The 68,731-nt window shown below is 43.9% G+C and overlaps 1 protein-coding gene across 2 annotated transcripts; it reads right to left on the reverse strand.

Moving 5' to 3' along the window:
* Positions 1–23,670: 23,670 nt before the first annotated feature.
* LOC115776951 (protein NLRC3-like) lies at positions 23,671–60,419 on the reverse strand. 2 transcript variants are annotated; one of them, XM_030724751.1, is made up of 9 exons: positions 60,137–60,419; positions 53,591–53,716; positions 51,052–51,153; positions 49,265–49,500; positions 47,328–49,146; positions 37,858–38,031; positions 27,766–27,939; positions 25,481–25,654; positions 23,671–24,712 (listed from the first exon to the last, which is right to left on the reverse strand). In XM_030724751.1, exons 2-9 carry the CDS (start codon positions 53,692–53,694, stop codon positions 24,703–24,705), a joined length of 2,793 nt encoding a protein of 930 aa, XP_030580611.1. In that variant the 5' UTR covers positions 53,695–53,716; positions 60,137–60,419; the 3' UTR covers positions 23,671–24,702. The 2 variants fall into 2 exon arrangements, with proteins under 2 accessions (XP_030580611.1, XP_030580610.1); XM_030724750.1 differs by lacking the exons at positions 23,671–24,712; positions 25,481–25,654; positions 27,766–27,939 and adding an exon at positions 42,181–42,306 and having other exon boundaries at positions 38,013–38,031.
* Between the last annotated feature and the right edge of the window lie 8,312 nt (positions 60,420–68,731).

A 68,731-nucleotide genomic window follows, 5' to 3' on the forward strand; every position in this document is an offset into this window, starting at 1 on the left:
ATGTTAGAACAGAGGATGTCCACGTGTTGGGCTCTTTGTCTTTCAGCAGTGCTTCACAGGATCTTCCAGTTACACATTGTTTTCACACTGGAACAACATTTGAATCTTCATTTGAACATCAATTCAAAATGACTCATTGAAGGGAATTTGCAGCTTTTGTCTTCCAGCTGAGAACTTAGAAGATCTGCAAACTGCACAAGGTTGTTAAAAGACTTGAAGCTGGAAATGAGCTCAAAATGGAAAACTGGCTCTGAAATCTGAGACTACATGACGCAGAATAATCACACCAAGAAGAACAACTTCCTCTGTGGAGCTCAGGGGCGGAGCTCAGGGGCGGAGTCTGCAGCAGATCTGTATCTCTATCACATCTGTATCAGCCTGTGGCTCGTATTCTTCTTCTTCACCAAATCCATGGACCTACTCTGAGGTCTTCCTCTTGTTTCTCCTGCCTAGCAGCTCCAATGGATCCCCTCTCCCTGCTCAGCACGTCCAAACCATCTCATCTCAGCCTCTTTGGTCTCCAAACCTGACCTTTCCCTCTGATGGACTCAGTTCTCTTCCTGTCCATTCTGGTCACTCCCAGTGAAGATCTTAACCTCTTGACCTCTGCCTGCAGTCTTTCTGTCAATGTCTGTCTCCAAACCATCCATCGTGCTGCTCTCCTCCTGTCACAGATCCACTCTCTCCTTCACCTCTCTTGGGCGCTGCCATCCACCATGGAAGGCTGACCCCGTCTCCCTAAACTGATGTGTGTTAGCGCGTGTCCACTCTGATGAACTTCACATGAATTTTGGATGAACAAAATGTGTCAGTAAACACGTCAAAGCGGCGACTTTACAGAAAGTGAAGGAACGAAGCTTTAATGCATGAAAGAAGATTTGCTGAGAAAAATAAAAACAGAGGTCAAAGTTCAGAGCAGAGCCGTCCCTGCTACTTCTGTGCTCTTTAAGCACTGCTACAACACAACACTGACAAACTGTGTTAGACATCCTCATTCCAAAAGCATCAGAGTTTGTGTTCAGAGGCTGCATCACTGCAGGAACAGTGAATCTACAAGAACATCATCCTAAAGATGAACTTCGGCCTTGATGCAGTGAAATCAATGAAACAGATGATTTTGGATCTGAAAATGTAAAAAGTATTTATCAAAAAAAGCTGAGCTCATTTTCCCCGGACACGGTGCAGAGACTTTGAGGTGCATTTGAAATGCAATAAGTCTCCTCATCATCATCAACAACTTTCCTTTGAGAGCAGCTACAAGCCTTTAAATAATGTCAGTGTCAAGTTTATTTCTATAGCACATTTAAAAGCAACAGTTGACCAAAGTGCTTCACAAGTTGACTGCAAAATAAGCAAGATAGATCTATAAGGCAATAAAATAGATGGAGCAATAATGACAGCAACAAACAAATACAATAAATATGACTAATGACAAGCTAAAAACAAGAAACAGCACAACATGAAACCTGATGGGACTCAAACTGAACTTGAATTAAAAGCCAAGGTAAAAAGGTGAGTTTTTAGTGAGGATTTCAATGACTGTACAGACTCTGCAGTACGAATATGAAATGGCAGATTATTCCAGAGCCTGGGTGCTGCGACTGCAAAAGCCCGATCCCCTCTATGTTTAAAACGAGACCTCGGCTGCACTAAGAGCTTCTGGCCAGCTGATCTCCATCATAGGTACACTTCAACTATGAGAGGCAAAATGAGGAAAAGAGCCAGGAAATCACATTGTAGGATTTTTAAAGAATTATTTGTAAATCATGGTGGAAAATAAAGAACAAATAAAGCTCCTGTAACGAAGGTCTTCATCACATGTTTAGGGTGGAATATGCACAAATGGGTTTAGCAGACAAAGGAATGCAGCCACATTAAAGGTGTAATGTTTTATTTGTGTTGTAGATCCCTGTTTGCAGTCTCCCAGCTGGTACTGGTGAAGGTCTGCCTAGGAACAAATGTTTTACTATGGCAGGTTTGGTAAATCAGCAGGAACTACATCTTAACCTTTATGGAATTAATGTTTAATGGTTGGCCTGTTAAGGCTCAACACAGGCACATCATGTACATTGTATATAGTATTATTATTAGTATTCTTGTTTGTTTTTCTTTTTTTTTTAAATATATATATATATATATATATATATATGTATATATATGAATATTTTAGTATTAGAGGTGGGGCAGCACAGTGGTGCAGTGGTTAGCACTGCTGCCTCACAGTTAGAATAACATCTGGTTCGATTCCACCTTGGCCCAGGCCTCTCCCTCTCTCTGTGTGGAGTTTGCATGTTCTCCCCGTGCTTGCGCGGGTTTCCTCCCACAGTCCAAAGACATGCACTTACTGGGGTTAGAGGTTAACTGGCTGCTCTAAATTGCCCATAGGTGTGAATGTGAGTGTGAAAGGTTGTTTGTCTCTCTGTGTAGGCCCTGTGACAGGCTGGCGACCTGTTCAGGTGTACTCTGCCTCTCGCCCTATGACAGCTGGGATAGGCTCCAGCCCCCCTGTGACCCTGAACAGGATAAGCGGAAGCGAATGGATGGATGGAATTCTTAGTAGGTTTAAGGCCAAAGGGTTGTATTCTGCTAAGTGGAGGCACCAATCACCAAATTTTCTTATCAATACGGGTTAGTACGGAAGCCAATAAATGAAAGAACCCAGGGCCCTGCCCATAGTACTACAATACCCCTGTGTTTAAATCTTGTCTACCTATTAGCTACATGGGTTGGGTGCTACATCTGGATATAGAATAAATTTGAATAAAAGTGAATTCATACCTATACAGGTGAACGACCTGACATGGATACAAAACCTCCCTTTAATATAGCTTATAAGAAGTTTACATATCTGGGAATTCAAGTTACAAAGTCCTTTACATCTTCATTAGAGTCCAACCTTTCTCCTTAATGTCTGAACTCCCGTCTACTATACGATTCTGGGAAATGCTCCCTATATCGCTCGTGGCAGAGTTAACGCTATAAAAATGATTATATTGCCCAAGTTTTTATATTTGTTTCAAAATCTCCCAGAGTTTATTCTGAAAGCATACTTCAAAAAGTACACTCGTCTGTCCTCCCTTTCCTGTGGGGAAATAAGACGCCTAGGAAGGAAGGGGGGGGGGGGGGGGGGGGCTGCACTTCCCAACTTCCTGTTGTGTTACTGGGCGTCACATATGAAATTCATGACCTAGTGGCTGACTGATTTTACTAAACCATGTCAGCCCTACTGCTTAGGAGCTATATTGTTGTCTCCCTGGAGCATTAATAAATCTATATATAACTGCAATCTGTTGATCCACAATACTGTACGCATCTTTAGATCAAATCCCAGTTTAATTTGAAATCTATAGCCTCTGTCATGCCCATAACAGACAACCCATCCTTTAAACCATCTACTCTGGATAATTCATTGAAACGCTGGAGACAAATGGGACTTTCTAAGATAAGTGACTTTGACAAGGCTTTGAAACTATCAGCAGCTCCAGTCTTGACAAATGCCTTCAACTTTGGCCTCGCAGTGAAACATTTATCTCTCTTACTTATGAGATTTTGATGTCAATGACTCCTGTGAAATCATCCTCTATCCAATCTAAATGGGAAGAGGAATTGGGTATCATAATAACTGATGTTAAATGGGAAGAAGGCCTAGAGAATATTCATAAATGTTCTAATAATGCAGACACTGTTTGATTCAGTTTAAAGTTCTACATCGTTTCCATTTCTCTAGAGAACGTTACAGAGAATCTACCCTGAGGTCTCTCCCATTTGTGAGAAATGTTCTATAGCTGAAGATACATTAAGCCACAGTTTTGTCTTCTGTATTAAAGTTCAAACATACTGGGCAGACATCTTCTTTTTTTTTTTTTTTTTTTTTTTTTTTAGCCTGTCATGTCTGGCATCTTTCACAATTGGAATGATGATCCGAATGCACTGATGTGCCAAACATATTTGCTTTGACAAGAACAGCTCTATATGTTTCCTATAGGCTCTTCTTGTTAATGTTTGCAATTTTATTTTTATTTATTTATCTTTTTATTTAGTTATTCATGCCAAGTCTGACAGGCAACAAGGAAGGGGCAAGAACAAGAGGTGGGGGGGAGAAAAGGGGGGGGGGGGGAGAGAAAAGGAAGAAAGGAGATAGATAAAAAAAAAAAAAATACAATAAATAAATAAAAGGGGTTGATATACTCACACACACACACACACACACACACACACATCCATACACACACCCATATGCACCTACATATACACACACACACACACACAAGTTTATTGTTTGTAGTAATGTGTGTGTATGCGCCTTTGTCATGCAATGTATTCGATAATGAGGGCGAGAAACTGCAACCATGCCCCCCGCGATCCAGAGGCAGATAGGGAAGGACCCAGGGGATCCAGGCCATCCACAGCACAGGAGCCCAGAAGACTTGGGGCCACACATCCCGATGGCAACCGCGTACACTCCCCAGAAGAGGAAGGAGGGAGGCTACAGACGGAACCCCCACAATCCAGGGGCTAGAGTCCAGAGAGCCAGAGGCGACGGGCAGCCCACCCCTTCCCGGCAGGCCGGCACCCCCAGCACGAGCCAGGCATGCGGCCCCCGAGGCCCCAAGCGCCCGAGAGCAGCCCGACACCCGGCAGAGCCCCCCCACGCGCCAAAGAGGCCCAAGCCACCCCCAGGTCACGGCCGCCAAGGGAGCAGGCCAAAAACCATGCCGAGACATCCGGCCACACACCCCGGGACCCACGGGCACCCACACCCCAGGGGCGGCAGTGACGACCAGTGGGGAGCAGCGTGGAGCGGTAGGGAGGGGTAACTCCCACCCTCCGTGTCCCACAGGTGCCAAGGCTTGGCAAGCCACCAACCCAGGCCCAGCTGTCCACACACACACACTCTCACAAGCACGCACGTACACACACACACACACGTACCAGTCATTCCCTCATGTACACACACGCACATACACACGCACGCACATTCGCATGCACCAGTCACACACTCATGCATACACACTCACACTCACACGCACACACACACACACACACACGTACCAGTCGTTCCCTCATGTACACACACGCACATACACACGCACGCACATTCGCATGCACCAGTCACACACTCATGCATACGCAGCGGGTACCAGCACCAAGCCAGCGGCAACCCAGGGAAGCAGCCAACCCAGCCCCGAACAATGAGCCAGTCCCCAGCCCAGGCGGGGTGCATGGAACTGGGGTGTGAGAAGGCCCGCCCGCCCCCTCCTCCCACTCAGCGTGTTGGGGGGGTGATGTGAGTGTATGTACTGAGAAGAATGTGTATGGCTGTGTGAAAACTACAGTGCTTTTAAAATTGGAGGGACAGATGTAATATGAGCACTGAATAACAGCGCCCATCCACACCGTCCCCCCAAGGCCCTCAATGTCTAAAATGTAAATAAAATTGAGGTGCAGGCAGCAGTGAACAGACAAGTGGGGCCACCTCAGCAGTGCCACCCACTAACCACTGTGTGACACACCTGCCCCCCAAGGCCCTATATGTGCTATGATGTGTTGTGAGCTGTATAATGCAATTAAAAAAGGAGGAGTGGGACATCACGCAGCACAGCGAGCAGAGCCGAGGTGATGGCCCTACTCACTGCAGCACGAGCCCCCCTCCCCCGAGAACCTATGTGTGCATAATGTGATGTTAAACTGAGTGGGAGGAGGGGAGGGGCCAGGATAAATATGACCGGGAGGCAGACGACTACCCCCCGGAGGAAGAGAGCCAGCTAGCTACTGGCTCACTAGGCACCCCAGTTCCCTACACCCCCCCGCAGCCCAGGGAAGGCAGGTCCAGGGCCTGAAGTGACCGCACCCCCAGGACGCCACCGTACTCCAGGCCGGCACCCACTGCCCCCACTGCGAACAGGACACAACACACACCCCACATGCATACAAAGGACAACAAATATCGCACACACACACACACGCACGTACGCACACATACACACGCACGCACACATACGCACACACACACAGACACACACCCCCACACACATACTCACACATACACACACACGCACACAGTGGTCCTGAGTCAGAACCAACCGGCCCCGTGTGGGGCAACTGCTGCTCCCTCACCTGAGCGCCCCACCACCCCATGGGGGAGGGCACCCAGAATCCCGGAATGCCAGCCAGACACCCCGACACAGCCAACCCACCCCACATGGCGGCGCGCCCAAGGGGGCACAGACCCCTCCAGCGCAGGGAGGGGCCCAGCCAGGAAACGGGCAACCCCGGGCACCAGGGCCCCGACCCCCGCACCCCGGCCCCCACAGAGGAAGCCGGCCACCCGGACGGGGCCAGCACCGCCACCATGGAACCCCGAGCCCCACACCCCACGACCATAAGAGCACCATCCAAGTCCCCACCACCAACAACCAGGGCCCGGACACAGAAACCACAAAGCGGTAGCCACCGCCTCCAGGCCAGAGCCATCAGACACCCAGGCCCCCCCGTCCCACCCCCAGCCACCTACCGGGTGCGCCGTGAAACTAGACCACAGCTCGTCACCCCCATCATGCGATGGAGCTGATCAGTGGGGACCAGAGAGATTCAAATTTTGCCAGTTGATTTTTAGAGGTGGCAGACATTCTTTCCAAACTAATGTGGTCTAAAAGTAGATTCTTATAGTGAGTAATGCATAAATCATTTTTTGATTTCCAATTCATGAGGATAGTTTTCTTAGCGATGCATAAGGTAGTAAGAACTATGTGTGATATATTTGTTTCCATGTTTAATTCACTTAAATCACCTAGAATGCACAGTTTTGGTGATGTTGGGATATCGCAATTAAAACATGTAGATAATTCCTCACATATCCTCTGCCAGAACCTCTGAACAGGTGTACAAGACCAAACTGCATGCATATAGATTTCAGTATGGTTGCCTGAACAGTGGGTGCATATATTTGTGTCTCTGAGGCCCATTTGGAACATCCTGTGTCCTGTATAATGTATTCTATGGAGAGTTTTGTATTGTATAAGTTGTAAATTCGGACTTTTAGTCATTTTGAAAGTGTTTAAACATATCTGTGTCCAGAAGTTTTCCTCTGGGTTAATGGAAAGATCTCGCTCCCATTTTGTAGTTGGGAGGGATATTGAATCATTAATTTTTAATAATAACTTATATATTTTTGATAATAATTTAGGGGTATAAAGATTTAGAAATTCTGTTACCAGTACAGGGGTTTCTAATTTTAAATTATTTAAATTAAACCTTGCCTGTATGATAGACCTCAACTGCTGGTATTCGAGAAATTTGCTATTGCTAATTTCATATTTGGAAATAAGTTCTTCAAATGAAATAAAGGTCCCATCGTGAATAACATGTTCTAAATTCTTTATTCCTTTCTCTTGCCATGTTGAGAAGTTCAGTACTGTCTTTTTCTGACATATATCTGGATTGTTCCAAATGGGTGTCAGTTCACATGGGATAAGTGAAGACTTTGTTATCTTTAAGAATTCCCACCAGGCTGTCAGAGAGGTATTTATGTTAAGACTTTTAAAACCGCTATGATGTTTAATACTGACGCTAATGAAAGGTAAGTCAGAGATTTTCACTTTTCCACAGAGTGTTTGTTCTAAATCCAGCCATGGGCTGTCTAAAGGGCTTGATTTGATCCATCTTGAAATATACTGTAATCTATTGGCTAAGAAATAGTGATAAAAGTTTGGGAGTTCTAGACCACCACTGCATTTTAGCTTTTGTAAAGTTTTTAAACTTATTCTTGAGGTTTTATTTTTCCACAAAAATTTTGAAATGTTTGAGTCCAGAGATTTAAACCAGGCAACAGAAGGTTTATTAGGGATCAGTGAAAACAAATAATTGATTTTAGGCAAAATCATCATTTTTACTGTGGCAACTCTCCCCATGATAGATATAGGTAGAGAGTTCCAACGTGTGAGATCATCCTCTACTGTTTTTAATAGAGGAATATGATTCAGCTGTATCAGGTCTGACAGCCTGGGGGAAAAATTAACACCTAAATATTTAATATTGCCAGATTGTAGTGAGGTGGTCGTGGTGTTCTGAAAATTACAATTTAGAGGTAAAACGTTTGATTTACTCCAATTGATGGAGTAGTCTGATATAGATGAGAACTTATCTATAAGTGTGATTGTTTTTAGAAGAGAAGTTTGTGAGTTCTCAAGGAAAAGTAATACATCATCAGCATAAAGGCTTATCTTATGGTCTGTGTTTTCTGTTTGAATTCCTTTAATATCTACATTTTGTCGGATTGTTGCTGCTAGTGGTTCAATGAAAATGACAAAGAGTGAAGGAGAAAGTGGGCAGCCCTGTCTGGTGCCTCTCTGCAGACTGAAGCTTTGGGAAATAAGATCATTTGTTCTAACACGTGCATTTGGAGAGCTGTATAATGTTCTGATCCAGTTTTTGAAGGATGAACCAAATCCAAATTTGTGTAGAACTGCTAACAGAAATTTCCAATTTACCCTATCAAATGCCTTCTCTGCATCTAAAGAGACAACTGTGGTTTCTAATTTATTAATAGAACAGTAATCTATTATATTTATCAGTCTGCGTGTATTATTGGCAGAGTGCCGACCCTTGATAAAACCTGTTTGGTCTGGATGTATAATAGATGGAGTGATTTTTTCTAACCTTCTGGCAAGGACTTTGCAAATTATTTTAAGGTCTACATTAATCAGAGAGATTGGCCTGTAGCTGGATGGGAGTGTGGGGTCTTTGCCTGGTTTAAGAAGTAGACTAATGTTAGCAGAGTTCATGTTTGGAGAGACCGCATGATTGCTCTGAATCTGAGCCACCATTCTGAGAAAAGAGGGTCTTAGCACAGACCAAAATTCTTTATAAAACTCTGCTGGAAAACCATCTGGGCCTGGGGCTTTATTATTTGGGAGATGCTGTATTGCTTCGTAAAATTCAGATGATGAAAGAGGCGAATCAAGAGTCGCGGCCTGTTCATCATTTAGTTTAGGTAGATTAATGTTATTAAGATATTCTTCAATTTCAGCATCAGATGGATTAATCTGCGATGAGTATAAGGCTTCATAGAAGTCTCTAAAAGAGTTATTTATTTGTTGTGGGTCGTGGGTAATATTACCAGTTGAGTCTTTAATAGAATAAATGGCTGTTTTTTCTTTATTTAGTTTTAACTGGTTAGCCAAAAATTTTCCAGATTTATTTTCATGTTCGAAGTTTTCTAAACGCAACCTCTGCAACATGAATTGTGTCCTTTTATCAATTATTTCATTTAACTCCAGTTTTAGTTTCCTCATGTTGTTAATTATATGTTCTTGTGGTGAAGCAGCATAGAGGCAGTTTCTAAAGATTTAATTTTCTGTTCTAATTCTAACACAAGTGTTTTTTCTTTATTTTTCTTATGTGAGCAGTAAGATATTATTTTGCCCCTCATTACTGCTTTTCCTGCTTCCCAAAGAACACATGGTGATATTCCAGGAAGATCATTATTTTCTAAATATGCTGACCACTCCTTTTTGAAATAATTAATGAAATCTTGTTCTTTAAGTAATGATGTATTAAATCTCCAGTTCCTGATTGGTGGTGTGACTCTTTTCTGTGTCAGAGACATAGACACCGGTGCATGATCACTGATAGTGATAGGGTGAATCTGAGTGTCTGTGATATCCGTCATCATGGAGCTGCTAACTAAAAAGTAATCTAAGCGGGAGTGAGACTTGTGTACTGGTGAGAAAAAACTATAATCTTTCAGAGTGGAGTGATGTGAACGCCAAGCATCACAAAGACCAAAATCCTTCATGTACTGTTTAAGAATGTCTGCAGACTGCCAGTTCCTCTGACTCACTGCTGTACTGAGCCTGTCAATATCTGCATTAAGTACCAGGTTGAAGTCTCCTCCTATTACAAGTGTGGTGTCAGAGTGATCGGACAGTAAAGTGAAGAAGGTATGAAAGAAGGAGGGGTCATCAACATTTGGCCCATATATACTAGCAATGCATAAATCTATATTTTGAATAGTTAAATTGAGTATTATAAATCTACCTTCTGGGTCTGATGTAGTATTTCTAATGATGCAGTTTATCTTTTTGTTAATCAATATGGCTACACCTCTTTGTTTGGAGTTGTAGCAGGCTGAGTACATGTGAGGGAACTGTGGAGAGGAGAGTGTGTGCGCAGATGTTCTGGACACATGTGTCTCCTGTAGAAACACAACGTCAGCCTGTAAATCATTTAACCGATTAATAATTTTCACTCTCTTTTCCCTTGAACCAACTCCGCGTACATTCCATGAGACAAACTTGAGTGTGCTCATGTTTAGATTAACAGGTGAAGTGTTGTGTGTTTACTAAAGATGTGTGCGCGCGTCCTCACATGTGTCCTCCATGACCTTGTGTGCGCATGTGTACGTGTCCTGCATGACTGTGTATCCTGTATGGCAGTGTGTGTGCTGTATGTCCGTGTGGCAAACATGTTGGGTGCAAAAAAAGAAGAAGAAAAAGGAGTGTAAAGTGAGAGAGAAATGAAACAGTGCAAACACCAAAGAGCCAAGCATAAAAAAAAGAAAAAAAAACAACATGATAACAAAACAAAGCGCTGTGCATTAATTGTTATATAGAGACCTGTAGACCGGCCGCGGTTTAAGTTTATCTCTTATCTAATCAATTACATGCTTTAAATTAACATGAAGTTGCTCTTAATAAAGCCATGGGGTAACCTCCCGGTCCCTGTACAGCTGACCGTTAACATAAAGCTTATCACAGCTACCGTAGCTCTGACGCCCTCAGTGATGTATTTCTTCCTTATTGGAAATAATACTCGCCTCCGATCGAGAATCTCTTTTGGAAATTGTTCATTAACACTGTAGTGTGTTCCACGCAGCTCTCTGCCCCGACTCCTGACCTGCTCTTTTTGCTTGTAATGTTCAAATTTAGCTACAATTGGCCGAGGCCGTTTGTTATCGGGCTTCTTACCTCCGAGCCGGTGAACACGATGGAAAGTTATATTTTTTACCGCTTCACTCGGGAGTTTCAGCTGATGCTGGAGGAATTCGCGAACCGAGGCTTCGGCATCCTCCTCTGCTTGCTCTGGGATCCCGGAGAAGACGAGGTTGTCCCGCATGCTCCGAGCCTGGATGTCCAGAATGGTCTCCCTCATTTTCTTGTTTTCCCCGGTCAGCTGTGTCATCCCATCGGTGAGTTGTTTCACGGTATCCCTCAGCGAGCGACACCACCTGCTCTTGGCTAAACTCCAACGACACCCTCAGTTGTTGGAATTCCTTGTGGAGAACCTCCACCAAGGCAAGTCAGGCATCTAGGCTAGTTAGCTTCTTGTCGATGGCGTCCAGGACATCAGTGAAGCTTTTCTCTGGGGATAATGTGGATGTGCTTGTTGAGCACTCGGAACGAGTGCGTTTAGAAGTTGGTGTGGCCGTGGTAGCAGGATTTTTTTGTGGTTTGCCCATCACGAAGTTAACAAAGCACTCGTCGACGTAGCTCTCCAGGCTGTCCAATGTTTCCTCGTCCAGTTTGTTATATTGAAAGAATTAATAGGCAGAGGTTAGTATTAGGAATAATTCTATTTTGGTATAAATATATTGGTTTGATTTACCTGAGTCGCACCGGTTTGTTTAATATACCGCCATATTACTTACGCACAGCTCTCGCGTGATCTCAGCAGTGACGCATCTCGACTTCCATCTTCGTAATGCTTCGTAATGGGCAGACATCTTCGATTTAATATCTCAAACTCTCCACATACAGCTGAAACCTGACCCATTAACAGTCATTTTGGGTATCTCAGCTGATACTGTGGGACTAAATGACACAAAGAAACATTTTGTATCTTATTGCATTATTATTGTGAAGAAACTTCTCTTAAATTATTGGCTTAATGAGCTTGTAAATACGTTACATCTGGAAAGACTACGATACACTCTTTCTGGCAAACTTTCCTCTTTCATTAAAATCTGGACACCTCTGTACACGTTTCTACACCTGTGACTGGGAGTTATAGCTCTGACTCCTTATTCTGATAAACTATAGCGAGGTAGCTGGGCCTGGGGGTGTAGGGAGGGGTTTTTGTTGTTTGATTGTTTTTTGTTTTGTTTTTTTAATTGTGTTTTGTTATTTTTGTTATGCACCATGTTGTGTTGAGTGTTATTAAAAAATTAATAAAAATATATTAAAAAAAGCTGCACTCCACCTGCCTGAAGGTGCTAAGGTGGAGTGGATGGACAGTTCATCCAGGATGGTCCACCTGTACTAGAACGTTACAGAGACGAATGAAGAGCTGCTGAGAACCTGAGAGCTCAGTCTGACCCTGAGACAGCCCACAGACAGAGACATGAAGACCTGCAGCACCTACAGCAGGGAGGGAGGCATCCTGCTGAGGAGACAAGAGGAGCTGAGGGTCAGAGGTCAGTCTGACCCTGAGACAGCCCACAGACAGAGACATGAAGACCTGCAGCACCTACAGCAGGGAGGGAGGCATCCTGCTGAGGAGACAAGAGGAGCCGAGGGTCAGAGGTCAGTCTGACCCTGAGACAGCCCACAGACAGAGACATGAAGACCTGCAGCACCTACAGCAGGGAGGGAGGCATCCTGCTGAGGAGACAAGAGGAGCTGAGGGTCAGAGGTCAGTCTGACCCTGAGACAGCCCACAGACAGAGACATGAAGACCTGCAGCACCTACAGCAGGGAGAGAGGCATCCTGCTGAGGAGACAAGAGGAGCTGAGGGTCAGAGGTCAGGCTTCTCTGTGTGTGTGTGTGTCACACACACACACACACACACACACACACACACACACACACACACACACACACACACACACACACACACACACACACAGAAAATATGTCCAGGTTACCTAAATAATGCCAAATCAGAGGAACTGTATATATGACATCATTTAATATCTAATGGATAATTGTGATCCCTTAGTTGATGTTTTAGGACTAATGTAAGTCTTTTCATTGATGATCCAAAATGAGCCTGACATCATAAATACAAATATCACCTGTTTGATGTCTCAGACATCTCAAAGCTCTGTGTTTGAATGTATTGATGTGTTTGTTCAATAATCTTCAGCTTCTTAACCATCAGCAGCAGCTTTCCTCTCACTCAGGTTATTATGGCTCAGTCCATATCAGTGCACCAACTTTAAGAGGAATTCCCAGCCTGACATTCTCAGAATTCCCTGATAACCTTCCAGGCTGCTGGCACACTTGTTAATAGGAAAGCTGTCAGGCTGGATCTCTGTGCTCTTATTGGTTGGATCATAACAATATGTGAGGGATGAAGTCAAAGAGCTTCATCTGCAGACCTGCTGACCTACCTGTGAAGGTGGAGTCTGTAAAGAGGAGCTGAAGCTCAGACTCTGTGACCTGGGATCAGTTTGACAGAGGAGGCTGAGCTGAACTCTGCACTTCAAACTGCTCCCACCCCTCAGTGTTCCCGGCTCCAGAGCCATCCAGGAAGTCTCTGAGCCCCTGAAGGCCAAACACTGATTCATGGGATCTGCCACAAAATGATTGGCTCAAGTTTTTGGGCTCTAATCTGTCAGACTGGTCCCTCATTGATGACATCAGTCAGTGTGAGCCAGAAACAGGAAGACTGCTGTCACAGGTAGAAGCTGCAGTCACTCTTTGGACCTTTGACCTCAGGGTCAAAGCTCCCACTGACATTAGGCTGTGTTTCAGAGAGAGATGTGGCTGAGAGGGCAGCAGGAGCAAATACAACATCACAGCTTTATACAGCAAAAACTCTGGAGTGGTTATAATGTAGCTGCAGTAACACAGAGTCATAAAGATGTTTGTAAATCAGCTCATTTCTTCATTTCATAGATCAGCCCTTCATAGATCACACTGGCTACAGTCTGTTACTGATATTAAAAACACATGTTATTAATGTGTAACACCCCCAGCTGAGTCCTGCTGCTACACCTGAACTGTCAGAGCCGCTCATGGATCCAGTTTGGTACTGAGACACTTAAACAGCTGTGAGTCACTGAGCTCAGTTTAATGAGTCGCTCACAGCTGATGCTGAAAGTGTGTTTGCAGCTAAACTCTGAAACAATATTAATGAGCTGGTTTACAGCTCACTTTGTTTCTACACTCTTCACAACACAAAGAGAGGTTTGATGGAGAGCTGTCAGCACTGTGTTTCCTTTTCCTCCAACCTTGGAATTTGGACCTGTCCCCCCCCCCTTCCTAAAAGGAAAAGCTGAAGTTTTTAAAAATGCTCACGCTGAACTGAAGGAACATGGATCCATGTGCTGAATGTGTTCCTTTGTATCAAATAGTTCACACGTGTGTGTTTGCATTTAGAGCTGCTGCTCTCATCATTCCCACCATCAGGCTCCATGAAGAGCAGTTTCCTCTGCATACAGTCAAACATCATCCTCCACTGTGTGGCCACGGTGCAGTCCACAGACGTGTGTGTGTTCCAGCTGCACTGCAGGAACATCTTCCATGTTCCAGCTGCACTAAACTGAGCCGTGAATGCTGAAACCAAAGAGCTTCCATGTCAGCATGTTTGATGGCAGCAGGAGCTCGTAGTGTCTCTGCTCTCAGAGGAGCCACAGCGACCTGCGCGTGCCCGAGGAGGCGTCCCCATCGGTCAGCACCCCGCTCGTGCTGCACGAGCTGCTCTGAGTCGCACAAAAGCACGAAGGCTTCCTGTGACTGTGGCTGTGCTGCTGCAGCCTAAATATGTGCCACAGCTAAGCTGTGTCCTGTCATGTGACTGCAGCCCTTCAGTGTGTTATAGCAGCAGTGTGACAGCGCTGTGATCACACACACACCTTTCTGAAATGTTGATGATGGTTTTCTTTCTTCCAGCTGATCCCAAAGCCGCGCCTTGTTGGCTCCGAGCTGCTTTGGAAAATGGAAAAATGGGATCCTGCTGGATAAGACTGGACTGATGCTTCTATGTGGAGTCTTTGTGAAGCCTACGCCGTAACCGGAGACCCTCTGAGTCCTACGCAGTGACCTACGGCATAACCTCCGGAGAACTGTAACAACACATCAGGTCAGTGCAGCCGGCAGTGACTCTGATCGGCCCGCTCAGCACTGCAGATTCCTCCTGTGCATTTCTGCCTACTTTTCCCTGGAGTTTTTATCAGTGAGAGGAAAACAATCATCATCTCAGTATAAGGAAAAATAATCCCAGCATCAATATAAGGACTCACAGATGGCAGCAGATTCCTGGAGGGAGCCTGCTGGAACTATGGGACCGGATGTGAGGGAATGAAGGAAGAAGTGGAGAAACTAGAGGGACAAATATGTTCCCACCAAAACAAGCTGAGCACAAAGAGGGAGGAGCCAGGAGGGAAAAAGTGCCAGCATCTGATGTTTGTCAGCGAGCTCTGTGGACACGACCGCGGGCTGATGAACACACAGCAGCTGCACGCCGGCGGCCCCCTCCATGACTTCATGGGCTCCACAAAGAGCAGAAGCTGATTCCAGCCCTTCATCCCGGTCAAATGTTCACTCGGGTCATTTTACAGCAGCTCACCGTCATGATGAGGTCCTGATGTCCACACTGTAAAACCCCAAAGGTGCTGATGTGGCTCAGCGGGTGGGCGGGCCACGATGGACGCCTCGTGGCTGTAGAGCAGGCGGCCCGAGTTCACGTGGGACCCGTGGCCCTTTGCTGTGAGTGGCTCCGCCCACCTTCCTGTCTCTGATCTGTTCTAATGAAGGCAAGAAGAGGCAGTCAGAGGATGAATGCTGCAGCTTCACTGTGATCCTGTGTGTGGCAGTAACACCTCCACCATGTGTGACGCTGCTCTGACTCTCTAATAAATGCAGGTTGTTGCTCACAGGGAGCATCAGTGAAGCCCAGAATGTCTGTGCTGGGATGATCCAGCTTCCAGCAGCCTGCAGCCCATCCCAGGAACTGGAACAGTGGGAGGATCCCTGCTGCTTTCTTCTTCTCTCCTTAATGTCTGTGTTTGCTACCAGCTAATCACATCACACTGATCCACAGAGCCAGCTGTGACAGGATCCAACCAGCTTCTCAGGCTGTGATGTCACAGTGACATCACAGCCTCCGTCAGTGTTAGAGAGCTGCTGTTGTGACAGGTCCAGGCTCTGCAGTTCCACACTGATGGAGAATTACCATTAAAATACTGCACAGATGTTCTTCATGCTCATAATTTACCTTAAATACATTGATAACATCAGAGGACCACAGCACACCCTGAACCTGTCATTAAACTGGACTTCTGTCAGTGTTCATGCTGGAGCTGAAGACTGTACTGGGGTCAAAGTTCATCTGTGATTTATCCTGCTGCATGAGACCCTCACCGTGGAGTTTAAGCCCTCAGTCAGTGTCAGAACACACACTGTGAGGCTGTGGATGCTGCCTGTGAGCAGAAATTGATCAAAAATCCATGTTCAGGGATTCATGGAGGAGCCAAAGTTCTCCTGCAGCTGTCGAGGAGGGTGGAGCACCTGAGCTCCATCCATTCAGTGCCAGCCTGAGCACACATCCATCAGACCTCAGAGGAGGGTCCTCACATCCAGGTTCTAGTCTCAGCTTTAAGCAGGAGGACTTCAGAAAGCCCCGTCAGCTCACCTGTGTCAGCTCCAGCTTCAGGTGAGGCCCTGTTTCTCCACTGAGTCTCACATGAGTATAATGAGGCTGAAAACCCTCCTCAGGCAGCTCTTGGAGCACTGAGCAGGGCCCAGGAGCTCCAGTTTTCCCAGGAGCTCCACGACTCAAACAGCTTTAGGTCCTGGAGCAGCAGCCTGTCAGAGGTCTGAGCAGCGTGTCAGGACCACATGTCCCTGCTCAGGTTACAGGACAGTTTCTCTGTTTCTGCCTGAATGCAGATCTTTCCAGCTGTTGCTGTTGCTGCTGCAACAGCAACAGCTGGAAAGGTCCTGGGACCAGTACTCAAAGGACCAGAAATGTTGGATAAATTCAGGAACTTATCAAGAACCAGAGGCCACAGATCTCCAGTAAAGGTCTTTTAATGAAAATGAAAGCAGCATGTCCATCAGTCCAAGTTCAGTTTGTCCTCTGCTCTGAGCCATTCTTAGACACACACCTGAGCACATGAACAGGACAGCACATAAACAAAGGCAGTAACACAAACACTGACGGCTTTCAATGCTCCGCTTTGTGCCGTCTCTAAAGGTCTCTGAGTCACATGGAAAGTTGATTTTGGACTTTACTGTAGCTGTAATTAAACACATGACATTAGTATGACCTCTGACCTCTATCAACCTTCAGGTACCACCGTACACACATGAAACTCAGACAGGTCAAAGGTCACAGACATATAAATCTTCAGACTTCTGTCCTACGTTTCATTGTTACAAAGAAACACATTCTGTACAAAGGTCATAAGGTCATAGAAACAGTCCCTCACACACACAGTCAGCTTAAATGAGCAGCACACACACACGTAACATCATCATCATCATTATCCAAAGATGTTATCATACTGTGACAGAACTCATTTCTCCAACATCCACTCTGACTGATTTCCTGGAACAGATCGCTCTCACAGCTTTCTGCCAACAAAAACTGATGTTTAACAAGTTTCCATTGATTGATGTCATCTTCACCTCAATCATCATTTCCAACACTCTCAATCATTCTCTGATCATAATGCAATATTCATCATTGTCCAATACAGGAAGACAGCAGGATGGATGGAAACACCTCCACCTGCTGCAGTTCTCCCACTCAACCACTAGATGTCCTTATTATCTAAATGACTGCACACATATAGCACCCCCCCCACACACACACACACAGCAGTGCTCAGATCACATGTGTCCTGTTATTATGTGAAACCAGTGTGCAGATTTTCACACTTTGACCTGATCGACTGCATTATATAAATGAAGCAGGTGAGACAGATGGTTGGTATCAATATTAATGTTCTGCTAATAGATGAAAAACTACTTTAAGGAAAACACTGAAACTTATAGATGGACACAGATTTGATCTCCAAGCACCAAAACCTGATGTGTAATTTTTATTTTTATTTAAACCATTATTTAACCAGGCAAACAGATGAAGAACAAATTCTTATTTATAACTGTGACCTGGCAAAAGGGGAAGCCTTTTGAAGGGAAAGGAATAAAAGAATTAAAAAGAAAAAGAAAATAGTAACAGTAAAATTACAAAACAGTGTACAACAATAACAATCATAAAATAAATCTAGCTACATTACGTAAAACAACTACAAACATCCTTAAGAACATTTTTTATCTGTCTCTTAAAGGTGAATACTGAGATGAGGGTAGTCAGTTTCAGTGTTCTCTGTAACAAGTTCCGGTCATTTGGAGCAGCGTATGCAAATGCTATGTGGCCAAAACGAGACTTGGTTCTTTTGGTCTTCAGTAATAAATATTGTGATGAACGTGTGCTATATTTCGTGACTGCACTCGGAAGCAATAACTGACACAGATATGGGGGTGAACGTCCTAGAAGGGTTTTGTAAATAAGAGTAAACCAGTGAATACTGCGACGAGTGTCCAAAGAGGGCCACTTAACTTGAGAGTAAAGGTGGCAATGATGTGTTACAAAAGGAGCTTTTGTTACAAAGCGAATTGCAGAATGATAAATTGAATCTAACTTGCTGAGAGTTTTTTTGGTTGCATGTCTGTATATTATATTACCGTAATCAAATAGAGAGAGGATGGTTTTCTCAACAATGGTGCGCTTTGCAGATAAGGTAAATGAGGTTCGATTACGGTATAAAAAACCAAGTCTCACTTTTAACTTGGATTGTAAGGCCTTGATATGGTCGGAAAAAGTTAAGGCAGAGTCTAGCCAGATTCCTACGTATTTGTAAGCAGGTACTAGTTCTATACTGTCACCATTTAAGGTGATAAAGTCATTTTTAGAAGAAGAAGAAGCCCCAGATTCATGACCAAACCACATGACCTTTATTTTCTTAATATTTAACGATAAGTTCAATTTGCTAAAAGCCAACTGTAATTCATGGAATGCGCGAGCAAGAGATTTCACGACCTCATCAGACGAGGGACTGGAGGCATATAGAATAGTGTCGTCCCATTATATACCGTATTTTTCGGACTATAAGCCGCTCCGGAGAATAAGTCGCAACAGCCAAAAAATGCATAATAAAGAAGAAAAAAACATATACAAGTCGCACTGGAGTATAAGTTGCATTTTTTTTGGGGGGGGGTATTTAATAGAATCCGAGACCCAGAGCAGAAATTCCATCTTGAAAGGCAATTTAAAATAATAATGGATTAAAGAACAGGGCGAACACGGTTACACCTACGTTATACTAACGTAACACATTCAGCTACATGATGCACAACGAACTGAGTACGTGTCTGGTATGTTAACGTAACAGTAACATTTATTCAGATAACCATAGCATAAAGAACATGCTAACAAGTTAACCAAACCATCAGTTCATTGAATTCTTCATCCTCGGTGTCACTTCTAAATAACTCGGCACACTCCATGCGTAGACGAAGTGCTGCTTCCTCTTCTGTGTCACTTTCGTCAGACTCGTCGTCAGTTGCAGTTCCAATTATTTTGGCCTTTCTGAATCCTGACAGGATGGTTTGGTTGTCACTGAAGCCCATGTTTTGTTGATCCACTTCCAGGAAAGTTGGGTGGCGCATTCTCCCAGTTGCCGTGAAGCTGTGCTCTCCATCCATCATCCACTGCGCCCACAGGTTACGCAAGACTGCCTTAAAACTCCGGTTCACGGAGATGTCAAGTGGCTGGAGTATTTTGGTTAATGTGTTAATAATTTCACATATAAGTCACTCCAGAGTATAAGTCGCACCCCCAGCCAAAATATGAAAAAAAGTGTGACTTATAGTCCGGAAAATACGGTAGGTGGACTGATGCCCCATCGACTACTTCAGGAATTTCATTAATAATGATTGAAAAAAGTGTTGGGCCAAGAACTGAGCCCTGGGGTACTCCCGTAAGAACTGGAAGTGGATTTGAGGCATAACAATCAATCTTTACTTGTTGGGACCTATTAGATAGGTAATATTAAAGATTTTATACTCGTCCAAGTAGCCAATTAATTGCTTGTTTACAAGCTTTTCAAAAACCTTAGATGCACACGGAAGGACGGATATGGGTCTGTAGCAGTTTGCATCTGTTTGGTTACCACCCTTAAACAACGGGTAGACAATAGAAGCTTTCCACTCAGCAGGAATGTCTGCAGTTAAAAGAGAGAGGTTAAAAACACTTGTCAGTGGACTTGCAATAATCGGGGCTCCTAATTTGAAGAATAATGGGGCAAGTCCGTCCGGGCCAGCCGATTTCCTGGAATTTAGAGATAGTAATTCCTTTCTAACCTCTTCTTCTTTAAATAACTGAGAAGAGAACTTGTTTGAGACTGGAGAAAGGTTAGATTGAGACTGATTGAGAATAGAGCCTATATAAGACAGTTTAGATGGGTTTAATGATTATTACTATTCAAACTAGAAAAAGCATTTCCTGAAGAAAATGCACTGTGAATGCTGAAAGCTGAAAGATTGCAGCTGAAATGCAAAGAAATGCTTCAAACAGCTGAAACTTTATTTGCTGAATGAGCTTCAACAGCTGAACAGCTGAATTTCTGAATAGCTGAACAGCTGGATAGCTGAACAGCTGAATAGCTGAAAGGCTTGGCTTTATTTTAAAGCCTAAATGGTGTCTCTAGTTGAAATGCCAGGAAATGCTCCAAAGAGCTTAAATCTGGCTGAAAGAGTTTAAGCTGGTGAATGAATGCTCAATGGAAAAATTTTTTAAGTTTGGAGTAAAGTGGGACTTGAACCTGCTCTGTCTGCTTCTTGTGCATTGATGGTCCCCTTTTCTACCACTGAGCCAATTCAATTCAATTTTATTTATATAGCGCCAAATCACAACAAACAGTCGCCTCAAGGCGCTTTGTATTGTGGGTAAAGACCCTACAATAATACAGAGAAAACCCAACAGTCAAAATGACCCCCTATGAGCAAGCACTTGGCGACGGTGGAAAGGAAAAACTCCCTTTTAACAGGAAGAAACCTCCAGCAGAACCAGGCTCAGGGAGGGGCAGTCATCTGCCGCGACCGGTTGGGCTGAGGAGAGAGAAAAGACATGCTGTGGAAGAGAGCCAGAGATTAATATCAATTAATGATTAAATGCAGAGTGGAGTTTAAACAAAATAAATAAGGTGAATGAGAAGAAACAGTGCATTATGTGAACCCCCCAGCAGACTAGGCCTATAGCAGCATAACTAAGGGGTGGTTCAGGGTCACCTGATCCAGCCCTAACTATAAGCTTGATCATAAAGGAAAGTTGTAAGCCTAATCTTAAAAATAGAGAGGGTGTCTGTCTCCCGAATCCAAGCTGGAAGCTGGTTCCACAGAAGAGGGGCCTGAAAGCTGAAGGCTCTGCCTCCCATTCTACTCTTAAGTATCCGAGGAACCACAAGTAAGCCAGCAGTCTGAGAGCAAAGTGCTCTGTTGGGGTGATATGGGACTATGAGGTCTTTGAGATAAGATGGGGCCTGATTATTCAGGACCTTGTATGTGAGGAGAAGAATTTTAAATTCTATTCTAGATTTAACTGGGAGCCAATGAAGAGAAGCCAATATGGGAGAAATATGCTCTCTCTTTCTAGTCCCTGTCAGTACTCTAGCTGCAGCATTTTGGATCAGCTGAAGGCTTTTCAGGGAGCTTTTAGGACAGCCTGATAATAATGAATTACAATAATCCAGCCTAGAAGTAATAAATGCATGAATGAGCTTTTCAGCATCACTCTGAGAAAGGATGTTTCTAATTTTAGAAATATTGCGCAAATGCAAAAAAGCGGTCCTACATATTTGTTTAATATGTGCATTGAAGGACATATCCTGGTTATTTTCCTAGGCTCAAAAGTGTGGCTGTGGGAGCAGTTTAAATAAGGTGCTCATTTCTGCTTTGGAGAAAATCACCTCTCTGAAATTACTATGGATGTTAATGGAGTTGGAAGGTACTCCCTCTGTTTGAAAGCTTACAGTTTAAAAGGTGTACATTTGACAGGGTTTAGAGACACATTGTTCCAAAGTAGAGAAGGAGCTCTACATTTTGAGCATAACATGATTGCTGTAGCGCAAAGAGTGTGGACACAGTGGCAGTTTAAAAATAAATTTTCCACCTGAAAGTTTTGAAGTCTCCCGCTCTACTAATCAGGTTCCCACTCTAGCAAACGCAATACACAACCATTATAAACTCTGAAACAGCTGAAAAAACACCTTAAACGCTCACTGTGCTTAAACTGTAAAAGATTTTGAAACACCAAGTAATAGCTGAATAGCTGAAAGGCTTGGCTTCATTTTAAAGCTTAAATGGTTTTTCTAGCTGAAAGTATGTTGAAGTTATTAATAAATCTCCAGAACAGGCTGAACGTTTTGATACCAGAACGGTGTCTGTAGCCCAAACGCTGCTTGAGTTTTTAGCAACCGAAGGTTTTTGGAGTACAAGAACAATACTGTGAATGCTTTGCAGCATTCACAGTAACAAGTGGGTGCGGGGGCGCCTGGGTGGCTTAGTGGTGAAGCCGGCGACCACATACATATGCCGCATTGTGGGCGGTGTTCGCACCCCGGCCTGTCGCCAATTTGCCCGCGTCTTCCCCTGTATCTTTCCCCCATTTCCTGTCTCTCTCCACTGCTAACAAAAAGCTGTTGTGGCCAAAAACGCAAAAAAAAAAAAAAAAAAAAAAAAAAAAAAAGTGGGTGTGGAGACACAACATTTTTTTTGTGAAGTGCCTGTTAAAAAAACTAGCCACTCACTCTTTATCTGTTACTATGGTGCTATCTATTACAAGAGATATAGGTGAAAATGAAGGTTTGTTTTCCAGCTGTTTAGCTGTTTTCCAGAACAGTTGGGGATGAGTAGCACTTTGACTAAACTGTTCTTTAAAATAATTTGACTTTAATTGACGCACTAATTGCGTTGCTTTGTTACAAAGTTGGCGATAGTCAAGCCGATCACATTCTTGGCCAGATTGTCGGGCTTTACACCAAGCAGCGTTTTTCCGCTGCAGTAGAACTGTCAGCTCGCGAGAGAGCCAAGGACTACTACGGTCTTTTATTCGTAGTCGTTTCATAGGAGCATGGCGATCAATCACTATTTCAAAGTAGTGTTTGAACAAAGACCATGCCTCCTCCACTGTAGGGACAAGTTCAGTTCTGTCCCATCTAGTTTTTGCCAGGTCATGTAAGAAGGCTTGAACATTAAAATGTTTAAAAAGACGTTTATGGATAATTCGCCCATCAGATTTAACACTCTGTTTGTGAATGCAAGCAATGATGTAGTGATCACTAATATCCCTACAAAAGAGTTTGTGTAAACTACGTCAATTAAAGAAGCTTTATCAGCATTTGCAAGATCATTTGCAAGATCATATCGTGTTGGTTGAGATATGAGTTGTTGTAAATTTAAGGAGTCAAATTGCTCAATTACTAATTCGGGTGGGTTCAGCATATTCCAGTCTAAATCACCCAATAAAAGAAATTCCGACCGTATGAAGGGTGCTATGGAGTTACTTAAAGATTGAAGAGAGCAGGCTGGAGCAGAGAAATTTTTGGATAATTGAACTGTCAAAATCAGTAGATCAAACTGTCTTGCAATAGATTTTTGCAAAACAACAGAGCATTGCAAGTGCTCCTTTGCAAAGATGCCAACACCACCTCCCCTAGTCAACCTGTCTTGCCAGTAAAAAGTGTACCCAGACAAGTGCAGATCAGGATAGACACTAGAATTGCACAGCCATGTTTCTGAGACAACCACAAATTCAGGTTTGGTACATTCAACCCACACCCTGAGTTGATCCATTTTAGACATTAAACTCCTTGCATTGATATGCATAAAACCCAAACTATTGCGAGAGCAAACTCGGCATAAGAAAGATCCCCTGATGGTAAGGTATTATTTGCAGTATCTGAATTACCACATGGACCAGGGTTTACATGGACATTTCCAGAAAGTAATAAAAGCAATAAAATAAGTGCACAACTAAAAATGCATGCTCTCATGACAGACCGATTCTTCGGAAACATAACATTGTAAAGGTACGGTGATAAAAGTATTTTAAAAACACCATTCATGATATGTTTGTATAGTTCAGGACCATTAAGAGCGTAAAAGAACAAGTGAGCTGATAATGCACGAGTAATCCAAAAACAAACCTGATCCCTACCAGAAGGATCATCGCAGAATGTTTCAGATTTTGGTACAGTTAAAACTAAGTGGTGGCGACCAAAGAACGAGGGTAAGTCCTAAAAACATTGTGTCCTTGATGGAGATGTTGTTGGAGGCCTTTCCAGGTGATGTTCTCGAGTGTGATCCAGAATGAAGCCTGAAAAGCTGAAGCCAGTGTCAGACAGAGACTCTGCAGAGACTGTGTAGAAGGACAGAGCAGCAGCAGAGCATCCAGATCCACTGATGATCCTCTGGCAGATCCACAGGGACACACAGGGATGATGGTGGACTCTACATTGTGTGTGACAGTGGAGCTGTTCTCAGAGCAGTTCATTCTGCAGCACTGACAGTCATCTGCACTTCTTCTCATTCCTCTGTCAGTCACTGCTGGATGAAGCTCTCCTCTCCACTCCACCTCCCAGTAACATGGCCCAGTCAGAGCGTCTCTGCACACAAGCTGCTGCTGCTTCAACCTCTCTGGATCATCAGGACACAGCTCCTCCTCTCTCAGCACACACACCGTCCTGTTTACCATCAGCTCCACCTGCAGAGAGAAGAAGAAAGAGCAGAGGAGAAAAATGAGTGTTTCCAGAGACTCTTCATCAGCTGTCAGTCAGTGATGCAGCACATCCAGTATAAAGAGCAGCAGGGCCTTCAGTCCTGGGACTGTACTAGTACTCATTGTTGTTTCACTTTGGATTTGGATTGAAGTTCATCCAAATGTTTGTCCCTCCTAGTTTTAGTTTGGAGTCTCATGAACTCTAATAACCTTGGTCTGTCCACTCTGAGCTCTTTAGGAAGCCCAACAACAACCCCAACAATTCATAGGAGATGTTTCAGTCCCTCATGTAATGGTTCCAGCTGCTAACTGGAGGAACTCCATCCAAACATCTGCTCTCACAAAGTTCTTCATCACCTACAGACTGTTTCCTTCACTCCTTTAAGCTGGAAAATGAATGCAGTCATTGGTCCATGTTGGGAAAATGTCTGCATGCTGCTTTGTTCAGAGAGCTGATTGGCTGCTGACAATGAACTGATGCTGCATCAGAGCATGTGAGCTTTCCAGGAGCCGTTACTATGGTGAGCTAAAAGCTCCCAGAGTCAGCCAGTGTTTGTTAGAGCAAAAAGGCCCAAACAGGAAGTGTTTGTGTCCAATCCTGAAGCCTGTCACCATCCTCCTCTCACAGCTTCACTGAGGAAAGCTGAGAAGGCTGCAGCTTTACAGGAAACACTGGATCTTTGCTTTCATACTAACTGTGTTTAGTACACTACTGCTGAGAGCAGCATGGACTCACTCCAACCCTCTACTTACCACAGTGTCTCCAGTCTGCAGTGTGGACTCTCCTTAAGATCAGACAGCTGCTTCACTCTTGAATCCTGCAGCTTGTTTCTCCACAGGTGCAGCTGTCTCAGATGGGAGGGGTTGGACTTCAGAGCTGCTGCCAGATAATCACAGCTGATCTTTGACAAACCACAGCGCTCCAATCTGTATAAAGAATCAAAGATGTGAGTTTATTAGACAAAGTTTGAAATCATTCAGTGTTTCATAATCAGAGCTGAAGAAGTTTCAGAATGGAGAACTTTAGAAAAACTCCAAACAGCTGAAGCCAACAGGATGCAGCTTCAAACAGGAATCCAAACTGTGCAGAGTTTTCAGACTATCTGCCCGATGCAGCCACTTTGATTTTGGACATTTGAATCTCTGTTCTAGGACTAAGTCCTTGAATCATTTCTTCCAGTTGGTCCAACAAGACAGACTCAGTATTGGACATGTGTTCTGGCTCCATGAGGGGAGCTTCTAAATCTGATGTGATGGCCCCTCTGGCTCTGTCAGGTCACAGTACTGAAGAGAGGTCAAACTGAGCACACAGTTGTTCCAGTCTGGACCAAAGACTCTATACTGGAACTGAGGGACTGTTCTGACTGCACCCACTGGGTCTGTTTAAAGGCTCATGTTCTGACTCAGATTATCTATTTCTACTTCCTTTTCTTTGGCTCAAAAATGGGGATTCCTTTGAAAACAGGAACTATTTTCCCCAATAAGGAGCCCTGGATCAGTAAATCGCTGAAACATGTTCTCAGTCAGAAGAAGCTGTCTTGTTCTGAGGGAGAGAATCCAAAGATTGAGGCACAGAAACTTGTTCACAGAGAGATAAAGCAGCTAAAATCAGGTCTAAAAGGAAAGCAGAGGATGAGCTGAATAAAGGACACTCAAGGCTGGCTTGGAAAGGAATGAAGTCCATGGTGGGGATACAGAACAAGGACAAAACGGCATTTTTTCCTGATAAATCTGATCCTGAATCAGCAGCAGAGTCAGACTCATTTGATTCCAGCTCTGATCTCATTGATTTCAATGAAGAGCTTCTGATTTTAGGAAAGGGGTGGTAGGCTCTAAGCTTCACACTGATGAGGTGTTTGTGTGTAAATCTCTTAGTGGGCTCACAGAGAGAAAAAGCCCTGGTCCTGATGCTTTGGGAGTGAAATGATGGAAGTGTTGGTGAGGAACTGAGTGGGGGGAGATTTTCAGACATTTTCCAGTCCTCCTTGGAACAACAGGAAGTTCCAGCATATGGAAAGAATCTATTGTGGTGCCAGTGGCAAAGGTTCAGTCTCCTATGGCCCTCAGTGATGATGGTCCTGTGGCCCCCACCACCTCCACGTCAGAGGAACTAATTGTAATGTTCAGACTGCAGTGAAACTTCCTCCACTAGGTGGCAGTGTTTGATGAAAAAATGTTAGTCTAGCTGCCCTGTAGGCAGGAACAGGAAAATGCAGGATTTGTCCTGAAATTGGGAAAAGTGGTTAGCACTATGGCCTTAAAGCAAGAAGGTTCTAGGTTGGAGCTTCTTGGTCAGCTGGGCCTTTCTGTGGACTTTGGATGTTCTCCCACAGTCCAATGAAATGCTGCTTAGGTTCATTGGTGCTTCTAAATTGGCTGTAGGTGTGGATGTGAGAGTGTGTGCTTCTCTGTGATGGACTGCTCACCTGTTCAGGTGTACCACGCTGTTCCCTTCATCAAAGTTACCAATAAAGTTCCAAAGAAGAAAGAATGCAGAGAAATGTGCTGATTTAAAGCCTTTGAAGTGCTTCAGATGATATCTGTCCACTTGTGTCCACTAATTGATGAATGTCAGCTCTCCAATGCAGCTTTGATCTTCACAGTCTGCTTTATGAAGCTCATTCTAACCCTGAATGTCAGAGTGTTCCTCCTTCTCTTTGCCATCATTCATGGTGGCAGTGGAGGACATTTGGATGTTGGACTGTGTTTTGGATGTTGTGTGTCTGTTTTGTGTTGGACTGCTGTCTGTAAAGCAAACGGCCATTTTGGTTTGGACTTCAGTGTCAGACAGACTTTAAGGTGGAATGAAGTGTTTGAGAGTTTCACAGTGAATTATCCAGTAGAGGATTTTTCTTCTTCTTTGAAGCTTTGAAATGTCAACATTGTTCTGCTACAGTCAATGGACTAAAGCAGAGAAGAAGAAAGCAGACTTTACCATGAAGATCCTCAGTGTGGATCAGTATAATATCAGCCTTATGTCTGCAGTTTAGTGTTTCACATCAGATTAATCTCAGCACAACTAAAACATGGAGACTGACCTCAGAGTTTCAAGAACACATCGTGGACTCTCCAGAAAACCACACAGATGCTTCACTCCTGAATCCTGCAGATTGTTCCAGCTCAGGTCCAGCTGTCTCAGATGGGAGGGGTTGGACTTCAGAGCTGCTGCCAGATAATCACAGCTGATCTTTGACAAACGACAGCAATACAATCTGTATAAAGAATCAAAGATGTGAGTTTATTAGACAAAGTTTGAAATCATTAATATTGAACCATTGTTAACAACATCACATTGTGTTGGAATAAACTTTAGTTTTGTGAATAAATGTGTGAAATGCTCCTAAATATAAAGTGAAAATAAAGCTGATGACATTTGATTTGCTGCAGAGTTTCTTTGTGAGGGAGCAGTACATACAAACAGTTGCAGAGGGCGTGTCTGATGGATTGAACATGAAACAGGAAGTGTTGAGCTGAAATCTGCTCAGAATGAATGCAGGTGCAGGTGTGTCACAGGGGAATGTGGGTGGACTGTCACACTCTGTCACAGCGTAGCACCAACATCCACTCTGAGTGCAGATCATAGAAAGTGTCTGCGGCAGCTGGAGCTGACGGTCCTCACATCACAGAAAGTGTGTGAGAAGAAGAAGAAGAAGAAGAACATTTACCCAACAGTTTAACATTGGCCACATTATGATCACCATGGCAATGAGTATAACAGAGCCGCCCACCTACTCCAGGACATCGTGAGGATGTCACACTTTGCCTGTGCTGGAAACTATCAACAATCTCAAGGTTATAAGTCCATCTGCAGAGATCTTGATGTTCCTTTGTCCACGGTGCACAACATAATCAAGAAGGTTACAGCCCACAGCTCTGTAGCTGATCTCACTGGATGTGGATGGAAGAGAAAAATTGATGAAAGATTTCAGCGCAGGATAGTTCTGATGGTGGATAAGCAGCTCCAATCAAGCTCTAAAGAAGTTCAAGCTGTCCTGCAGGCTCAGGGTGCATCAGGACCCACTGCTGACGCAGTGACATTAAGAAGCTAGACTGCAGTTTACCAAAATGTACGTGAGTAAGCCAAAATCCTTCTGGGACGATGTCCTGTGGACAGATGAGACCAAGACAGAGCTTTTTGGTAAAGCACGTCATTCTACTGTTTACAGAAAACAGAACGAGGCTACAAAGAAAAGAACTCAGTACCTACAGTCAGATATGGAGGAGGTTCAAGGATGTTTGGCTGCCTCTGGATTCCTTTACTGTGTGCAAGACATCATGAAATCTGAAGATTACCAAAGGATTTTGGGTCATAATGTAGGGCCCAGTGTCAGAAAGCTGGGTTTGAGCCCAAGGTCATGGGTCTTCCAGCAGGACCTGCTGAGTTCTAGATGGTTCCCCTCACACCACACAACAAAGTCCTTCACCATCATCCTGTACTCATCCTCATCCCCCCTGCTGATACATCCAACTATTGCAGAGTCTTCAGAAACCTTCTGAAGATGGCAGATCTCTGAGCAGTAGCTGAAGTCTGTGGTGTAGAGGGTGAAGAGGAAGAGAGAGAGGACAGTTCCCTGTGGGGCTCCAGTGCTGCTGACTACTCTGTCAGACACACAGTGCTGCAGATGTACATACTGTGGTCTGCCAGTCAGGTAGTCAACAATCCAGGACACAAGGGGGACATCTACCTGCATCCCTGTCAACTTATCACCCAGAAGAGCAGGCTGAATGGTGTTGAATGCATTTGAGAAGTCAAAGAACATGACCCTCACAGTGCTGGCTGGCTTATTCAGGTGAGCGTAGACTCAGTTTAGCAGATAGATGATGGTGTCCTCGGCTCCCAGGCGGGGCTGGTAGGCAAACTGGAGGGGGTCCAGAAATGGCCGGACCATGGGCCGGAGCTGATCCAGGACGAGCCTCTCCATGGTCTTCATTATGAGAGACGTCAGTGTCAAAGTTTCAAAGACTTCAGTCTGGCTCTCTCCCACCCGAGGAAAGACCAGAGCCAGACTTGCTGTGCATTCAAGGCGGGAACATCCTTTGACCTTTGGACTTTGCCTGGCAACAGCACTGTGACCCCTCCCCTCTCTGAGCTGATCCAATCACTGCAAAGATCTCAGATGAAGGTTAATAAAGGTCAGTGATGTGACCTTTGTTAGAAAAACAGTGGGTGTAATGTGTGTGTGCTGCAGTGTATCCCTGATGTTCCTTTCTAACCAAAGATCTGGGATCGAGCTTCACTGAGCTGCTTCTACTTTCATCCAGATGAGGCCCACATCAATGACCTTACTCTGCATGTTTCCATCTACGCACCATCACCCACCTTCATCCATCCCTCACACCCGTCAGCACCACCATCCTTGTTCATGCCCTGCTCCCTTCTTGCATTGATTGCTGTGACTCACTTCTTTCTGCTTTATGGCTCAAACTTCTCTGCAAACTTCAGATGATCCAGAATTCATAACCTGAACCTCCTCCACTCAACACGTCACCCCACCCTTCAGGAACTCCACTGGCTGTTGGAAATATTTTTATTATTCCAATGCTGATATTTAAAGTTATTATTCCTACTTCTGTTTATTTGCAACTAAACTGCTTTCTACACTGTAATAAATGCATATTGTGTATCTAAAAGTAGTAGTAGGATTTGAGGCCTGTTTGAGTTGCTCTTATTTGTGTTCAGGCACCAGAAGCTCTGCTACTCCTCCCTAACAGTTTGCTGTGGCCAAGCAGGCCCTCTCAGATCATACTCAAAGCATACTCATCTTCTGCTCTAGCCCCGTGATGAACCTGTTGCTCATTCAAATTCATGCTTAGGGGTCTCAGCTCATAAAACTGCCCTTTTTGGGTTCATGTATAGGACACCAGTCAAACTGTTTGCCCAGTATTTGATTTATACCATTTATAGGGATAAATCTATCCAGTGGACCTAGCCGTAGGCTAACTTGCTTGTGTAGCACAGCCAAAAACTTTGGAAATGCAAATCAAGAAAGTGTAAATCTGTCTAAGAAACAAGTCTAGGGGCAAATTGGGCCCCACTTTCTCCCTCATATCTGGTCTGTGTAAGTGTGGGCAGCTGTAAATCCTTCTCCAGGAGTACCATAGGATGGCCACAAGGAGGTTGTTTCTGACAATTATTGTGATGAATTTTTCTTACTGTTTTGTTGATGTATTGAAGTATGGGATGTATGGATGTTTGTTCTTCTTTAGATAATGTCAGTAGAATTAATGACAGTTTCTAATGTATGCTTACAAAATGCAGACTCAGCACAAATCTTAGACAAAGAAAGGGAAAGAGTATAAATACCACAGTTAGGAGAGGGAAGGGAGGAGAAGAGAAGATGTAGCGACTGTCTTTGTGGTGTTGTCCGTTTTTCCAGCAACTACTAAGTCACAACCTCCCGGGAGGGCTTCTTGCTTTTACTTTTTGCTTTTTGCCCTCTGTTTTTTGTGTTTGTATATTTCTAAGTACTAGTGACTTTTTGCAACAGAGCTTGCTCATCTCCATGGATCATTTGGACAGTTTGATTTTATTTGGACTCATACTTAATCTCAGCACGGGCTCTCCTCGGTCGGAGGGAGTGATGAGGGCATGATCAACAGGTTCTTTCTTCCTTTCTGTTACTCTGTGTGTGTAACTCAGTCTTCACTATGTTACTGTCTGTGTCTTTTTAACTATTTGTGTACTACTAAGATGTCTAATAAACAGCCTGCATCAGAACCTGCTCAACCCTGTGATTTGTTGGTAACTATGGTTTTAATTGAGTTTTAATTTGCAGTCAAAAAGGAACATGGAGACCCCTAAAATGTAACATACACTTCATTCCAACAAGTCGTCTTCTGAGCTGGACCAACAACACTGGTCTCTGTGTGCAGCTGCTGTGAGACGAGCGCTCAGGGAGCGTCTACAAAGTGCAGCACTGAAAGAACATCATCCAGAAATTTGCTTCTGTCACACAAACATCTGCTGTTATTATTTTAGCCAAACTCTGTGGAGGCCTTTATTGGAGGTCAAAGGTCATTAAAATGGTCAGAGCAAAGAGGGTGATGAGGAAATATGATGAAATGTCGTGTATTAGCAGGAAGTTCTTGAATCATTTTCCTCATAAAGCAAACAAAATGATGGAGAAACATGTTTGTACAAACTCAGTGTTGTAGTTGGATCAGCAGGATGACCCTGATGGTTAAAGTGATTTTAGTGACGCTGTATGAGAGTGAAGTTATTACTCAGGATTTATGATGATGAGCTTTCACTGCTGCTCTTTGTAGGCCGTCCACTTTATCCTGAAATGTTTCCATGCTTCAGTCAGAGCTCCAAAGAAGAGTTTATAGTCAGGGACATTGGATCTGGTCTTTGAATGTGGAGCAGGGAGCTTTATTTCCACTGATCCACAGCGTTCCTCTGCTCACTGCATTGGATAGATTTGTAGTCAAAGGGATTTTTAGCAGCTGCTGAGATCAGCTGCTCCTAAAGCAGCGTTTATTTGACTCTGATCATTAAAGATCTTTGTGTGAGCTCACGGTTTGTCCCCCAGACCAGTTTGGCTCACAGTTTATTCAGAGTCAGGATGGATTTTTGTGCAAACACACTTGATAAGAACAGGAATCTGGACACAATGTGGCTCTGAAGCATCTTCACAGCAGCTTTAGAATCACTGTTTTTGTCTTCCCATTTCAAGACTTCTTCTTTCATTTCACTTCCTTTCTTGGACCACTTTGATTCCCAGCAGTCTCTCCTGCTGATCCAGACACCCACAGCTTTCAGTTCCTCTTTAACCTGGATATTAATATCAGCTGTTCTGGGATCAGAGCCCATCCACACTCCCTCTGTCTCGTCCTGCTGTCATTTGGCCCCTGATGCAGATTCAGAACGTTCCGAGTGCTGATTTAATCTGTGCGGCTCTTCCTGGTTTCTGAGGATCACAGTGACATCATCAGTGTGAGCCAGGGCAGCCCCTCTGTGAGAGTCTCCAATCAGACCGCCTTTGATCCTTATTGATGGTTTCCAATAGAGGACTGATGGCGAGGACACAGAGAGCAGCACTCAGAGGACAGCCCTGCTTCACGCCTCAGGAGATGTTCAAGGCTTCACTTAAAGCTGCGTTTACTTGAAGCTGCACTGGAGATGTTTCATAGAGGAACTGGACCATTAGAGTCAAACCATCAGGGCTTACATACGCCTTCATTACTGCCCACAAACACGAGTGTGAGACACAATCAAAGGGTTCCTTCTGATCCAAACCCACAATAAACAAGTCTTCCTGCTGTCAATCATCTCTCTGCAACTGCACAGACTGTCCCACAGCTGGAGCCCCTTATTGCACATGTTTGTTCTTATTATCCACAATTAGATCATCAATAAACCTGTTCATTATTATTGGAGCTAATATTTGATCAGCTGCAGTCATTACTGTTAACTGGATACAATGATGTAACTCACACTGAGCTCCTTTGTTATATAATAAGCACATGACTCCACGTTCTTATTCTAAAACAAAGGAGCTTAAGAGTTGGTACTGACTGACAGAGACTCATGACTGAGACCTTTGACCTTTGGTAAACTGTAAGGGGGCTGCAGCCCCCCAGCACAGAGGCTGTCAGCAGCAGTGATCAGAGGACTCAGTGAGCTCTGTGATGCAGTCAGAGGTTGGACCTGTGAACATCCTGTCTCTGCTGCTTTGGCTCTTTGTGTTGAATGTGCTGAAGTGAACTCTGTGAGGACTCTGGAAAGGTCACTGAGAGACGCCGTAAGTCCAGTGCATATCATCCCGAGTCACAAGGTGCACTCGAATGTTTACACCAGACACTAAAGTTGATGATGAGAAAGTTTTGTCTGGAATCAGGCAGGGAGTGGGATGACGGTTTGCCATTGCTTCTCTTAGCTGTAAGGGAGAGTGTGCAGGAATCCCTTGGATTTATTCCTGCTGAACTAGTGTTTGGACACACAGTATGTGGCCGCTTGCAATTGTATAAAGAGCAATGTTTTTTCGATCCCGTGTCTGCCACGCGAAACGTACTGGATTATGTGAGTACATTTCGGGAGTGCCTGCATAAGGTATGTGAGCTGGCGCATACTGCTCTTTCGTCCTCCCAAGGGAGGATGAAAAAGAGGTTCGACAGGAAGGCAGTACCGAGACAGTTCCAAGTTGGGGATAAGGTTCTGACTCTTCTGCCTGTGAGTGGATCGTCCCTCCAAGCGAGGTTCTGCGGGCCCTATACAGTGAAAGAAAAGTTAAGTGAAACAGACTATGTTGTAGGTACCCCAGATCGCAGGAGGAAAACGCGAGTCTGCCATGTTAATTTAATGAAGCCCTATGTTACTCGCTGTACAGAAATGGAGACGACACCGTCTCCTGCGGAGCCATCGGCTGTAGCTGTGGTTGCACCAGTGGCCCCCACTCAATATAATCCAGAAAGCGATAATCTGCATTTCACCAGTGCGGAGACCGTGTCCCGTTTCCGGAACTCGGAGATAGCAGCTGATTTAAAATCTTATTTATCTCACTTAGACGAGTCTGCACAACGTGACGAGTACCACCTGATTAACAGCCATCGTTCTCTATTCACTGACATGCTGTCCCGCACATCTGTGTTGCAGCATGACATTGATGTAGGGGCTCAGCCCCTGATCAAACAGCATGCTTACCAGGTTAACCCCACAAAATGTGAGCAACTCCAGCAGGAGGTCACTTACCTGTTGGAAAATGGCTTGGCTGTTCCCAGCTCCAGCGCGTGGAGTTCTCCTTGCCTGCTCGTGCCAAAGCCTGACAAAACGCCACGGTTTTGCACAGACTTTCGCAAAGTAAACAGTGTCACCAGGCCCGACTCCTACCCGCTACCGCGGATGGAGGACTGCGTGGACCATGTGGGTTCCGCAAAATACGTTACCAAGCTTGATCTGCTAAAAGGATACTGGCAGGTGACGTTGACACCACGCGCATCCAACATTTCAAGCTGAGCAGATGGTGCCAGACCTTGCCTCATTCACCCGATCAGTATAGAGTGCTGTGTTTTTTCTCGTGTGTGTCAGGGGCGAAACGGAAGGGGTGAGCTGCCTTTTTCTTTTTGGGATCTTTTCTCCTGTTTTTTTGGTTAGGGAGTTAGGGATAGTGAATGCCATTTGTTTGTTTTTTTGGGTAGGGTTTAGTTAGTTTTCTCTCCCCTGGGTTTGCTGTTTTGTTTGTTGTTTTGGCCTTGGCCCACCCCGGAGTTTATGTTCTCGCACATTCAATAAACTGTCAAATCGTTATATCTGACCCGCTTGTAGTGTGTGGTGCTTTTGGGGCTGAGGCAAGGGGGCCGCCTGTCCAATTTTTGGTGTTGCGTTCTAACCCCTAGACCAGGGCGTAACAGTTCTGGAAAAAACTGCAGCTCAAAGTTCACCTTCACGGCTAATTTGGAAAGCAGTGGCAGCAATCCTCTCTTTATCTTCAGCTCCTGCAGTCACCTCAGCTCAGAGTCTCAGATTCAAACCAGCTTCTAGTGGTTTCCCTGGTTTCTGCGCTCCAGGGAAAAAGGACTTCCTCTTCACTCTGATTGGGTCTCTGTCAGTCGGTACCAACCCTCAGTGAAGACACAGGATTTAGAGCTGACAGATCTGCTGCTCTGCTCACTGTTTGACTTCCTGTTTGATATGATGCTGCACACTGAAACTGCTTTGGCTTCTTCATTCATGAGCAAACATACAGTCACTGCACAGCTTCAGATTTTAGACTCCAGCTGAGCCTGAAACAGTGTCAGCAGTTATTATTCATGCTCATGTTTCTGAGGAGCTTCTCATTTGGTCCAATGATCCAGGAGAAAGTGTGAGCAAAGTGCAACATGCCGGTGTGGCTGTCAGGGAAGTTCTTCCATAGACTCGGATCCAGATTTCACGGCAGGTTGAGTGGAAAATGTTGGAGTTTGGGATGGTGACCCCTGACCCTAAACTACAAGAAGAACACAAACAGCAGGTGGACACAGACATCTTCAGTCAGTCTCTCACAGATGCAGAAGCCCCGTCCACATTCAAAGCATCATCATCCTCATCATCACCATCATCATCATCCTGGTTCCCAAAAACAGACTCATCACCCTGAATGACTTCAGACCATGAAGTGCTTTTTAAAGCTGGTACTGACACACATCAGCTCTGTGGTCCCAGACACCGCTGAGCCTCTACAGTTCACCTACTGCTCCAACAGGTCAGTGGATGACACAGTGACCACGGCCCTCCACCACAGCTACAACACCTGGGCAGCAGCAGACCCTACACCAGGATGCTGCTCCTGGATTATAGTTCGGACTCTGATACCATCAGACCAGGAAAGCTGATCCCGGGGTCCCGACTCCCACCTGCAACTGGATTTTGGACTTCCTCACAGTCAGACAACAGGTGGGGTGGATGGGAGGCAGGGTCTCCTCTGAGCTCTCAGTCAGCACAGGATCCCCACAGAGCTGCTGTCTCAGCCCTAAACTCTTCACCCTCTACACCCACAACTGTGTTTCCACCCAGGAAAACCCCGTCATCATCAACACCTCCATCCTGGGCCTCATAAAGGGTGGGGATGAGTCTGCATACAGAGACTTGGTTACAAACATCTCTGTCTATGGAGAGGAGAATGAGCTCCTCATCAATGTAGACTAAAGCTGTGAAATAATGGCAGACTTTAGGAAACAGGCCCCGCCTCTGCAGCCATGAAAAAGCTCTGGCTGCTTCTCATTTCATATCAGATCCTTTAAAGCTTCAGTGAAGCTGGACTGTGATGCTTCCTTTCCATATCCCACTGAGGCTTCCATAATGACTCCAACTCTGCTGTATACACTGTATGTCCTGATGTCTGATCACTGAAGAAGGAAGAAAAGGCGCACATTTGTGCCCAGGGGTCTGTAAGCTGGAGATCCAGCCATGGCCACATGCAGCCATCATGGATTTAGTGTGAACAATAAAACAGGCAGTGATGTTTCCACAGCTGATCAATACAATTATTGATTAATAAAGAACAGAATCGGCTGTTGGAGAACGAATCCACACGTCAATCAACATCTTCATCAGCACAAGCAGGACCATGAAAGCAGGAAACACCCCAAACTGCCATTTCTCCTTCTCCAACTGCTGCACATGAATGATCCTTCATACACAGACCCACAGCCTCTGATTGGTCTGAAGGCTCTCTGACAGCCAATAGGAACAAAGAAAAGTCCAGACTGACAGTTTGATGCTCTGTGGGGTTAGGCAGTGAACTGCTCACGCTGCTTTCAAGGTCCTCCCAAACTGTCTGAATTGGATCAACTTTCTGAAGCAGATCTGTGATCAGCTGCTGTGTCTAACATGTGGACCTGACTCATGAACTGTATTAAACACTGTGACTGAACTGAGAACTGCTCCAACATGGAAACTATTGCTTCATGTTACCATCACTTCTGTATGTTAGTGTCTCGGTGCCATGTCAGACTGGGCTCCATGGACACCTCAGACACTTGGACTGGTCTCAGCGGCCTTCTTCTTGGAGTCCTTCCAGCAGAGTCCTTTCTCTGCTCCAGCTTCTGTGTCAAACGCTCACACAGAGCCTGAATCCTGCTTTGTTGGCATGTTTGGGCCTGTGTGAGGCTGCTCTTTGTTCCTCTGCTTTAACACACACCTCAGCAGCACAGCAGCTGTGTGGGTGTCTCTGTAGCAGCCATGAACATCATCACAGCTCCGACCTTCACCTTTATTAGCTTTGACATTCACGTCTCTGTTTCCACAGAAGCTCAAAGTCTCTGCAGCCTGTTTGGATCTGCTATCATCAGATCTTCAACAGCCTCATTCACATCCCTCACACACTCTACAGCCTCATCAGGACTGACTTCATCTTCACTGACTGATGGAGCACAACATGAACCTGTGGAGGCTGAAAAACTGTCCTGTCCAACATCTCCCCGTCACCGCTCCACTTCTGTCAGCCTTTAAATGAACTGCTCAAGTCTGTCACTTCTATTTGGAGGAAAAAGTGTTATTTGGAAAGACACAACATTTCTGAAAGCACTCAAACTTCTTCACATTTGTCTTCAGACACATCCTGAACATTTAGGAACCAAAGAAAGTTTCAAACATCAATCAAAGATCTGAAATAGAGAAAAACAACAACAACAGCTGCAGTCAGTGAACTGACCTCAGAGTCTCCAGTCGACAGTTTGGACTCTCCAGTCCAGCACACAGAAGCTTCACTGCTGAATCCTGCAGGTTGTTCTCACTCATGTCCAGCTGTGTCAGATAGGAGGAGTTGGACTTCAGAGCTGAGGCCACAACTTCACAGTGAGTCACTGAGAGTCCACAGTTAATCAGTCTGTGATTAGAGAAAATATGAAGTGTGTTATTGTAAAAGCAGAAATGTGCATTATAAACACAGACTGAATGTATATGAAGACAAAACAGAGTGAGGTCATAATGTGATGTACATCTGCTCTGCACATCTGGGCTTCAGCTCCTCTCAGCTTACTGTTTTTGACACAATGATTGTCTGCAGCTCTCTCAGACCTGCACACTTTTAATGAGAAGCTTTGTTTGGCTGCAGATCTGCAGATGAAGGAGGAAAATGGCCTCACATTTAGGCTCCATAATGTCCACAGTCTGTCAGTCACAGCTGATCCAGAGTCAGAGTCAGCACCAACATTTGGACTGTTTCCTGCTTTGAGTCTGACTCCAGGTCAGCTCAGTGAAGAGTTCCAGCTGGGAAAGATGATCTCTCTTTGCTACCTGCTGCTGTCAGGTACGCCTGTTCACGCCCACATGCAGGAAAAAGCTGCTGAGCAGGAATCAAACTCATCACTGGACGGTGTCTCTGTGTAAGTGGAGCGTTTCAGCCACATTAGCAGCATTAAAGTTCTCCATCGGCATTTTCTTCTTCTTGTGGGTTTAATGGTCGTGGGCAAACCAGCTTTGAGGGCATTACCGCCACCTACTGGACTGGAGTGGATCAGGAGTAAGAAAACCCCCTCAGGTTCTGAAAAGTTCTCCGTCTCTGCGACCGATTCCCTTTAACAATGAGTGGATCATCGCTGACATGTTTTTCCACGCCTCCACCGCTCTCTGCCGTGTTTGTGTGTTGTGGTCGCTGTGCTGAGAATTTTCACTTTAACCCATTTACTACTAGCGAGCATTAGCAAAAGTGATCGTTCTGTACCAGAAGGACCCCCATCATAATGTTTTTATACCTGTAACCTCCATTAAACCTTTACTGGAAAACAGCTGGAGGTTCTTCATCAACCACCTAATCATCAAGTGAAGAAATGAGAACTTTGTAGCTGCTCCATCCACCCTGTTTTTGTCACAGGGAAAAACTGCAGTACAGAAGTTAAAATATCAAGATGAACTGTTAATACGACAAAAGTATTTCTTATCTGTTTACTCGATTACTTGTCAGTGTTCTAGCTAGTGGTTAATTGCTAGGCGTTGCACCTTGCTGAGATGCTCTAGCGCCAGGCTGAGGATTTCACCACTTCATTTTCGGAGCTCTGCTGTCACTGCATTTAGCAGACAGGAGTGCACCCCGCGGACTCCGCCCTGGCAAGATCGTTGCTTGCACTTGAATTATTTCACCGCAATTTCCAATCTACCACTGATTTCGTGGGGTACAGAAATCGAAATGACAACTGGCATGAAAGCAAGAAGTATGACAAAAAACTAAGATCAAATGAAAATTTCAGGCATGATTTAACACAAGTGCATCATCGCTGACAAGTTTTTCCATGCCTCTACTGCTCTGTGTTGTGAGTGCGCGCGCATGTGTTGTGCAAAGAAAGTCAGCTGTTATTTTTTCTTTACTTCAGCTGTAGCCACCAGAACGGATCGCTATAACCACAGTTTGCTAGCGGGGGCTGCCATTAGCACTAGCGATTGTTCGGTTCCAGAAGGCCCCCTTCAGTACAGAGGGGCTCTGTCAAAATGTTTTTTATGCTTTAATCCCTGATTAGCAACTAAAAATAGAGCTGCAGTAGAAACGTAATTTGGAGGATGCTTGTAAATAAAAAGCATTACAGCATTAAGCTCATGCAGCCCCCCGTTTTTTAACAAAAACACAGCAGCAGCTGTTTTACTGCAGTCTGTCTGCACATGCGCAGCAAGCGCAAAGAGGCGGAGCCATTACTGAGACGGTGATCTCAGGTGGAGTGAAAGGAGCTCTTGTTCCTGTAACCACCTTGTAGTGGCAATCCAACCACCAAAAGGCCACTTGAGGGAATTTGAAGCCATTTCCAACACAGTCTGTGATGTCTGCTACTTTCAACACTTTATTTATCGTTTAAAGCTTAAAAAACAGCTACAAAACTGGAGTGCATGATGACGATATAACGGGTAAGCTCCAAAAACAGTGCAAAAGGGATTAAAACAGGGCATAACCCTCAGAACCAGCACACGGTTGAAAAACTGTGTGTCATCCTCCTGGCTCCAATTCCCTACACCTGTGCCCCTAAAGACTTCCTCGTATAGAGCAAACATGCAATCTAAAACCCATGCCCCCCAGTGCCCAAGTGACACCACTACATACCAAAATTGGCGACAACACACCTTGAAAACCTTTACTGGGAAACAGCTGGAGGTCCTTCATCAACCACCTGACCAGCAACATGAGGAACTTTGTAGCTGCTCCATCCACCCTGTTTGTTTCACACAGAGAAACATCTGCAGTACGTCAGTAAGTTAAAATATGCAGATGAACTGCTAATACGAAAAAAGTATTTCTTATCAGATTACTTGATTTATTGATGGAGTAATCGATAGAATACTCGATTGCTAAAATAACTGATAGTTTGCAGCCCTACTTGTATTCAGAAAGCCATAGACAAACATTAGTTTTCAGCACCAGTGGAGCTGTGAAAGGCCTTCAAGAATAAAAAACTACAGTTCCCAGCAAGATGATGTCACTTCCTGTTGCATTAAAATCTAATAGTTTATGCTTACAACATGGGGGCTCATATTTGAAAGAAGGAAATGCTTTTAGTAGGGATGTGCACGATTACTCAACTAGCCGACTAGCCGTCGTTATTGTTACTAGTCAGTTAACCTAATTATTAAGGTTTCAGTAAATCCAGTGCAGGTAATTGTTGGTCCCAAATGATATGCAGTCATCTGCCACCAGATGGAGCTGCAGCCCTTACATCGTTAAAGAAAAATACCATGTCGTAAGCGCACCTCCAAAGAAAAACCCTTCCTTCTCTGTATTTCCAGTTTGTACAAAGAAGTGATTAAACTAGTGGGACAAATGTGTTTGTGCCTTAAAAACACTGAGAGTAGGACCCAGGAGGGAAAAAAGTGCCTGCATTTTATGTTTCTGTCAGCCTACACCTCATGCAAAACACCGGGACATGACCGAAAGGTAATTAACACACACTAATGCATCTGCACAGGTATAAACGCAGCAACATCGGCCACTTAAGTCGTAGCAGCTGAAGTCTGAATCAGGAGTAAGCTGGAGGAGGAGGCTGGGTGAGAGGTCTGAGCTCCACTGTAATGTGGATAGGAGGAAGAAAATGGATGGATGTGTGTTTGTGTTGTTCTGATGTGTGTCATGAATTATAGAGCAACGAGCATTGGTGATAATGTGCCACACTTTTAAGTCACAATTTATTCATTTTTAGGATGTTATTTTCTCATATTCAGTGATGTGTGAACATCGTTTTCATATTCTTTGTTGTTTGGAGTATAATGTGCAGTGTTAATAATGCGCGATGCACAGTGCTGCACAGTTAAGCAGCATTTAAAGTGCGATTCATCATAGAAGAATGAGATTAATGGTTTCAAATGCCTTTGTTTGGACAGCTTTTGTCCATTAAACAGGCAAAAAATGTAATTTGATATCTGAGTGTTTCTTAGTTTTAGACTAGTCAGCTGATCGTTAAAACATCTGGATTATGTTTTTGTTGTGTATGCTTTTTATGTGATTTCTGCAAACACATTACTGAAAGTAAACGGCACTCTGGGACACATTAAATGCATGATATATAAGTGTAACTCTTCTGGATTATATGCAAAGATTATCACTCTATTGATCTAATAAGTCCTGATTTAGAGTTCTACGTTGGTCCTACATACATAACAAAAATCCTCTCTGAACCTAACCTAACATGCACCTCGAGAAATGTAATTACTGTACACGTCCACAAAGACTGTGATTACTGCCTAGGCTTCAGAGGGTCTTTCCAGTTACATGCGTAGACCCGGTCACTCAATTAACAAGCGGGAGCGACATTTAGTGGTTGAAAAAATTTCTGGCTAGGACCCTGATTGGGTTTCATTTTAAAGTCAGAGAAATCTTCACTAATGTGCAGATCAATATTTACACAAATATACTGAGAGCTGCAAACTTGGAATTCCAATGTGACACAGATGGATTTTTTCCTGCTTCCAACGACAACTCTGTGAGGGCAGCTAATGAGAAAGCAGAAGCAGAACATTGTTACATTTTTCTACAAGTTCTCACATTTTGCTGCATATTTACCTTCATAATAATATCGAGGAATTGCCACCTTATCGTGGTGGAGGGGTTTGTGTGCCCCAGTGATCCCAGGAGCTATGTTGTCTGGGGGCTTGTCCCTCTGGTAGGGTCTCCCATGGCAAACTGGTCCTGGGTGAGGGTCCAAAGAAAGAGCGGTTCAGAAGACCCTTATGATTGAAACAGCAAGGGAACAGTTTACCCTGCCCGGGATAGGGTTACCGGGGCCCCACCCTGGAGACAGGCCTGGGGAGGGAGCTCGAGGGAGAGCGTCTGGTGGCCGGGCATTAGCCCGTGGTGCTCGGCCGGGCGCAGCCCGAAGAGGTTAGATGGGCCCGCCCTCCTGTAGGCCCACCACCCGCAGGAGACGTCGTAGGGGTCGGGTGCAGTGTGTGTCGGGCGGTGGCCGAGGGCGGAGGCCCTGGTGGACCAATTCCCGGCTATCGAAACTGGCTATTGGGACATGGAATTTCACCTCTCTGGTGGGGAAGGAGCCTGAGCTACAGTCCCGGACAGAATTTCTGTCGCTTATCCATGTTGTGGAAACAAAAGCTCATAACCTGACTTTAAATTCATTGATTTTAGAAATGACTCATATGAAAGCTGAAACCCTCCCAAATTAGGTTTAATTTACGAAAATAAATTTGCTTCACTGCAGAAATATTGATCATTTAATGAACACAGAAAGGTCAGATTTTGGCAAGACAAACGTTTTGTCGCCTTGTCATATAATGCACCCAATCCTAGTTTACAGCCTCACCTGTGCTCACTAATTGATCGGTTAATTAGTGGGTGTGTATAAAAAGAACCCCAGCACCCCAGACCTTCACTTGAACTGCAACTTGACTTCTGACAACATGCCAAAAATCCACCCTGCGACCAAAGCCTTGATTATCAAGAGGCTGAAGACCAGATCCACTGCAGAGGTTGCTGGCACCTTTAATGTGTCTCAGCGTCAAGTACAAAGAATTAAAAAAAAGATTTGAAGAGACTGGAGATGTTTTTGACAAGCCCAGGTCTGGCAGACCCCGCAAGACAACTGCTCAGGTGGAACGTTTGTTGGTAAGAAAATCCAAAGCCAGCCCCTTTTCCACTGCAGCAGAGCTCCACCAGGCCTGGTCACCTCAAGTCCCTGTGTCAACTAGAACAGTTTGTAGGATTCTGTCTCGAAATGGCCTCCATGGTCGAATCAGTGCCCAGAAGCCAGCACTAAACAAAAGGCAATTAAAAAAAACGTGTGGCATTTGCCAAGGCCCACAGCCTGCTAAACGGATGGACGCTGGAAAAGTGGCAGAAGGTGGATTTCTCAGATGAATCTTCAGTTGAATTACACCACAGCTGCCTCAAATACTGCAGGAGACCTACTGGAGCCTGTATGGATCCAAGATTCACCCAGAAAACAGTTAAGTTTGGTGGTGGAAAGATCATGGTCTGGGGTTACATTCAGTATGGGGGTGTGCGAAACATTTGCAAGGTGGAAGGCAATATCAATAGCCTAAAATATCAATAAGTATTAGCTACCTCTTACATTCCCAATCATAAAAGGGGTCAAATTTTGCAGCAGGATGGTGCTCCATCTCATACATCCATCTCTACATCAAAGTTCCTCAAGGCCAAGAAGATCAAGGTGCTCCAGGACTGGCCAGCCCAGTCACCAGACATGAACATCATTGAACATGTTTGGGGTAGGATGAAAGAGGAAGCTTGGAAGACAAAACCAAAGACTCTTGATGAACTCTGGGAGGCATGTAAGACTGCATTCTTTGCTATTCCTGATGACTTCATCAATAAATTGTATGAATCATTGTCGAACCGCATGGATGCAGTCCTTCAAGCTCATGGAAGTCACACAAAATATTAAATATGGCTCTAATAGCACCACAACTTCATTCACCAATGTTATGAAACATATCTTTGTATTTGAAGTAAATTATTTGTTTGATTTTCACATTACTTTCTGTGGGCGACAAAACTTTTGTCTTGCCAAAATCTCAGGTTACGAGCTTTTGTTTCCACAACATGGATAAGCGACAGAACTTCTGTCAGGGACTGTAGTGCATGAGGTTGAGAGATACCAGCTAGATATAATTGGGCTCACCTCAACGCATGGCCTGGGCTCTGGAACCAGTCTCCTGGAGAAGGGCTGGACTCTGTTCCAGTCTGGAGTTGCCCTCGGTGAGAGGCGGTGAGCTGGGGTGGGTATTCTTGTATCCCCCCGGCTTGCTGCCTGTACGTCGGAGTTTACACCAGCGGACGAGAGGGTAGTTTCCCTGCGCCTTTGGGCTGGGGAACGGGTCCTGACTGTTGTTTGCGCTTATGCGCCGAATGACAGTTCAGAGTGCCCACCCTTTTTGGAGTTGCTGGGCGGGGTGCTGGAGAGTGCTCCATCTGGTGACTCCATAGTCTTGCTGGGAGGCTTCAACGCTCACGTGGGCAATGACAGTGCGACCTGGAGGGGCGTGATTGGGAGGAACGGCCTGCCCGATCTGAACCCGAATGGTGTTTTGTTATTGGACTTCTGTGCAAACCACAGTTTGTCCATAACGAACACCATGTTCGAACATAAGGATGTCCATAAGTGCACATGGCACCAGGACACCCTAGGTCGCAGGTCGATGATCGATTTTATAATCGTATCATCAGATCTGCGGCCGTATGTTCTGGACACTCAGGTGAAGAGTGGAGCTGAGCTGTCAACTGATCACCACCTGGTGGTGAGTTGGATCAGGTGGCGGGGGAAGATGCTGGACAGACCTGGCACACCTAAACGTATTGTGAGGGTGTGCTGGGAACGCCTGGCAGAAGCCCCGGTCCGGGAGATCTTCAATTCCCACCTCCGGCAGAACTCCGACAGCATTCCGAGGGAGGTTGAGGACATTGAGTCCGAATGGACCATGTTTCGCACCTCCATTGTTGAGGCTGCTGCTCAGAGCTGTGGCTGCAAGGTGGTTGGTGCCTGTCGTGGTGGTAACCCCCGAACCAGATGGTGGTCACCGGAGGTGAAGGGAGCCATCAAACTGAAGAAAGAGTCCTATCGGGCTTGGTTAGCCTGTGGGACTCCGGAGGCAGCTGACAGGTATCGGCAGGCCAAGCGGAATGCAGCTCGGGCAGTGGTCGAAGCAAAAACTCGGGTGTGGGAGGAGTTCGGTGAGGCTATGGAACAAGACTTTCGGACAGCATCGAAGCAATTCTGGCAAACCGTCAGGCGACTCAGGAGGGGAAAGCAGTGCTCCACTCACACAGTTTATAGTGCGGGTGGGGTGCTGCTGACTTCAACTGAGGCTATAGTCGGACGGTGGAAGGAATACTTCGAGGACCTCCTGAATCCCACTGACACGCCTTCTGTAGTGGAAGCAGAGTCTGGGGACGAGGGGGATGACTTGACCATCACTGGGGGTGAGGTCACTGAGGCAGTTAAACAACTCCTTGGTGGCAGAGCCCCTGGGGTGGACGAGATTCGCCCTGAGTTCCTGAAGGCTCTGGATGTTGTAGGGCTGTCTTGGTTGACACGCCTCTGCAACATCGCGTGGAGATCTGGGGCAGTGCCACTGGATTGGCAGACCGGAGTGGTGGTCCCCATCTTTAAGAAGGGAGACCGGAGGGTGTGCTCCAACTTTCAGGGGATCACACTCCTCAGCCTCCCTGGTAAGGTCGGCTCCACGGGGGAACAATGCGGTTTTTGTCCTGGTCACGGAACACTGGACCAGCTCTTTATCCTCTGAAGGATATTCGAGTGTGCGTGGGAGTTCGCCCAACCAGTCTACATGTGCTTTGTGGACTTGGAGAAGGCATTCGACCATGTCCCTTGGGGTGTCCTTTGGGAGGTCCTGCAGGAGTATGGGGTGTCTGGCCCGTTGTTGCGGGCCATTCAGTCTTTGTACAACCGCAGTGAGAGTTTGGTCCGTATAGCCGGTAATAAGTCGGATTCGTTTCCTGTGGGTGTTGGACTCTGTCAGGGCTGCCCTTTGTCACCGATTCTGTTCATAATTTTTATGGACAGAATTTCTAGGCGTAGCCAGGTGGTGGAAGGCTTCTTCCTTGGTGGCCTCAGAGTCTCATCTCTGCTTGTTGGAGATGATGCGGTTCTGTTGGCTTCATTAAGGGGTGGCCTCCAGCTCGCAGTGGAACGGTTCGCAGCCGAGTGTGAAGCGGCCGGCATGAGAATCAGCACCTCTAAGTCTGAGGCCATGGTCCTCAGCCGGAAAAGGGTGGAGTGCCCTCTCCGGCTCAGGAACGAGTTCTTGCCCCAAGTGGAGGAGTTCAAGTATCTCGGGGTCTTGTTCACGAGTGATGGGAGAAGGGAGCGGGAGATCAACAGACGGATCGGGGCTGCTTCTGCAGTGATGTGGACGCTGCACCGGTCCGTCGTGGTGAAGAGGGAGCTTAGTGTAAAAGCAAAGCTCTCGATTTACCGGTCGATCTACGTTCCTACCCTCACCTATGGTCATGAGCTTTGGGTAGTGACCGAAAGAATAAGATCGTCAATACAAGCGGCAGAAATGAGTTTCCTTCGAAGGGTGGCTGCCCTCTCCCTTAGAGATAAGGTGAGGAGTGCGGCCATCCGGGAGGGGCTCAGAGTAGAGCCGCTGCTCCTCCACATTGAAAGGAGCCAGTTGAGGTGGCTCGGGCATCTGACTAGGATGCCTCCTGGCCGCCTCTTGGGTGAGGTGTTCCGAGCATGTCCCACTGGGAGGAGGCCCCGTGGTAGACCCAGGACACGCTGGAGGGATTATATCTCCCGGGTGGCCTGGGAACACCTTGGGGTCCCTCAGGATAAGCTGGAGGAGGTGGCTGGGGAGAGGGAAGCCTGGGCTTCTTTGCTTAGGCTCCTGTCCCCGCGACCCGGCCCCGGATGAGCGGGAGAGAATGGATGGATGGATGGATAATAACGATTCTGTTACTATAGCAACACTGTTTTTGTGTGTGTGTCTCAGATTTGTAAATGTGTAAATAAAGATATTAATGATTGAAAAGTCTCAAAGTTTGGTTTGAAGCACTGAAAATACACACACACACACAATGACTTCTTTAATAAAATTATTTTTCAGTGAGAAACTCAAACTAATGAGGGTCATTTATTCCTGTGAATCTGTGAAGAACTGAAGTACTAATCTACTCTGATTAATGATCTTAATGAGCACATCTGGACTCACCGAGCCTTTCTGCAGTTCCTCACAGCTGGAATCAGTCTGTGTCGTCCCTGATCTGATGTGTTGTACTCCTGCAGGTCCAGCTCATCCAGAACCTCCTCTGACAGCTGCAGCATGAAGGCCAGAGCTGAGCACTGGATCACAGAGAGTTCCTTCTTTGATCTGTTCTCTGACTTCAGGAACTCCTGGATCTCCTGAAATAATGAGAGGTCATTCATCTCCATCAGACAGTGGAAGATGTTGATGCTTCTGTCAGGAGAGATTTCATATCTGTTCATCTCCTTCAGGTTCTTGATGACACTCTGGATGGTTCCTGGACTGTTCTCTGTCTGACCCAGCAGACCTCCTAAGAGTCTCTGGTTGGACTCCAGAGAGAGGCCATGAAGGAAGCGAACAAACAGGTCCAGGTGGCCATTTTCACTCTGAAGGGATTTCTGCATGAATCTCTGCAGGAAATCATAATAATTAAACCGATAACGAAGGAACTTCTTCAGCTGCCTGTTAGTATGATCTCCCAGGAACTTCTCCAGCTCCTCCATCCTCCTGCTGGTGAAACAGTGGAACATGTAGACTGCAGCCAGAAACTCCTGAATGCTCAGATGAACAAAGCTGTAAACTGGTTTCTGGAAGATCACACACTCTCTCTTGAAGATCTCTGTACAAACTCCTGAGTACACCGAGGCCTCTGTCACATCCAGACCACACTGTTCCAGGTCTTCTTGGTAGAACATGATGTTTCCTTTCTCCAGATGTTCAAACGCCAGCCTCCCCAGCTTCAGAAGAACTTCCCTGTCAGCCTCCGTCAGCTCCTGTGGACTCGTCTCATGTCTCTCATGGTACTTGTTCTTCTTCCTCTTTGTCTGAACCAGCAGGAAGTGTGAGTACATGTCAGTCAGGGTCTTGGGCAGCTCTCCTCTCTGCTCTGTGGTCAACATGTGCTCCAGAACTGTAGCAGTGATCCAGCAGAAGACTGGGATGCTGCACATGATGTGGAGGCTCCTGGATGTCTTCATGTGGGAGATGATTCTGCTGGACAGCTCTTCATCACTGAATCTCCTCCTGAAGTACTCCTCCTTCTGGGCGTCAGTGAAGCCTCGTACTTCTGTCAGCCTGTCCACACATCTAGGAGGGATCTGATTGGCTGCTGCAGGTCGGGAAGTTATCCAGACGAGAGCCGAGGGAAGCAGCTTCCCCTCGATGAGGTTTGTCAGCAGCTCGCTGACTGATGACTTCTGTGTGACATCAGACACGAGCTTCCTGTTGGTGAAATCCAATGAAAGTCTGCTTTCATCCAGGCCGTCAAAGATGAACAGAAGCTTCCAGACAGCGAGCTTCTCTGCTGGGACCTTCTGGAATGTTGGATGGAAAACATGGAGCAGCTCCAGAAGACTGTACTGCTGATCTCTGATCAGGTTCAGCTCCCTGAATGAAAGCAGCATCACCACACTGACATGTTGGTTCTCCAAGCCCTCTGCCCAGTCCAGACTGAACTTCTGCACTGAGAAGGTTTTTCCAACGCCAGCGACGCCGTTGGTCAGAACCACTCTGATGGGTCTCTGTTGGTCAGGGAAGGCTTTAAAGATGTCGTGGCACCTGATTGGACTCTCATGGAGGGCGTCCATCTTGGAAGCTGTCTCCAGCTGCCTCACCTCATGTTGGGTATGAACCTCTTCACTCTGTCCCTCTGTGATGTAGAGCTCAGTGTAGATTCTGTTCAGGAGGGTTCCACTTCCTGTTTCATCACTTCCTTCAGTCACACGTTCACATCTCCTCCTCAGACTGATCTTATGTTCCTCTAAAACCTCCTGCAGACCAGCATCTGCTGAAAGACACAAAAACACTGAGACTAAAGAGAAAGAAACTCTGAAATGTGTCATCAACACAACAAGAAGTCCAGTTTTCAGAAATGAGTCCATCAGCAGACAGATGTTCAGTCTTACTTTGTCCACAGCTGCTCTGACTGGCTGTCTGCAGTCCAGCTCTGGTTCTGGGTCTTTTTCCACACTGGGGACAGGAGGAGTCTCCTGATGAAGCAGACTGGTCCCAGTATGAGGAGATGCACTGTCTGCAGAACCAGTGTCCACAGCTGGTAGAGACCGGATCCTTCAGGACGTCCTGACAGGAAGCACAGCAGGACGGCCGCTCCTCCACACAGACCCCGCTCCTCTTCTTCTCTCTGTGAACACATTTCTTTATGACTAAAATCATTTGGTGACTGTTGCTGACAAAGATCCAGATGTGAGGACACTGTGCAGAAGCTCTGATGGTCACAGAGAACAGGAAACGTGGAGCTACTTCCTGTTTGAATCCAGCATTCAGGCTGGAACCAAAGTGATGCTTCCTTTGATCTCAGCAGCACTAATGAACTGCTTTTCCTGTCTGATTGAACACTGAGTGATCTGCCTGCAGTTTGCTATCAATACAAACTCAGCACTTCCTGCAGAGACTTCACAGTAAAAGCCTTCCATCACAGAGAGCTGATTCTGTCCTTCACTGTGTTACAGTCACTGTCTGCAGCTCAGTTTGTGTTAGTTCACTTTGACCTGAGCTTAGAAGGCCTCTAAAAACTGTGGGAGAGCAGCAGACTCACACACACAGCTTTCAGCTTTCATTGGAAAGCTTTCAGTCATCAGAAAGGTGACCTCTGACCTCTGAGTCTAATATTCTGCATTCATTCTTCTTAAAATGTTTTTAGTATTGAAAGTGGATGAAAAAGAACTTCCTTAAATATTCTCAGTATTTATATATACAGTATACAGTACAGTATTAAATCATCTTCTTCCAGCTGCTCCTTTAGGGGCGCCACAGCAGATCATCTGCCTCCATCTCCCCCTATCCCAGCACCCTCCTCTGTCCCTCCAATTCTCTGCATGTCCTCCTTCACTACATCCATGAACCTCCTCTGAGGTCTTCCTCTCCTCCTCCTGCCTGCAGCTCCATCTTCAGTATCTCCACCCTCCTCCTCTGCACATGTCCAAACCATCTCATCCTCTCTGACTCTGAGCTGTCCCTCTGATGGACTCATTTCTGATCCATCCGGCTCACTCCCACTGAAGATCAGAGCATCTCCAGCTCTGCCTCCTGTCTGTGTGTCAGAGCCTCCGTCTCCAAACCATCACAGCAGGTCTCACCACCATCCTGGAAACCTTCCCTTTCCTGCTCTCCTTCTGTCACAGATCACCCCTGACACTCGTCTCCACCCACTCCACAGAGGATACCTCCACCTCTCCAGGCTCTCCTCCACCTGCTCCCTGCTCCACTACAGATCAGTGTCATCTGCAAACATCATCATCCAGCGAGACTCCTGCTGACCTCATCCATCAGCCTGTCCATCACCACTGTGAAAAAGAAGGAGCTCAGAGCAGATCCCTGATCCCACCCCCACCTTCAACCCATCTGTTGCTCCTACCACACACCTGATCCATGTCCTGCTCCACCCTCACATCCTTCTCTGCCTCTCCTGCCTTCCTCATGCAGGACCACAGCTCCTTGTTGACTGTTTGATCCAGACTGAGCGAATATGAACAAACTGCAGCTCAAATCATCCATAAATATTTCAGCAGAGTTTAGCTTCAAATCCCAAAATCCCACATGGAAATCCAGCCAGTCTTCACAGATAGACACCTGGTTACTAGAGATTATGACCTTTAACCTCTGCAAACACAAACATATTTCTATATCTCAGCATGAGTTACACTGTCTTAATAAATGACTTCAGATCTCTTACATTGTTGTTCTGGGTCCATGACTGAACTCTGGTGGTTTTCCTTTGGACCTGTCACTCCTCATAGACAGACAGCTGGAGTACCCAGACTCTGACCTTTGACCTCTGCAAACAGGAGAACATTTCTCTTTAATTTACACAGATTATGTTCTGAGACTAAAGCTTAATGCTGGACAGCATAACACATGTTTCAGAGTAATGGTTATGATTTCATGTGTGATCCAAACCTGTGAACAAACTCAGTGTTTTTATGTTATTGGCCGCGCTGTGCTGAGTGTACTGAGAGGGTAAATGTGCAAACTGCTGGAAGAGGCTCTGTGCTGCATTCAGGGACAGAAAGAGAAATGAGAGCAGAGATGCTCCCAGAGAGGAGCTGTGATTTGATGGAGTGGCTGACATGGGATCTGTTCCAGGCACGTGATTGGTTTACACCGAGTAGAAAATGTGGAGACTGAAATAACCTTACCATAAATATGAGAAAAAGTTCAATTCAATTTTATAAGCACAAATCACAACAGTTGCCTCAATGTGCTTCATACTATAAGGTAAAGACCCTACAATAATACAGAGAAAACCCAACAGTGAAAATGACCCCCTATGAGCAGCACTTGGCGACAGTGGGAAGGAAAAACTCCCTTTAACAGGAAGAAACCTCCAGCAGAACCAGGCTCAGGGAGGGGGGTCATCTGCTGAGAGGGGGGAGAGACAGAGATGAATAATAACTAATGATTAAATACAGATCAGATATTTATTGAAGCACTTTAGTCGGGGCAAAGCAGGAAACTCAGTCAGGTTAAAATCCCTGCATTAGTTGCTAGGTAAGCGCTGCTAAATCTGAAGAGAGAGAAGGAAGCAGGAAGTGCTGCCTGGCCAGAACAACGTTCCTTCCTCGGGACAAAACAGATGAGGAAGTAGAGACTCGGTCCACAGTGCCCTGGCACCCCCATGGTTTTAACTCCAACACGGTAAAAAGGAGCAGAGGAGAAAGGATTGGTAAATCCAGTGTTTAGGTCACAGCTGTTTGGCCATGGTTAATCCTCCAGGACTTCTCATTTTAAAATCCAACCTTGTTCTCATCAGTCTGCTCACAGCAGCAGGTCTTTACCAGAAACATCTCTTTTTATTCCTTTAACAGACTCTATCCCCCCTTTCTCCACTCCTGCTGAGGCCACACTGAGTCCAGCTGCACCTGCTTACTTCCTGTTTTCTAACCAGTAACTTCCTCGAGTACAGGATCATTCGGAATCATTACAGAACCATTACTCTCACTCATTTTATTACCTTTGCTCATTTCAAGTGTGTATACATCTATGAATGTTAGCAGCTATCATAGGGCTGATATGAAGTCCCTTATTTAGACAGTCCCAGGTGGATGAGGCCTTGGGGACATCAAATAATCAGTGCAAATGCAGTTTGTTTGAAAGCTTCATCTCGGCTGTGGAAACCATCGAGCCAAACGCAGAGTTTAAAAAACATTATAATTAATATGTGGTGCTGTCCTACAGAGCACTGCAGTCACTGATGCACCTGTGTGACTTCTATTACCTGCAGACTTCTCTCTGGTCACATGATCCTCTGACCATGTTGGGACAAAATGAACTCCTATGAAAGGATCCAAAACAGCGCTGAGAAATGAGAACATCACTTCCTAATTTTACATCTGATCTGAGATCTGATTACTCAGCTGTGAGCTGACCAGGAGCCATAAACTGCAGACAGAAGCAGCTCACACACACTTTATGAGCACTTCATTTTTCAGTATTGTTTAGTGAAGCTTTAAGGTGCTGATGGGCTGGAACAACCTGCATCATTTCTATCATCACTGGATACAGATGCTTCCTGAGATTTACAGCTGGAACGTTTCTAATCTGATCTCAGATCAGCCTCACTGATAGAGGACGGCTCTCTGAGCACAGGTGTTTCACTGAGTTAACAGTTCAGGTTAGAAATACAGCTCTGACACATTCTGGATATTTGAGTACAGTTCTGGGATGATGAGTCATTTTAAAGATCCCGTTCTAAACGGATCCAGAACTGGGAACTGGATCCAGGCCTGATCTGATCTTTTCATGGCTCTGATAATCTGTGCACAGACTCAGGTTCTCTCCTTTCTGCTGCCCTCATCTCACTTAAAGGAACTGATGTTCAACATTTAGGAGTTCAGACTCCAACATGAGCTGCTCAGCTCCGTCTGCACTGCTGCAGCTTTACAACACATTCAACACAGGAGCACCAGCGCCACCTGGTGTTTGTGGCTGTAATTACAGAGCGATGCACACATGCTGGATAAACTGAGAGTTTCTGCAGCTGCATCTGATTTGCACAAACAGCAGGAAGCTGGAGCTCTGTCTTTGAGTGAGAGGGGTCAGAGGTCCTTCAGGGTTCGATTAGGAACACAAACCAAAGTTTCCATTAAACAGCCTTTATGCCTATATGTGTTTATTACAGAGAAAACCAGATCATGAACCACAGCATCAAGATGAGAACATCAATGACAGAAAGCATTTTATAAATGCACTAAAGAAATGAATGGTTCTCTCACAGTGTGGCTGCAGGTTCCTTGCTTAAGCCTGGAGGATCTTCTTTGGACCTGCTCTGACAAACTGATCCTGCAGACTCTGCTCTGCCCTCCTCTTCCTCCATCATTATCTTCTGGACTTCAGTGGGTCTGAGAGGGAAACCACAAACACTCAGTGATGCTGGAGTGGAAGCACAAACCCCAGGGTCCCACTATAACTCCTCTCAGTCCCATCAAGCTACAAACGAACCTGTTCTATTAGAAATATGGTTCCTGTGTCAGACGTATGCTATAAAGTTTTCATTTACTGGAATAAATGAGACAATAGCTGTGTCCAAATTCAGGGGCCGCATCCTTCAAAGGACCCGTCCTCCATAGACCGGGTCCTTCACGGCCCACGAAGACTGCAAAGGCCGGAGGTGAGCGGCTGTGAAATTGGACGGTCTAACCTTCGTATCTGCGTCACCTGTCCTCACATCTGCGTAGCTCATGTCGCCTACCAAGTATGACAGTGGAAGCACAGCTGTGTAAAAGCAGCTGGTTAAACAGAGAACAAACCTTTGCTCCTTTTTGTGGTTTAATTTTAAATCCTTAATTCAAAATAATTAGTTAAAACGAGCATAGCACATTTCAAAATCAATGAATACAGCTGAGTGAATGATTAATTTCCAACTATATTAAGTGAGACATTAATGTTGAATAAAACTATCCAGTTATGATGCTTAACTTTAATTTCAGGCAAACTGATTTGCTGAGGAACAAATGAAACACTGAAACAAACCAAACATCAGCCGTTAGAGATCATCTGACTGAATTATAACTGTGCTTAACTTCCACTCAGCGGAGAAAGCCAGCGGGGGTTTGAAAAGGATGTGCTGGCAGCGAGCCTCGATGGCCCGGTCAGCTGACAGCTAGCGAGGCGAGCTGCTGGTAGAGCAGCAGCAACGGACAGCTCCGAAAACAGCGGAGCACTTTTTGTAATTAAGCGATATCTTGATAAAACGAGCTGATATTTGAGGTTTACACGTTTACATTCTCACCTGAAAACATTTTAAAAGTTCATTTTGTGTCACAGAAACAGTAATTTTTCAAACTTTTTGGCCGCTATCCTCCACCGTTTTTATGTTTGCATTTTGATGCGCAATGAATCATGGGATATGGTAGGCCACGAAGGATACACCGGACCCATCCTTCAAATTCAAGAAAAGAAGGACGCATTTGGAGGATCCTTCGAATTTGGACACCTTTCGTCGCCTCGTTGTGACGTAATCGGCCTACAAATGCTTTTTTTTTTTTTTTTTTTTTTTTTTTTTTTTTTTATTAAACAGCGTTCAAGAACAATACAATAACAGTATAAAACAACTTCAGAATACAAACTCTCATAGAGGATAACAAGCTAGGGGGTATGCAATAGTAATGAATTGAATAATAAAAGAGAGAACCAAACAAATATAGACTTAGAACAGAAAATTTTCAGCTATCTGTTGTGAGATGATTCTAGCAGTTTTCCATTTTTTGATCTTACATATCGATGAATAATATAATTTAAATTCGTTCATGAAACAGGAAAAGGAGGGCTTATTACCTTTCCATTTATTACAATGAATGTGGTATTTGGCTAAAAGAACAATTATATTTATAGCATCAGAGAAGGCTGGATTTAAGTTTTCCACATAAAATAAAATAGAATTAACATCAAATGAAGGAACGTTAAGTTTGAGATTAATCCAGTTCCCAGTGTCAGTCCAAAAACTCTGTGAATATTCACATAAAACAAACAAATGTTCAAGAGATTCCTCTGCTGATTTACAAAAAACACATAATTCAACATCAAATTTAAATCTTCTTTCAAGAAACATAGATACAGGATATATTTTATTAATGATTTTAAAATGGGTTTCTTTCACTTTAGGGGCTATAGGCCATTTAACAAACTTGGAATGAGCAAAAATCCTGGTTTTTTCATTTGCCTTAGGATGCATCTTAAAGGAACCTCTATTATAGTCAAAATAAATCTTTTGTCTTATACCATCATTAATAACCTTCTTGTTACATTTAAAGTCAACTAGGGCACATTCATTTATCTTTAATGTGGGCATCGAAAAGGTCACTTTTGAATACCTAATAACATTTTGGATTAACTGAATCAATGCTAAAGGAATCGCTTTAGACACCTTTTCAAAATCTTTGTAATGGCAATCAAGATTAAATTTCCTAACAAAAGCTAAGTAGTCTATTGGCTCTCCACAACAATCTAACATATCGTTTACAAAGATAACTCCTTTTTCATGCCAGTCTTTCCTAAATAATGATTTCCTACCAACAGTAATTGTCCTATTATTCCATAAAATGGATCCGTGGGGTGAAAAGTTATGCTGAAATATCATTTTCCAGAAGTGGAGAGTTTGTTTATGATAGTTAGATAGCTTGACTGGGATTTTACTAATCTCAAAATCACATTTTAAAAGAAATTCAATTCCTCCAAGTTGCTTAAAAAGAGAATTTGGAATATGAAACCACAATGAATTTTGCTGCAGAATAAATGTTTTAAGCCATTTGATCCTAGATGCACCAACCATGGCCTCAAAGTCTAATGCATTAATGCCACCGTTCTCATATTTTTTAACTAACTGGGATCTTTTAATATAATGTGTTTTATTTTTCCACAAAAACTGAAAAATAATGGAGTTAGCTTTTCTCATATTTTGAGGTGATATATACATAGAATTACACTGATAAATGACCCTGGAAATACCATCTGCTTTAACTAATAAACTTCTCCCAAAAATAGTCAAATCCCTTGTCAACCAACGGCTAAGATTTTTTAAAATTTTTATTAGGCAATCTGAGATGTTAACATCTTCTCTTCTTATTAGATTTTTTGATAATAATATGCCCAAATATTTCACTTCATTTTCGACCCTAATTGATGAAATGTTTTTATGTGTACAGTTATGAATGGGTAAAATCTCACATTTTTTGATGTTAAGTCCTAACCCTGAAGCTTTGGAAAATGTTGAGATTACATTGAGGGCTTTTTCAACCATTGAATAGTTTTTAAGAAACAAAGCTGTATCGTCCGCAAACTGGCTAATCTTAAATTCTCTATCAAAAATGTTTATTCCTTGTAACTCCGGACTATTATACATTTTTAAGGCTAACAATTGAGTAGTGAGGATGAACAATTTTGGGGAAATAGGGCAACCCTGGCGAATGCCTCGTTTGATCTTAAATCTAGAGCTAAGTCCTGGGTTTAAGGAGACTGAACTATAAATATCACTGTAAAACATCTCAATTAGTCTACAAAAATAATCTCCGAAACCCAAAAATTTTAGAGCATCTAATAAAAAGGCATGTTCAATAGTATCAAATGCCTTGTAAAAATCTAAGAACAGTATAAGGCAATCGCTGTCAATAAAATCGCGGTAATCTAACATGTCAAGAATCAATCTTATATGATTTTGTATGCTTCTTCCTTTAACAAAGGCTGATTGACATTCATCAATTATGTCTTTTAGTCCACTATTCAGACGCTCAGCAAAAACATGAGCTAATATTTTATAATCAGTACAGAGCAAAGTGATGGGTCTCCAGTTGTCCAAAGATGTTAGATCTTTATTTGGTTTTGGAATTAAGGTAATAATGCCTTGCTTCATTGTATTAGAAAGATTACCCGTTTGGATACATTCTAAAAAGGCTTTGAATAGCATCTCTCTAATATCTTTCCAGAAAAACCTGTAAAATTCAGTTGTTAATCCATCCAAACCAGGCGACTTTCCTGTGGACATCTTCAAAATAGCCTTGTCTATCTCCTCAATTGTAATCTGTTTTTCCATGAATTGTTTAAAGTCTATATCAATTATTCTATTAAATTCCCTTATATCATTTAAAAATTTGGAGCAGTCTGTTTTTGAATAGTTAGATTTATATAGGTTGCAGTAAAAGCGATGTATTTCTTTATTGATTTGACTGACGTCTTCAGAAACAGATCCATTTATGTTTAATTTAGTAATTTTCTTTTTTAGCTGTCTATGTTTTTCAAGGTTAAAAAAATAAGTTGTATTTTTCTCCCCTTCTTCAATCCAGTGGGCTCGGGAGCGTACAAAGGCCCCTTTGGCTTTTTCCAGATATAGGGTATCCAGTTCATTCTGCAACTTACTTAATTCAACACATTCTTCAGCTGACAAATCAGTTTTTCCACAGAGATTATTAATATTGGTGACAATATCAAGTTGTCTTTGTTTTTTAAACTTAGACAGTTTTTTACTTGTATGAATTGCCGTTTCTCGTATCCTAAACTTCAGCCATTCCCATTTGCTTACAGATGACATTTCTAAGGTATCAATATACGCAATTAATTGTCTAATATCTTTGCAAAATTTGGAATTCTCCAATAAAGTATTATTAAATTTCCAGATATGAGAGGGACCAGAAATGTGCCTTGAGAGTAAAAAGCATACAGATATAATACAATGGTCTGTTAAAGGTGAAGCAGAGATATCACACTTGTTAATATAGTTTACCAAGGAAGCAGATATGAGCCAGTAGTCTATTCTAGAGCTTACACCATTACCAGAGGCATGAAACCAGGAAAAACGTAGAGATCCAGGATTTTTAACCCTCCAATAATCAATTAAATTGGCACTATTCATTAACTGGGCAAGCAGGTCATCATACTTGTGATATTTAACCTTAGGTGGATTTCTGTCTAACCAAAGATCAGGCACCAAATTAAAATCACCACCAACTATAATTTTGTCAGTTGAATAAGCATGCATACTATCTGTAATATGTTTGCATAAGTCAGAAATTAACATCTTGTTTTTTCCTCTTTCATTGTAGCCATAAACACACACTAAAATAAAGTTTTCATCATTGATTTCTGTTATTACAATCAACCAGTGCCCATTTATGTCGCTTGTATGATCAATAACTTTACCAGGAAATCTATTAAACAAAATCATGACACCAGCTGAGTGAGATGTACCATGACTAACAAAAATTGAATCACCCCATTGTAACTTCCAAAAATTAACATCGTCTTCCCCAGAATGGGTTTCTTGTAAAAAAACACAATTAGCCTTTTGTTCCTTGCAAAAAAGAAAAACCGCTTTGCGCTTCACATTGTTTTTAAGCCCCCTAGCATTTAAAGAAATAAAAGATAATATGTCTGAAATGTTTAGATCTAGAAAACAGAGCCAAAAGATGCGCAGGAATGAGAGTTTTGTCCTTTATACAATCAGGGCAAGGTGCATTTTACCATAAACTCGTCAGGTGAGGCAGAATGATAAACCGTCAAACAGGGAAGCTCTGGCTACTAAGGGTCGACTCTCTGATTGTTAATCAGTGCATATCCCTCCTTCAGGAAAGCTCTCTGCCCTCTCTCTCTGGCTTCCCGTACTCTCGGCCATAACTTCTTACGAGCTTCTCTGTCTTCTTTGGAAAAATCTTCCTTAAATTGGATATGCAGCTCCTGACAGACCCTGGCATCTCTGGATCGCTTCCACACATCATCTCGAATCATCCTCGCCACAAACTGGATTATTACTGAACGTGGAGCGTTGTTTGAAGTGGCGGGGTCTCTTTTCTTACCCAGGCGATGCACAGTGTCGACCGACCCGCGAAGCTGTTCCACTGAGACGGGCACCACTCGGGTTAAAATGCCAATGACAACCTCTCTTATATCTTCTCCGTCTTTTTCAGCCAGACCGTTAATCCTCAGGTTCCATCTCCTTTTATAACGAGCTTGCTCAGACACAGACTCCTTAAGTAGCTTGTTTTCCTCTTCAAGTTTGCTGATCTTTCCCTGTAGAGCTTCAATGTTTTGCCTGTTCTCAATAATTGCAACAGTGTTCTCCTCAATTCTTTTTTCAAACTTTAGCAAAAGTTCAGTCTGGGTATCCATTTTCGCAGTCAGTGAGTTCACCGCCTGCAGAATCGTCTCGCCAATACAATCTCCGTGAGGGTTTCGGTTATCTTTCTTGTGCTTTTTGGGGTGAGGAGGTTTAATTGGAGTGTGTACCTGGTTGATCTTATCAGCCTTGGACATCTGCTCATCTGTCTCAATGTCTGTAGCCTCGATGAGTCCGTCATCCCCAGCTCCGAGGGGGGCAGCCATGTCGTAGTCGTGATCCTCCATTACTACCAACCGTATTCAGTAACTTGACAAAAAGAACTTTAGAAACTTGTTTCTTTACAAAAAGGTCGGCAAACTTTTAAGAAGCAGTCAAACAACTCACTTTATGCGGCAAAATGCACAAAAATGAAGATTCAAGGACTAAAAGAAAACTATATACATCAGGGCCTGCAAAATGCAACCGCTCATTCCGCCATCTTGGATCCTCACTCAATCGGCCTACAAATGCGGCCTTCGAAGGATGCGGCCCCTGAATTTGGACACAGCAAATAAAAGAGTGATGCTACCCTGAGCCTACACTGTTATAGAAGGAAGCAGCAGCAGCTGTAAAAGTCAAAGAAGAGACTCACACTGCTGAGCTGGGACTCTTCTTCTTCCTCTACAGTCACACACTCAGAGACAGGACAACAACAACAATGTTGTGTTACACTCACCCCGCCTCAGCTCCTCTTTCCTCCTCCTGCTCTCTGAAGGAAAGTGGAGGCTCAGCTAACGGCCTGCTGCAACCTTTCTGTCACAGACTCGCTGTGGGCTCTCTGCGGTCTAAAGGGGGTCCCCCTCGGTGCCGAAGCTGCGGAGAGCTGCGTGGACACACAACACGGGGACGGCTTTCCGGGAAAACTCCACAAAACTCTACAAACTCTACAAACTCTACGGAGAAAGGCGCTAAGTTTCCAACACTGACTAACAGACTCACTTTCACTTTCACTTCTCCTCCCTCCGTTTACAGGAAAGCAGCTGACAGGAATGAGGAAGCTGGGACTTTTTTTTTTTTTTTTTTTTTTTTTTAAGGTTTTTTTTTTTTTTTTTTTATTAAACATTTGAACAAATATACAGAATCATGTGGCATGTATACACAATAAACACATCAGGTTTTACATATTTAAGGCACACAATGATATATAAGCTAAAGATAATACTTCACACGTTAAACGGGGAAAGAAATGTAAAAGGATAAATTAATTAGAAAAAAACAAACAAAAACAAAAACAAAAAAAAAAAAAAAAAAAAAACCATTGACAAAGACATAGGGGCACTAATTCTTATCAAAAAAACCCAGTTCTTCACAGGCATCAAGGAGCTGTACGCCATGCTTGCTTTTAATCAATTTTAAGGCTCTCAGGTGGTTGTCTATTAGAAGGCATTTAAAGGCTGAAAAGTTAGGTTTTCTATTTCCCCATTTACAGGTGTGGATGAAGAATTTTGCAAGGATTAGCAGGTTGTTAAGTATAAGGTCAGTTCTTCTGTCTCTGAAGGTGATTCCAAATATTATATCTTCCCTTTTTAAGGGATGGGGTAGGGAGAGTTTTGTTGAGATCCAGTCCTGAAAGTTTTCCCAAAATGTTCCAGTATGCACACAATAGAAAAAGAGATGGTCTGTTGTTTCAACGTCATTGTCACAGAAGGTACAGCTGTTTGTGTCCAAGTTGAATCTTTGTCTTAACAGATCCGTGGATGGAAAAATGTTATTGAGAATTTTGAAATGTACTTCTTTAGCTTTAGGACTTAATGGGTATTTAAGGTAAGTAGTTCTCCACTTATTAACCTCTGATTCAGGAAACAAATTTAAAATAGAGTTTCTGTTTGGTCGTGCTGGAAAAATAAGATTAGTCAGATGCAGACGCATTCGTTTGTTAGAATTACTTTTGTCCAAAAGGTTTACTCCATAGATTTGAAGTGCAGGTAATTGAAGATTAGCTGTTTGAGTGCTTATATTTTGAACTAAATATTTTACAGCAGTAGGGATAGAGTTCAATACAGTATTAAACTGAGTACGCGAGCAGTTCAAATTATACAGTGAGCAAAAATCTTCATAGGACAACCAACCTCCATTGTCATTTAGAAAATGTCTTATGGACCAGATACCTTTTTCCATCCAGTGATCCAAATACAGAGACTTAGTTCTATGTAGAACATATCTATTATTCCATATGGGAGTTTGGTGGGGAGTAAAATTGTGCGTGTACATAAGTTTCCAACATAACAACACCTGTTTGTGAAAGGAGGATAGCTTAACAGGGAGTCTGTTAACACCAAAGTCACACCTAAGAACAAAATCCATGCCTCCAATTTTTTTAAATAAACCTTTGGGGAGACAATGCCAGATACTATTACCATTCATTAAAAAGGATTTCAACCAGTTTATTTTTAAAACCGCATTTAAACATTCAAAGTCAATGGCTTGCAAACCACCATCTTTAAATTCTTTTACCATGTTTGCTTTCTTTAAGTAGTGGACTCGGTTTCTCCATATGAAGTTAAAGTTTAACTGATTTATAGCTTTAATGTATTTGTTGGGTATGGCCATAGAATATGCAGGATAAATACAACGTGCCAACGACTCCATTTTGGTCAAATAGGTTCTCCCGAACAGTGTCAAATCTCTTTGAAGCCATCTGTTTAACTGAGATTTGCATTTCTGGATTTTATTTTCTATATTAACAGTTTCATTGAGTTTAGTATCTTTAGTAATGAGAATACCAAGGTACTTCACTGAGGATTTAATAGGAATACCGTAAGCTTCTGTGAGACTGGAGTCATGAATTGCCATCAGTTCACATTTTTGTAAGTTTAGAGTTAGCCCTGATGCTTTTGAGAACGTATTAACTAATTCAAGTACTTTAGGGGTTTGGTCCAGATTCTTTAAAAAGATTGTTGTGTCGTCAGCTAGTTGACTGATTATAATTTGGTCGTCAAAAACTTTCAGTTTAGGTATGTTTGACTGTTTTATGAAGATAGCCATCACTTCCACAGCCAAGATAAAAAGGAAAGGGGAAATATTGCAGCCCTGTTTTACTCCCCTATTAATAGTGAAGCGTGGAGAAGTACCATGTGGAAGTGCAACTGAGCTAGTGGTGCCATTGTAAAAGCTTTCGACTATTCTGCAGAAATTGGGCCCAAAACCAAACATGTGTAAAACTTTGAAAAGGAACTGATGCTCTAACATATCAAAAGCTTTGTAGAAGTCCAGGAAAAGGATGAAACCTTTATCTTCAATCAAATCCCTATACTCAAGTAAATCCTGCACCAGTCTGATGTTATCGTGTATAGATCTTTTGCACATGAACCCGGTTTGTGTTTCAGAGATAACATTTTTAAGACCTGTTTTTAATCTGTTTGTGAATACATATGTCAATAATTTGTAGTCACAGTTTAGGAGCGTGATCGGTCGGTAGTTGTCTAAAACCTTGCTGTCTCTTCCTGGTTTTGGTATAAGGGTGATGATACCCTGCTTCATACTGTGTGGAAGTGAGGTGTTGCATATGATTTCTTTAAAGACCTGAAAAATAAATTCTCTGAGACAATCCCAGAAATGTTTATAAAAATTGGCAGTGAGGCCATCAGGGCCAGGAGATTTATCAGGTTTCAAGCACATCATAGCACTGTCTAGTTCTTCTATACTGATATCTTTGTCACAGTATTCCTTGAAATCCTCAGTGATTTGAGGGATAGAGTCTTTGACTTGGCTTAACAGGTCGTCACAATCTTGGCTTGAGAATGAAGAGCAATAAAGGTTTTGATAAAAGCTGCTAATTTCTTTTGCAATTAGAGTTTGGTCTGTACACTCCTCATTGTTAATAAGGAGGGATTGTATGTGTTTTTTAACTTGTCGCCTTTTTTCAAGTCTGCAGAAGTATGCACTGTTTTTTTCACCTTCCTCAATCCATTTGGCTCTGGATCTGATGAATGCACCCCGGGCCTTCCTTTCATAGATGGTGTCTAGTTTAGATTGTAGGGTCAGAAGGTTATTTTTGTCTGCATCAGTTAATGTCTGTTTAACACATAATGAGTTCAAATCTTTTACTAACCTTACTTCTTCCAGATCATTATTTTTTTTAAGGTTTTTGCTGAATGAGATGGAGTGAGCCCGTATCTTATATTTTAAGAATTCCCATTTTCTGGTGTAGGTCATTACTGAATCATCTAGCAGGATCTTTTCCACTAGATCTTTAATTTCCCTGCAATAGAGATCATAATTTAAGAGATTTTCATTGAATTTCCAGTACCCTCTATGTCTCAAGTTCTCAGGAAGAGGAGTAATTGATAAATTAATGCTGCAATGATCCGTAAGAGGAGATGGAGACATATTACAATCTGATGATATTTTGAGAATGTCATCTGTTCCTAACCAGAAATCTATTCTAGATCTGCTTGATGCATCAGATTTAAACCAAGAAAACTGTTTTTCGTTAAGATGTTTGTCTCTCCATAAGTCAATAACTCCTAAGTTGTTGCAGAAATCAGACAAAGCACAATTTGGTTGGGGGTTTGCGAATTTGTTCGGGTGTCTATCAAGGCCGTCATCCATAACCATATTCCAATCCCCACCTATTAAGACATAATTGGTAGGAAATCTTTGTTTAAGTTGTTCAACATTTACCTCAATAATTTCAAGAAGTTCCTTATTTTTTGAGATGTTACAGTAGCCGTAAATATTACCTAGAATTATTAGCGAGTCCTCGATTTGTAATACGGAGAGAGACCAATGGCCGTCACTGTCATGTTTTGTATATATTATTTTCCCTGGAAAGTTATTCAGTAATATAGCCACACCTGCTGATTTGGACGTACCATGCGAATAAATTATCTGATCTCCCCATAGGCTTGACCAATATTTTTCATCAGAGTCTGTTGAATGGGTTTCTTGAAAAAGAATACAGTGTGGATTTTTGTTTCTACAGTACAGAAACATTGCCTTCCTTTTGACATTTTCTCTTAGGCCCCTTACATTTAGCGACATAAACTTAAGATTAGTTTTTAAAGACATAAAATGAACAGAGTAAATAAATTCTAACTACACAAACCTAAAATTGAAACTTTTTGTTAAGATAAAATGAACTGAAGGCAGCCCTTAAAACATCTAAGAACGCCCTTTTACCTTATAACAAGGAAAGATCAACCTTACATCCACACACATCATTGAACTTAACTTAAATCAACTCCTTTTACATTCGAGTGAAAACAGAAATCACCTCTGGAGCGCAAATAAGAGAACTGCTAAGGCATGTGCAACTTAGGAAAATTCAACAATAATAGAGAAAGTGCTTTTATCTTTTTTTTTTTTTTTCGTTTTTTTTTTTTTTTTTCCGTTTTTAAACCATGTAACAGGTGCAATAAAGATGCAATAAACAGAATGATTTAAAGTCTCAAAAGGGAGAAGAAGCTTTGATCACCTTGCCATCGATTACAGCAACATGACCTCTATAAAAGGCCACCTTACCCTGGGATCTGGCTTTTGTAATCTTAGGCCACAGTTCTTCTCGTGCCAGCCGGTCTTCTTTTATGAAATCCTGAGCAAAACGGAGACCTTGTTCTTTGCACACCGCTGAATCCTTCGTCACCTTCCAGATTGTGTCTCGATGGCGCCTCCTGGTGAACTGTAGGATAACTTGACGGGACCTTCCCTCTTCTTTTTTCCCCACTCGGTGGATTGTGTCGATCACATCTTCTACCTGGTCTGCACATTGCGGTAAGATTCTCGAAAGAAGCTGTTCTGCCTTTTCCCTGAGATTTTCTCCTTCTTGCTCTTTGAGACCCGACAGCCTCAGGTTCCATCGACGCTTGTACCTTTCAGCCTCCAGAAGTTTTTCTTTCAGAGCTGCATTTTCCTTATTAATTGTAGCAAACTTCTGTTCAAGGTTTTCCATAGTAGATTTACAGTCAGCTATGCCAACTGTGTTCTTCTCCACTTGTAGTGTGATGCAGGTAAACAATTCTGAGTTTTCTTTCAGCCGCTTTCCAAAGTCATCAACCTTGCTATCCAAACTTTTAATGGCTTCTAAGACAGCAGCTAAAGAGACCTCACTCTCAGTGGCTTGCTTTTTAGCAGGAGGAAGTTTAGTTGGAGTCGCATTCAGTTGTCGTCTTGTACCTGTGGCACTTTTTGACATCTCCATTGGTGTTTCCACACGAGCGGCAGCTGCATAGTTATGCATGTTTAGCTTAGTAGCGTTAGCAGTCGTCAGAGTGGGGAAATCTTTCTCATTAATGACGGACATCTTTCATAAACCTCTTATATTCCCTTACTTTGAGACGTGGATGTTCGGCACTACCTTACGGGTAAAATGGTGCGCCAAGGGCCGGTCTATGAAACTTGCTAAGGGCTGCACGACTGGAGCTCAGAATGACACGTGTGCCCACATCGCCATCTTGCCTGAAGTCCAGGAAGCTGGGACTTGTAGTTTTTACCCTCGGACTTGTAGTTTTCCCCTCGGTGCGGTCTTCCTCCTTGTAAAGGCTTGAATCCATCCAGGACGCGCAGTGCATGCTGGGACAGCTGCGGCTCGGTCCAAAAACAGCGTCTCTGTGAACATGGATCCACTCTGTGAGCTGGAAACAGCTTCTTTCTAACCGGGAGGAGGCGCTAGCATGGCTGATAAAGCATCTGTAGCTGCTGATGCTGTGAAAAACACCTGTACAGGTAACACTGTGCTCTGTGATGCTGATGTGGAAGGTGACTGATCTGTCAGTCAGTGAATATAACGAGCTCACTGTGAGCATCTCTGATATCTGTGGCTGTAACACTGAATCAGAGCATGAAGACTTCCTGTTCTCAGACTTCAGCCCATCAGTCTGTGACTCTGATCATTGTTCAGGTCTTCATTGTTTCCAGGAGGAGAAGCACCTCTGAGCTTCTGCTGAGGAGGAGCTCCAGGAGAGCCTCGCTCTCTGAAAGACCTCCATGAACAGCTGCAGCAGCTCTGCACTTTTACAGCCACTTCTGTTCATCCAAAAGCTGTGAAGAGAGCACAGCTTCTTCCTCAGAGTCAGCTCAGCTTCATCACATTAATACTACAGACCAGGGACGCCCAAAGGGTGGCCCGCGGCCCCTGCTGGGCCTTGAAGGTGGTGCAGGTGGGCCACAAGAACTGGGTTTAAAGAGGACTCGTAACTTTATGAGATCAAAAACACTAAAATGTGACAAATGATGCTCATTAAACATGAGGAATGAGCACAGGTGAGTTGTGTCCAGGTAAACAGTCCCTCTGAGAGGAAACAGTGCTGATGGGAATCAAACAGGAACATAGATAGAAGGATGGATGGATGGATGGATAGAAACAATGTTGCCATCTGGTTAGCGTTTCAGTGCTGTTGTCTGTTTTCTTTGGTAAAGGATGGAGATGGGCCGGCTGTGCAGAGGGATACTGAGCAGCATCTACAGCATAAAGGTGGAGGGAGGTGAAGCCACTGCTCCTCCAGCAGATGTTGGGCTTGTGGTTGAAGGAGTTGAACTTCTCCAGGACCTGGGTGATGTTGCATCTGCATGTGCAGTCTTAATGGGTGTTATATATGCAGTGAATGTGTGCTACCAGAAAGAGCTGAAAGTCTTCTTGGAGCTGCTTCAGAAGATCTTCCTCCAACTGGATGCTGGAAGACTTTGAACGCAGGGACAGATGCTCACCAACAAACTATATGAATAAACTCTGAACTATTTGGACCTGAACAAACACTGCAAACACACAGCTTACCAAGTATTTTTGTCCAGTTTCTAGTGGAAATGTCTTCAGACTAGACAAAGATACTTGGTAAGATTGTGTGTTTGCAGTGTAGTTGCACTAGTAAAGGTGATTACAAAAACTGCTGGATTTTACAGTAACAGAAGAAAAGATGCAGCAATCCTGAACAAACATTAGAGATCAGTTTGCTGTGATTGTGTGAGTGTTGTGTTGAAGGTGGAACAGACAAAACTGTGCTAATGCCCTGATCAGGGTTCGTACGGGTGCTGGAAATCCTTAAATTTTAATATTGTCCTTTCCAGGTTTGAAAAGTGCGTGAATTCTGGATGTAGTGCTTGAAAGTGCTTGAAATTGTAACCGCTTTTTTTGTAAATAAAAATATAACTATCTGGTTGAACAGGTCGGTTATGAAACGGAGAAATAAAATGAGTCGTAAAGTCTAAAATGAAAATTTCTCCGCATGGGTCTGGCCTGCCCGTCTGCATGTGACCTGTCAGTCTGTTTGTGACCACGCCCCTCCCCGAAGACAGAGTGGCCGTTTTAATGAGTGTTCGCTGGAACACTGCAAAGTCCAATTATGGATCAGACGAATATGGAATACTTTTAAGTCAAAAGTTAAGCGCCAGGAAAAACAAACAAACAAATAATGTCATTCTGCGAGTGCAGGTGTTCATTCCTTACCAGTAAATTCAGCAGCGTAGAACTCAGCTGCGCGCATCCACGGAGGCGCTCTCGTTCACTTGTACACCATTGCGCCGTTGCGTGGTCTGCAGAGGTATGGCCTCCGATCTGGTGGATCAATTCAAAGGCTTCACTGAATTTTCTAAAATAGGCCATCATCGATTCACAGAAAGACCCAATGATGATATTAGACAGGAATAAGCTGCGAGTGCGGTACAGCAGGTGTGGAAAGCAGCCAAAACCGCCGAAGATAAATTCAACAAGGAAGTGGAAATACTGTTCCAAAAAGCTGAATCAAAAATGTAAGCCGTACGCAGTAAACCGCAGAAAACGATGATGGATTTTATTCAGAAGGAATGTACATTAATTCTGTGTTCCTGGCGTGTTGTCATCTATGCTTATATTTGTGCTCAATCTGGGGATTGGCGGCTGGCACTGTTGCCAAGTTCGCTAAAGGACGAATCGAGGTCCGGGGGTGGGGTTGGGTGTCCCCCTCGGTGCCGAAGAGAGGTCCGGGCGATGCCACAGCGTAGGAAGGGCCGCAGTATTGCTGTATGTACACAAAACACGGCGACAACGGAGTTTTCATGTTTAAGGTGTTGTGTCAAAAAGTGATTTCTGATTTTTTTATTTTACTGTATTATCTTTGCTTATATCGGTGAATAGACTGTGGTGCACAGGATTTATGAAGGGCTTCTATATAAAATGAAGAAATTACTTGTTTTGCAAATATATTTATGACTCCATTACTGTATCAGCATTATAATCAATCCAGTCGTTTTTGGCTACCCTTTATAGAACTGTAATGTTATATTTGTTGCAATTTCTGCAGCCCTCTTGGCAGATCTCTCAGGAAAAAAGACATTTTTAATGTCAATGATAATTTTTACC

The sequence above is a fragment of the Archocentrus centrarchus genome, unplaced genomic scaffold (assembly GCF_007364275.1).
Source record: "Archocentrus centrarchus isolate MPI-CPG fArcCen1 unplaced genomic scaffold, fArcCen1 scaffold_41_ctg1, whole genome shotgun sequence".
Taxonomy (NCBI): domain Eukaryota; kingdom Metazoa; phylum Chordata; class Actinopteri; order Cichliformes; family Cichlidae; genus Archocentrus; species Archocentrus centrarchus.

Bases quoted from the DNA above. Each gene is read 5' to 3' on its own strand.
- LOC115776951 (XM_030724751.1), bottom strand. From the start codon at position 53,694: ATGATGGAGGAAGAGGAGGGCAGAGCAGAGTCTGCAGGATCAGTTTGT. The intron at 49,501-51,051 runs GTAAGAGATCTG...ATGTGTTCACAG, and splicing joins CATGGACCCAGAACAACAAT to AGAGAAGAAGAGGAGCGGGG. The intron at 38,032-47,327 runs GTGAGTCCAGAT...CTCTAATCACAG, and splicing joins AGGAACTGCAGAAAGGCTCG to ACTGATTAACTGTGGACTCT.